Raw genomic sequence first — 72,089 nt, forward strand, 5'->3', positions numbered from 1 at the left:
GCATATCGTTTTCACTGTCAGAGCAAGCTGGAAGAACAATATTGGGTCATAAAGATATTATCATAGCATATTATTAATTTACTTTTCAAAAAGAGATTTAGAGAACACTATTCAAGTCTATAATATACTATGCTTATGTATGTGTGCTGATTTAACAAATTTGTATATGACAGTGGGGACTTAAATAAATCTTGTTTCAATTTAAAGCTTGTTCCTCAACTGCATTTAAATATACCATGTTCTTTACATAAGGAGTCATATGCACAATAGGTGTGCATTGAGTTTGGCCATCAACTAAATGGAATCGATGCCAGCCAGACTGAGACATATCAACTGGATATCAGCCTGTTTCAAACTATGGGAGCAGCAAGCTATTAGAGTGCCGAGCTTCAGTGGTACATATTTCTATTTTATCTTTATTGTAATGAGCAAGCCCTGTCTTTAGCTCCCGCTGTGCACTTTTGGAGGGTCTTCCATATGGTTGCTGCTAAGTACTTGGCATTTTCCCAACTGTTACAATTGGGTCAGTGGGGGGGATCGCTTAGGAGTAATAAAACAAGGGTGACTGCAGAAGGGGGAGTGAGGTTCCTACCCACACAACAGCTTATTGCCTCTCATGCATTCAAGCACAGCTCTATGGCATCCATTACTATGGGCAGTCAGGGTAACAACCCCCCACCCACCCCACCCATGAGAAAAGGCCAAGCCCTGGGTACAGGAAGGAAGGAAGAAAATGTACCTTGCTTACTTCTGTTTTTCCCAGAAAGTTTTCTTAATAAACTCTTGGCTAAATTTGACTAAGAGTAGCAGCAACATCAGGGTTATCAGTGTTCTCTGAGGGTGTTGATGTCTTATGAAGAAAAAAAAAATGCAGAAAGCAAATTCGTGATCCTCAAAGCTTAAACATTCTTGAGATACAATTAGTAAATTCTGAAATGAATAATAGTAATACTTTAGGATGTCCTTTACGTCCAAAAATCATATCTATGAAAAAAAAGTTATTACACTACTATTATATACCAATAATTGAACCAAGGCCTAGCATACAATCATGAGTTCTATTGAATAACACCTCCAGATTTAGCTATTTTTTTAATCCCATGGGAGGCAGGAGGGAAATACGTTCAAAACAAAATTATGATTGTAAATAGAGAAACAATGCATTAAACAGAGAGATGTACACATAAATATTCATGTACGAGATTATATTTCCCGTATTTATTTTAAACACTCAGGAATTTAAATAATTGTGCATGGAGACTTTTGGTATCAAATATCAATCTAGAGCTGTATAGCAATTTATTAGGTTCAATGTATAGCCAATTTGTGTGTGTGTGTGTGTGACTGCGTGTTTTTCCCAAGCCATTTACAGGGCATCTAGAAAGAGTTGGCGACGTTTGAGCAAGAATAGAAATGTAAGTCGACTTTCACTCTCGTTTCCGGCCAAGAGCATTAAAAGGCATTAAAAAACTTGTTCGTCACGCCTTTCCTGGCCAAACAATCTCCAGACCCCAGATCCCCAGGGACACACACAGGCTGGTGCAGGCACCCGGAACCGGGCAGCAGGTGAAGCTGGGTCCCGCAGGAGGCGGGTCAGGAAGCAAAAGGCTCCAGGCGAACGGAGCAGAGGTCCTGGGGGCAAGCTCAGCAGAGCACTCACAGAGCATCCTCCAGGGCCCTGCACTGATGGCGTGGGAAGTCCTGCTGACATCAGTCAGGCAGTCACAGGACTGCAGTCCCCCCCCTCGACACGTCTCCGGGATCCCTAATTCCAGCAACCTGGAGCAAGGAGGGAAGAGCCGAGCAGGTTTCACAAGTGCTTGAGGGTTAGTTAGCACAGAAACCAACCGAGTACCGCTGCGGACGGACACGGAGACAACCTGCCGGGCCAGCCTGCATCTTGGCTGCTCGCGACCCGGAGTCGGGAAGAGCGGGCAGCCTCCGAAGTGAGGGCAGCGCCGCGGCTTCAGACGCGCAGTGCGCAGGCGTCCCCCGCAGAATGCGCAGGCGCCGCCGAGAAGTGACTTCTCCAAAAAGTGTCTTAGTTCCCGGTCACCTGAGCGCCCGGGACGCCGTCGCGGGAGCCTCGCGGAGCCACGCCTGCCGCAGGTCGTGTCCCGAGACTCCCCTGCCTCCGCTCGCCCCCCGCCGCCACCACCCGCCGCTGCGAGCCGTCCTCAGGCTCCGTCCTCACTGTCCCTTTCCCCAGAACCGGGCCGGACCGAACCGGGCCGAGCTGGGCCGCCCGGGCGCGGCCGCTGACCATGGCGTCCCTCTTCAAGAAGAAGACCGTGGACGGTGAGTTCAAGGCCCGGCTCCTCCGCCCCGGGAAGGGCTCGGGGGGCTCGGGCTGCGGCTCGGCGCTGTCCCCCCCCTCCCGGGGTGGGCCCAGGTCGGCGGCCCCACAGGTGACCGTGGCTGCGTCACTCCGGCTCCGCAGCCTCACCTGGGCGCTTGGTCCTCCCGATCGCGCTCACCCCACCCTGGGTTTCTTTCCTTTTCTTTTTTCCACCTCCGCTTTCGAAGGGATTCTGAGCCTTCCGAGGAGGCAGAGCAGGACTGGCCCTCGGGCTGTCGTTAGACTTGGCGACTTGATGAATTTCTGGGTGGTTTCTCCCGCTGGTGTGTTGTTCCCTTCCGTGGAGACGTCCCCACTCCCTGACTTCAGAAAGGGGAGCCTGTGTGCTTAGTGGAGGACCAGGCAGGGGGTGGCAGCGGGGTCCACTTCGGAAATGAACTTGGGGGCCCGGCTGGCTGTACCTTTACAGATACACCTCAGCATTACAGATAGGAAAGACTCCAGTAGAAAAATAGGACCAAGGGAAGGGTCCGGGTTTAGTGTCTGTCCATAGTGCAGATTTCTCCTTTATGATTATCTTTTGCCAACTAAAGTGGGAGATGTGTAATTTCCGTAGAAGTTCGCATTTTTAGAAATACTTATATTGTTTCAGGTGGCTCAGTGCCATCTTGTGAAGAGGGGGAAAAGTGTATGTACTGGAATGTACAAGTTTAGAGACATTCATAGGCAGTGGTGTCGTGTGTATGTTATACGTGGCTACCCCAGGTGTTAAAGTCATACCAAGTTGTTTAAAAATGGCTTTTCATTGCATGTCGAGCCCAGGTGGTTGTTGGTTCAAGCAAATAATCACGCCTTTGTGAAGGTTCTAACCCAACCACAAAAGGAGCAGTGGTAGCTAGACTGTGATTGGTACAAACCCAGAGCTCAGTCCTGAGTTGGGGGTAACTCCTTCATTTCTTTGTGTTCACTGTTCCAGTGCCAGATTTGGGGGGTGGGGGGGGGGTAACAAAGACACCATCTCTACCCTACTATGTGACCGTTCATTTCAACATGGGGTGTCATTTTATCTCCATCAAACAGCACAATGCAGTTTTGCTTCTTCTTTGTGACTGATTTTTTTTTGTCATTGTTTTGACTTTTTACTAATTGAGAAGCAACATTTTCAGCGTCTGGAATAGCTGTTAACTTGCCATGTGACATCACACAATACATGAGATGGATTTGATGGGTGATTTCCTGAGAATATTGTTTAATCTTTGACGTGACACTTTTGTTTTCTTTCCAGTGCTTCGGGTACCAGTTCTGTGATACTCCTTAGTTATTGTATTCTACTCCCTCCTGGATTACTACTATACATGTTTTATATATAGTAGTAATCTTTACTATATGCATATTCACTATAATTTTAGATATCGATAATGAGAATTTACTAAGCACAGGAAAAAGTGGGTTCCTTTCTCACTTTGATAGCACAAATTAGTCATTTTTAGCAGTAAGCTCCAGATATTCTAGTCTTAATATCTGTTAAATATCCTCAAAGGCAAGCCTCAGTTTTATGCCTTCTGGTATTTCTGACTACCTAGTGACTTATACTTGAAGTTTAGAGGAGGTGGGAAGAGACAATGAAGGTGTGCAGGGAAGGTATATGACTGCACATTGATCTGCAGTTGAGTTAGTCTTAATAACAGCAGTTAATCTTTTTTTTTTTCTGAACAGACTTTTAGGGAAAAAGTCCTAAGGACTTTGCTAGGTACAATACTACTAAATTAAAAGTCTGTGTGTGACATTTCTGAATGTGAATTTGGATCCCATGTACATTTGCTCCATGTACCAATTTGCAGACTTGACATCTTCTTAAATTAGCATATTAATTCAATTCATTTGCTCATGCCTTAATTGTGGGTTTACATTTTCATCATTTTACTTTAGAGCTTTATGGATGTTTATTTTCCTTGTTAAAGGACAGGGCTCTTGTTTTGTATCAAAGGTGACAGCACTCCTCTCAATAATGAGACATTATGTAATGAAATTTAATGTATTTCTGTGCATTGCTCTCAGTTCCCTGGGCAACATTATCGATCATACGATCTTTTACTGTATGCTGACTTTGTATCTGTTCTCACAGTAATGAAATTCTGATATATAAGGGAAATAGGTAGCTGGTTGTGGATCTGTGGAATAATTGAATCTTTTCGTCTCTGGATTGGCTGGAAGAATTATATACTGTATCATTAAAGACCACTGCACATGTAAATTAAAAAGGGAGACAACATTAGAACACATTACTATTCAGAGTTATGTTTAATTCATTTTGACACAAAGATGAACAAGTCTCTGCCGTGTATACTTGGTTATGGAAATTAATGAGAGGTGTATCTCAATGCCACTGAAGAGAAGGATTCCTTCCGATTTGAAATTACAATTGAGCACTTGATTTCTACTTTCTGAGTTGTATTAGATGAACATACGCTGTGTATAATCTGTTTACCATCAGTGTCTTTACTTCTGTGTGGACAAATAGTAACCTGTTCACTGAAGAGAATTATGAACCTGTTAGGCCAGCATTCCATTAGGACTTATCATTCCTGCCTTTGAACAACTGAAGTGCTGGGGGTAGGGGTGGAGCTAGCAATAGAGGGAGTGAACAAGGCAGTGGGTTTGATCCCAGAACTGGGAAACACAGTGCCCTTCTCTTTTGTTTTCCTGGCTTGAGATAAGGTCTCACATTGTAGCCCAGCTTGCCCCGGTGACCCACTGTCTCAGCTTCCCCCCATGGGGGGAATGACAGGCATACATCACCATGCCCAGCTGAAATAGGTAACTGCTGAAGTTATTTGAACACTGTCATTTTTACATGAGATTTTCAATGAGACAGTTTCAGATCTTTCTAGAAAACAGTGCTGTGCTAGGAGTGTGTATGCTGTGCTTATTCGATTCTCATGAAGCCTGTGGTAGAAGCTCAGCTGTCACCACCTTTGTCTTGATGGGGAAACTGGGTGCAGAGGGCCTGAGTGAGCTGCTCGGAATCAAAGATGTACTCAGTAGCGGAAGTGGGAGCTCACCCTAGTAAGTGTAATCACTGCCTGGTTTTTCTTAGAGATTGACCACATGGCGTGCAGACGATAACCTTGTTAATTTTGTGAAGTTGTCCACTTGTTTTTCACTTTTGTCTATAAATCGGACTGTTCTCTTTGAGTTAGTAATAAAAGCTTAATTTCCATCTTGGAAATGACTCCACTTTTTTGAAGGTCCCTGTACCTCAGCATTTTCTGAGAATCTCCCGGCCTTCATGTTGGTCTCTTGAAGAAGTGATGCATCATCTCATCATCCTTAGGAGTGCCTCCCTCCTCCGTTCTCAGCAGCGTGTACTGTGTATCATGACGTGACACAACTCTTGCTTAGGGCATCACTGATCACAATAAAGAGTCATTTTTAATGATTATCTCTGAGGCCTGTGCTTACTTTGATCTTTATAATCTCTTCCTCAAAATGCTTTCTTTTGGCTTTTAGGACCCAATACTTTAAAAAAAAGACTTACTTATATTTGTGCCTGTGCGTGTGTGTGTGTGTGTGTGTGTGTGTGTGTGTGTGTGTGTGTGTGTGTTTGTGCATGCCTATGTGTGTAAATGCCACATTTGCAGGTACCTGCCAAGACCAGAAGAGGGCATTAGATCCTCTGGACCTGGAATTATAGACGCTGTGCAACCTGGGTGCTGGGAACTGAACTTGGGTCCTCCACTGCAGAGTCAGCTTTCCAGCTCCCAACACTCTTTGAACTTTCCTTTACCCTGGGTTTTTGTGTTTGGTTGAGTTTTTCTTTTCTTTTCTTTTCTTTTTTTTTTTTTTTTTTTTTTTTTTTTTTTTTTTTTTTTTTTTTTTGGTTTTTCAAGACAGGGTTTCTCTGTGTAGCTTTGCGCCTTTCCTGGAACTCACTTGGTAGTCCAGGCTGGCCTCGAACTCACAGAGATCCACCTGCCTCTGCCTCCCAAGTGCTGGGATTAAAGGTGTGCGCCACCACCGCCCGGCGAGTTTTTCTTTTCTTTTTTAAAACTATCCCTCAAATGTTAGGATCTGTCTTGGGCTACCATTGTATAATCTCTCACTACACCATCTGTTTTTTATGATACTTATAATTTACATGATATTGTATCTAAATTTTTTTTCTATTTTTGTTTAAAACCATTATATCCACTAATTTGCTGACTCTCTGCATATAGTTTTCTAAAGCAACAGGAATCAGAGAACCCAGAGGAACTTAACTCTCTCTTAAAATTCTCTCCTTCCAGGGCTCAGTCTTCTAGTGTGGTTAATGCTGATTTCACCTCCTTCCTTTCATGATTACTGAGTCACTAATTTCAGGTCTTCCCCTTTTGCCCCTTAGATATTTGACATGTTCCTGTGTGTGTCTGTAGCTCCCTGTTCTAATTCTGATCCTCCTTGTCTTGCGCTTCAGCACAGCAGCCTTCTGCTTTAATTTCCTCAGCTCTCTACATCCTTTATCTGCAAACTTGATTGTGTGATTGTTCTATGGCAGCTCAAGGCTGTTGCTCCTCAGAGTACACTTTTCCATGGACCTCTGGTACCCAACAGTAAGCTCTTTCAATAATACCCACCTTGCCTTGTTCTGACATGCTTTCGTTTTTGCCATGTCCCAGTCTTAGTATCCTTCAGTGATGTTCTTCTATTCATCTGTATACTGAAAATCGGTCGGTCTTTTTCACCCTGACATATTTTTACTTAGGATTCCCATGAACCGAGAATTCTCTTTTCCTTTCCTCCAGTTTTGTCCTTCAGGAAGCCTTCCCTCATGCAAAGTGCAGAAGAAATACATCACTTCTGTTCCTACATCTTGACATCTGCATCCCTACCATCCTTCACTGGAACTAAACTTTTTTTGTACTACCAAAGAGGGCTTATTCTAGTCTTTCCTGCCTTCCATATTGGTTTCAGTCTTCAGCCATATTAAAATAGTTCTCTAGTAGTTTATAGTATAGAGAGCACAACCCTAAAATGTTCTCTCCCGAGACCCTGAGCCTGCTGATGTGTCTATCAGTGCCACTACTCACGGTGAGCCCTGCAGTGAGTTTGAAGAATGCTGTATAGAGAGGAGCAGAGCTTCTTGGCTTCTGCTTCTTGGATCACTCATATGTGCTGGTTATCCACAACTGGTGGGTTTTGACTAAGTTGGAATAAATCTGCCAAGAAGTCTGTTGTGGTCCCACGTTTATGAACCATTAAGAAGGAAAGTACCACCTCTAGCAACTGAATCTCTTTCAGAAAAAATGTCTTTTTTTCCAGGATAAAAGACAGCAACAGCATTGTGGTATGAGCAGTATTCAGATCTTGCATAGAATGCTAAGTGTCCCCTTAGTGATTATTACCCTGAATATTGTAGATCTCACATTTTACACTCTATTTTCCCTATATTCTTGACATACTAAAGAAAAACAACGAATTGAATGTGGGATTCAAGGGCATGGTACGGTTGTCATACTCTTTTTCTTAACTGGTTTTAGACCAACATCAAGTACCAGCCTTTGATGTTTCTTACCCTTGTTAACAGAAGTTCTCTGCATTTTCAGAAGAGATCACTCTAGGAAAATGGCTTCCCTTTTATCTCCCCCCGTCCCCCACTTCATGACAAGCACAAATGAGACTAGGTTTGCTGGCACGTGCCCATCCCGGAAGCTTTCCGGAGCATTTAAAGAAGCTGGTATTTGAAAACTTTGCTTGAATGGATTCTTCAGACTTTGATGATGTTTGATACCTGTGGGAGACGGAATAAAAATTTGCCGCCTATGCTGCCGTAGGGCTTGTCTCTCCCATTTTGTCTACCTCTTCCTTCCATGCAAGTCCTACTGTTTCACTTCAACCCATTTCTTTTATTGAGTTAATTCATCGTATAAATAATAGGGTTTCATTATGATATTTTTATGCATGCCTGTAATGTACTTGGATCGTACCCATCCCCATTCTCCTCACATATCATTCTTCAAACCTATGAGCCTGAGTTGTTTATCTCTCTTGGCTGGAGTAAAGCTGTTGGCATGGAGGTCTCCTGTCCTGAATCTTGCAGTCATTCCTGCTTTTGCTGTACTGAGTATTAGAATGTAATTAAGTGGACACTGCCCTCCAAGCTGTTGTTTTACACAATTCCTAAAGCCTGAGAAATATTTGATTTGCTTGCATGGGAAATTCTGATTCTTCCTCACTTTACTCTCCTGCCTGAGTCAGTCTGGTTTTTAGAGCCTTCTAGGAACTGATCCCTAATGTTTCCTTCATTTTTATTCTTTGCCTGTGAGTTTATACCACTTTCTCAAGGTTTCTTCTTCTCACTGACTCTAAAAAATAGTATATCTGCAGACTCAGGACCAATTTTCACTCTATTCCTTGTCTAATTCTACCAAATGTTTAGCTGAACTCACATTCAGGGCATCTATTCCCAGGTATTACTGGGGTTTGGACAGTACTAGTACCGCTGCCCTGGTGTCCACTCTTGCTCCTGATTCTAGCTGCTGCAGTTTACAGAAAAAGGCTCAAAGAGTGTCTTCCAATAAAGCAGAATGGAGGGATATTTTGTGGTTTTTTTTTTTAAGATTTATTGTATTTCTTTATGTGTATGAGTGTTTTACCTGTGTGTATGTATGTGTACCATGTGCATGCTTGGTGCCCACAGAGCTCAGAACCAACAGGGCATTGGAACCCCTGGGACTAGAGTTACAGACAGTTGTGCTGCTGGGAATGAAAGCCACATCCTTTATAAGAGCAACAAGCATGAATCAGCTTTCCAGGGCAGATTGTTTAGGCTTTGCCCTCATCTCATGTGATAGTTAGGATAACTGATAAGCAGTAAAATTGCTGAAATAAAATGATTTTTCTCAGAGGAATGCATTTAAAAGTATAAAATTCTGTTTTCAGACTGAAGTCCCTATGGCCTTTGAGGGCCTCAGGGCATGCTGTGTGATAGCACAGCATGGCTGTCTAGGGACCAGGTAGAGTCCCAGCTGATGTGATAGGCTTGATAATGCCTCCGCTCTCCTGACGGTAATCCTGAGCTGCCCTTAGGCCTGGAACAAACCTTTCCCTTTCCCTCCCAAAGGGTACTTCATTCTCTATTAGTCACAAATTAGTATGATTCTGTTTATAGTTTATTATCACTTTTTGGTTCTATATTCAAATGTGCAAATTATATGCAAGTGATCAGAGTACTGGAAGTGAGCGGTAAGTCAAGTTAGAACTTGGCTTCAAATCTCGGTAGGAAAGTATAGTGAGAGACCTCTTTATTTTATTTTATTTTATTTTTTACTTTTTATTATAATTTATTTATTTATTTGTTTTAGTTTTTACTTTTTCAAGACAGGGTTTCTCTGTGTAGCCTTGACTGTGCTGGAACTCACTCTGTAGACCAGGCTGATCTTGAACTCAAAGAGATCCCCTGGGTCTGCTTCTCCAATGCTGGGATTAAAGGCGTGTGCTATCACCTCCTGGCAACCCTTTTGTTTTAAATTTATATTTTCTGGACTTACTTTTCTAAACATATAAACTCAACTGATTTGGATCCTGAAAAGTCAAAAAGACCTTTTCTGATTGTATCTGGCTGTAATCTTGCTACCCAGGTCTAGGTACTTGCAATTCATTAAGAAAAGATCCTAATAAGGTTGAGATTGGCATTTACTACCCAACATGAAGCTGACCTGGGTGACAGAGGGTTAGGTGACATTCAACCCTTTCTGCCTCTGAATGAATGAATAGTAACAGGGAGCAGCATACTGTATCACTTACACACTTCGGGACATTTTTGCAGTTTGCAAGCGCCACCCATTGTGAAGTACATCACAACAGCCTTCCAAGGTGGCTGAAGGGGTGGTTCTTAAGAACTCCAGGACACAGCCTATTGCCTAAAGAAAGAAGCAAGGGATGCATGGGAAGGAAGCACTGTGTCTCTTCCGTGTCAGCAGGGGCCTGCACTTGCTTCTGCCATTGTCATGGCGCATGTTAAAAATAGAAATGTTCTACTGGACTACATCTGGATGCTTGCCATTCAGAAGACAGTACTCAGAAGCAGAGAGTCAGCAAGGGATCAGGATATTTCAGCAGGCCCCAGAAGGTAGAAGGAGAGGCTCATAGTTACCAAATTCAGTCTTGGGGAATGGAAGTATTTAAAAGGGGCCTTAGAGGGGGAAGCCTATCTGGAAGTATTTAAAAGGGGTCTTAGAGGGGAAGATTATCAGCAGCATGCTGAGTAGGCTCGTCTTCAACCGGAGTGTGGGTCTCCTCTTTGACTTTTTGAATCTGTAGCGGGAATAGTACAAGCAACTGTGACCTCTGGTATTTTGTTTAAATAGATATACAGCTTTTCTTGTGGTTAAAATTCACTGATACATAGCATTAGAGCATAAGGAAGGGTTACAGTCCCATTTTATCTGAAGGCTGTTGCATGTGTTGGGGTCTACTGAACTCTGAAGAACGAGATAATTTCGTATCTTATAACCATGTAGGTGTTTTTCTGTTTAGAAATGAGGATGCAGCCGGGCGGTGGTGACGCATGCCTTTAATCCCAGCACTCAGGAGGCAGAGGCAGGCAGATCTCTGAGTTCAAGGCCAGCCTGGGCTACAGAGTGAGTTCCAGGAAAGGCACAAAACTACACAGAGAAACCCTGTATCGAAAAACCCAAAAAAATTAAAATAAAAGAAAGAAATTTTTTAAAAAATTTAAAAAAAAAAGAAATGAGGATACAGGAAAGATTAGGGGTACAGTCTTCGCAAGAGGCAGAGGGAAGCCAAGGGCAAGGGGAGGGCATATAACCTTACAGAGATTGCTTAGAGGAGCAGCTACTGTTCGGAGCCCAAAATTCAGGGATGGCTCATTATTTCAATGATCCATGTCGCCACTGTACAAAGATATCAGTCATAGTTTAGATTTTAATGCTCAGTCATCCTTCCCAATAACAATAGATCTTATTGTATCTTTAAGTAATAAGTTAAATATGCTTGATAACATTTTCCTTTATTTATCACAAGTTTTGAATATCATAAGATCACTCCTAGATATAATATATTGACATGGAACAGACATAAACATACCACTATATGTGCTGAAACCAAAACTCTTGAGCCTGAGGAATCTCTGAAATAAAAGAGGTATTGAGCTAGCCAAAGAGGACCACATCCTGAGACAGGATTCTGCAACTTCCTGTTGCAAAGCTGGAAAGCAGTTGGACCCTGTTCACAGGCCTAGAGCTGCTGTGTTTTGAACTGAAACATCTAAGGAAGGAAAGCATGACTGTTTACATGAGCCCTGCACTGGGTGGTGTTGAGTTGGGCAAAGTTCAGGTATAGCACATCCTCTAATAAGTGATTGTTACCTTTGAAGTGGTTGGGGCCACAAGCAGGACACATGCTGCCTAGAGCTTCATGATAGGACTCCAAGGATAGGACTTCATGTTTTAACACATAGGACTGTGGAGTAAAGTGTGTGAAGGAAGGAAATTCGATCCGAGAACCCACATAAAAGCCAGACCCCGTGGCCGCGCTTGAAATGGCAGTGCTGGAGAGGAGGAGACCAGGCAGAGAGATTCCCGGGGTTCGCTGGCCAGCCTGCCTATCTGGGAAGCTCTTTCAGGGATCCCCAGGCGAGGGAGAAACCCTGCTCAAATGACAAGGTGGATGGCGCCTCATAAAGAACCAGCGAGGCTGACTTTGCCTCCACATGTGCACGTGCGCTCTCTCTCTCTCTCTCTCTCTCTCTCTCTCTCTCTCTCTCTCTCTCTCTCTCTCACACACACACACACACACACACACACACACACACAATTTTAACACATTCACATATATGAAGCAGTTTTCGTTACTGCTGATACTTAATTTACCCCATCTCTCCCTCTTTCATCTTCCACCCCTGAATTTAAGCTTAGACATCTCAGGATTTTTTTTTCTCACTATATGGATCTTCTACTCTTAAAGAACTTGTGTCTTAGAATGAAATCCAATCTAAGAAGTAAATCAAGTGAAAAATAAAGTTGACCTTTAAAACATTAAAAATATCTCAACCTTTTTATGTTATTCCTTCTGAATTATCCAGAAGACCAAACCATTAAATGTGTGTTTCACATATGGAGTACATAAGAAAATGGCGGAGTAATTTGTTTGTTTTATAGACTGCTGCTGTTGCCTCATATGAAAAGACATTTTACTGTCTTTTCCTACTTACCATAATATGTTTTAAAGTGTTATGATTATGTTTTAGTATGTAACATTAGATGCTCTGAGTTTATAGCTTAGCACTGTTTAAATATTAATAGGTCTATTAACAACTGTAAGGCTGTGGAATATGCAGTAGTTAATTTTCTTTATTTTTTCCTTTTATGATATACAGTGTCAGTTAATGTATGCATAGTTACATAAAATTAAAGTAAAATTGAATTATCTTTCATTAAACTGTTGGGCTTCATTATAATATTTTTTTTAATCGAAGATGTCCTTATCTAGCCTGGACTCTAATTCTTAGACAGCAAGTGAGTGTCTGTCTCAACATTTTAGTGTGGACACTGGTTATCCAGCCTTAGAACACACATGTGATATAAGGACTCCTTCAGAGACTGATCTGCTATAGATGGAGTCATGTGCCCAGGTCTTGTCTCTTTCTGACTACATAGTCTACAGCTTGCCCTTCATGCTGGTAGTTTCTTGGGACAGCTCTCAGAGCTCAGGGAAGTGCCTTCCTTGTTTCCTATGATCATTTTATCATGAAGAGTATCACATGGGGGGAGGGACATGAAGCGTTTCTACAGCTGCTCTGGGTACTCTACCATCCTGGGAGCACAACAGTGTGGTCCCCAGTTGGAAAACGTTGGCTTGCTTTCCTCCCTGACAAGCCTTGATAGTCCAGTTGATAGAATCCTCCACTGCTGAGTTCTAGGGAGGGGGTTGCTGTCCATCCCTCACACTGTAGCTATCAGTAGATAAACTTCTTGATTTCCTGTTAAAATTCTTGTTGATTCATCGTAAATGAGATGTCATTTCAATACATACATACATTATGTAATGTTAAGTTTGGTTAAATATGTCTGTCTACTCAGATGGTAAAACCCTTCATACTTCTTTCCTTTAGCTTTTTCAAATGTGCACTACCCCACTGCTCTCTGCAGTATAGTGGCCCACCGAAACTATTGCTCACATCTAATCTAACTTAGAACTGTATCGTTAAAGCATCAAATACCTGGAAGGAGCAGCTTAGAAAGGGAATATTTTGGCTCTTTGTTTGTGTGGCAGGAAAGGGATGCAGAAGGAGTTCCTTGGCACTGGAGTAGCAGGGGTGTGCAGTGGCTGGTCACATCCCTTTGGTAGTTAGGAAGTACTGAGCTCATACCAGAAGCATGCTGCACCATAACCTAATAGACCCCTAAGCATTCTTCCTCTAGCCCAGTGCGTCTCAACCTTCCTAACACTGAGACCCTTTAATACAGTTCCTCATGTTGTGATGACCCCAACCATAAAATTATTTCATTGCTACATCATAATATTGTAATATTGCTACTGTTATGAATTTTAATGTAAGTATCTGATAGGCAGGATATCTGTGCAACCCCCAAAGGGGTTACAACCCACAGGTTGAGAACCACTGCTCTAGCCAGACCCATTTCTTTCTTTCTTTCTTTCTTTCTTTCTTTCTTTTTTTTTTTTTTTTTTTGGTTTTTCGAGACAGGGTTTCTCTGTGTAGTTTTGGTGCCTTTCCTGGAACTTGCTCTGTAGACCAAGCTGGCCTGGAACTCATAGAGATCCACCTGCCTCTGCCTCCCGAGTGCTGGGATTAAAGGCATGCACCACCACCTCCCGGCAAGACCCATTTCTTAAAGATTCCAAACCTCCTAAAATAGTGCCACTAGCTGGAGACAACTCTTCAAACACATGAGCCTTTGGGGACTTATCTACTCAAATCACAGTAGAGTGCAGTCTCCACCTCTTCCCGCCTTCCTTCAGTCGCCTTCCTTCAGTCCCCAGCCTTTGGAAACCTCCATACTAGTCTCAGCATCTGTGGAAGCATCTCTTAGATTTTGCATATTAGTGCAATCAGGTGCTACTTTTCTTTCTGTACTCATCTTATTTTACCTAATGATCGTTAGTTCCAAAGGACTCCAGCTCCATCCAGGTTGTCACAAATGACAGAATTTTATTCATGTAAATAATATTCCATTAGGAATGCATACCACATTTTCCTTCTACATCATCAGGTAATGGATACTTAGGTTACTTCCATTTCTTGACTATTGTGAATAGTGTTGCTTTAAAAATGTGAGTGCAGATGTCTCTCTTACACTGATTTCATTTACTTTGGCTATATAACTGGAAATGAACTGTTAAATCATTTGGTAGCTAAAGTTTTAATTTTTTTGAAATTTCAATTCTGTTTTTGATGATGTCTGTACTGATTTACATTTCTACCAGCAGTGTGTGAGAGTTCTTCATACCCTCACTGGCCCCTCCCCTTTTCCTTAATAGTCATCCTCACTCACAGTCCACTTCTGTCTTATATATGTATCCCCCTGATAACTAGTGTCGAGAATTTTATTTGTTTATTGGCTACTGAGGTCCATATGCATTCTGGATATCAATCCTCTGTCATATGTATAGCTTGAGAATGTTCTCTCTAAGTCTTTGTAAGTCTCTCACTCTGTAAGTTGTAGTTAAAATCTGCATTTGCTTCGTTGAAAATCTGTTGTTTCATACCAATAAGACTTAACTATACAAAAAAAGATTCAATAAATATATAATGTGTGTTCTTTTCTGAAATCCATATAGTGCTGGAGTAGAGAGGTATAAAGGTTACGTGTGTGTGTGTGTGTGTGTGTGTGTGTGTGTGTTGGAGTTGGAGGAGGTTGTTACATGTGCAATATGAAATTGTATAATAATTCTCTAAGATAAATTTTTAAGCACTGCATATTTGAACAGATCTTTCTATTCTTTATATAATCTGTGGTTATAATAGATATTTTAATATTTGATTAGTTTGTAGTATATTAAATTGAAAGAAAAAATTAGCATCTAGTCAAAGTTTCCTTTTTTGTTACATTCCCTTAGTCCAGTATTTTAAGCGGTATTGAGGAAATTCTTACAGTTATAACTTCAGGTTTCTTTTGTGGTTCTAGATGTAATAAAGGAACAGAATCGAGAGTTGCGGGGCACACAGAGGGCTATAATCAGAGATCGAGCAGCCTTAGAGAAACAGGAAAAACAGCTGGTGAGTAGAACACTGAATTTCAGGAAAACTCTAAAATACATTGGGAAATTAGTGTTGAATCATCACCTAACTCAAACCAGGCAGTGAACAAGAGGTAAGTGATTCGCCTGTAGGAAATCATCCACACTTCATCCCTTGCTGAGTGTTCCGCTTTTTGTATTGTGTCATTTGTTGGCTTTTATCAGAATTCTGTTTTCTGTTGATATAGGATCAAATTATTCCATTTCATGAAGATTATGAATGTCTAGGAATAAGTATTTCTTAAAATGGATCTACCTTCTTGATGACATTAAAAATAAAAAAATAGTCATAGAAAACATGTAATAAATAATAATACCTAGGTGTCTTACATGGTCTTTTAAAGATGATTGTTCCATGACAGCTTATTTTTAATTAGATGGATGTGGCTCATCTTACAATTTTCTTTATGCTATATATTTACATGCATGTTGCCCCTGATCTTAAAGTAGCTTTACTGAGCTATAAGATACATGCAATAAGTTGTACATATTTAGAGTATACCATTGATACTTTAAGTATATTCCCGGAAAGAGAAAGCAATAAACACAGGCATTGTTCCCCAAAACTTCTGATGCCTTATGAAATCCTTCCTTTCCGTCCTTTCTGTCCATACTGATGTCCCTATATTCATTTGTGTTTCTAAAATTGTATAAAGATGTAATCACAAGGAACTCCTTTTTGTTTCTTTAAGCACAGTTAACTTTGAGGTTAATCATTGCCTCCACATATATGATGGGTATTGTTCTGTTTTATGCATGTTTCCTAATTTATCTGTTTGCTACTCAAGTGTGCAAATGGTTTTTTCCAGATTTTTTCATTAGTTGAAGTTTCTATATATATTCAAATGAATTTCTTGTACATTTTCATTTCTTCTAGTTAGTTACTTGAAGTGAGATACATATTTTACTTTATATAAGAAAGTAGTGCTAAACAGTTTGCAAAGAGTCTACATTGTTTTCTCTTTGCACTGGCAATGGGTGAATTGCAGCTGGAGTGCAGTCCTTCATTTGAACCATTCTATGGAGGTGGATGGTGACCCTGAATTGTACCTCACTCGTCATTAGTGATGCTGAGCTTCTCTTTTAAGGAGTCTCATGCCCATTTACAGATACTCTTTGCCAAAATGCCTAGTTTTACTCATGTCCCTTCATCAAACTAGTTTGTAAAGTTTCATTTTTTATTTGTGTGTGTGTGTACGTGTGTGTGGTCTCTTCTGCTGTGAGGTCAGAAGAGAGTGGAATTACTTTGTAGGTAAAATTATAACAGTTGTGATTCTACACACACGCATACACACACACACACACACACACACACACACACGGATGCTGGGAACCAAGCACAAGCAAGTGCTCGTAGCCTCTGAGCCGTCTCTCCTGCCCTTACCACCTTTCCTGACTCTTTGATCAATAGTTGTTTGTGCTTGGGTACAAGTGCCTCAGTAAGAGCTCACTTTGCAGATGTGCTCTGGTTCCTCTGGTGCTAGCTAGAGGGGCGCACTTCGCATCCATGGAGATGTGTAACCTGGGTAGCAGCTTGCCTTGCCTTACCGGTAGTGAGCCAGACTCCAAGTGTGGCTCTTCCTGGACTCTGTCCTGCACTGATAGGACTTTTCTCAAGCCCAGGGCCATGCTGCTGTCCTTACTGTCATTTCATAGTAGACTTAAAGTTAGAAAAAACTTCACCTGAGGCTTCCTTTTTCTCAGAATCCTTTCGGGTATTTCATGTTTCCAGGGAACTTTAGAACAAACCTGTTACTTCTTACAGAAATGACTAGATTTTGATTGGAGTTACATTAAATGTGTAAATTATTGGAAAGAATTAACATTGTAACAATAAGTCTTACTGTCCGTGAGTGTTTTTATATATCTCTCTTGTCTGGTATACTTACAGGTGTACCAAGTTTTTTATGTATATCTTGGATCCTACAAGCCTCCTCGATTCGTTTATTCTTGTAGCCTTTTATACATGCCATGAGGGTCCTACATCACTGGATCATAGCATCATGAATAAGAAAGGCTTTATGTCTTCATTTCCTGTCTTGGAACCTTTTTTATAATATACTTTTATGAAGTCTTTGAGAATTTCATACAATGTGGTTTGATTGTATTCGTCCCCCGACTCCTCCCAGATTGCCCCTGCCTCCACTTTATGGCCCCTAGTTACCTACAAATTGCACACTGTTGAGTGTTTTGATGCTATCTTATACCACCCACCTCTATCCCACCCAAGAACTGAATCCACTCTTTCTTTGTCCGCACTGTACACACTGCCCACCCCTGATCACTGGTTATCAGATCAGTTGCTGTGGTGTTTGCGGCCAAGTAATCCTTATGTTACTTTAAAACAGTTCCAAACTGTTAAGAGTGATGATGCTGAGAGTTCACATATAGCAGAGGAAAGAATGTACATTCTTTTCCTTAAAGGAAGGCAGAAGTTTATCACACACACACACACACACACACACACACACACACACACACACAAACTGCAGACAGAGCCAAATCATTACTGTACTATGATATATATATATATATATATATATATATATATATATACATATACATTTAAACTGCAGACTATGATATATACGTGTGTGTGTGTGTGTGTGTGTGTGTGTGTGTGTGTGTGTGTGTGTATGTACATCATAGTACAGTAGTGGTTTGGCTCTGTCTGCAGTTTCAGGCATCATTGGGATCTTGACACATGGCTGCAGGTAAGAGGAAACAACTGTAGTTGAAATGACTCTAGCAGCCTGTTTAAGAGAAGGGTTGATATCCCTGACTCGGGTGCATTTTATATTTGACTGTTTCTTCTTTCAGTCTCGTCAGTTGTAATCAACATACTGTGAAACACAGTTAACACATGTGTACACACTTAGAATTGACCTGAGAGTTTTGTGTTTTGGTCCCTTTATCATTATGAGATGATATTTTTTTTTACTTCTGGCAATATCTCTTGTTCTTAAATTTATTTGATCTGATATTAGTATAGCCACTCCAGATTTGTAGACTTTGGTAAGTATATATTTTCTTTTTAAGACACCTTTGCGCTTACATTTAAGATTGGTTTCTTGAGGTAGCATATAGTTGGATTTGGTAGTACACATTCCAGAAGTTGCTTTTTCAGTGATATATAAGGTGGAGAATTTGTTTCAATGCAGTTATCTGTATTACTAACTTTACTATCTCAGTATTTTCTTTGTCATACTATTTTTCTTACCTACTTTTGGATGTTCACTTGGTATTTTCTCCTGGGCTATGCATGTACTGTTTCATAAACTTGCTCTATGGTCACAAATGAGGGTAACAGTGTGAACGTGTGACTTAGCCTCTCAAGCATGCTTCCTCTCCATGACTTTATGCTAATATTCATCAAGCTAATCACTGAGAACTACCCCTTGATTGTATTCCCTTATCTTTTTTGTCTTCTTAGGAATTAGAAATTAAGAAGATGGCCAAGATAGGTAATAAAGACGCTTGCAGGGTTTTAGCTAAGCAGCTTGTCCATCTACGAAAACAGAAGACAAGAACTTTTGCTGTAAGCTCAAAAGTCACGTCTATGTCCACACAAACAAAAGTGATGAATTCCCAGATGAAGATGGCCGGTGCCATGTCTACCACTGCAAAGGTAACTGGGAGCTTTGGTGTCTTTTTATCAGGGATATATAAGTATTGATATTCAAATTAGATTTTAGAGCACTTTCTGGTACATCTGTGGTACAAAAATCTTAGTTATTAGTATAATGAGTTATAATACTAGATTATCCAAGTAATTGATTCTTAGTTATTAGTATGTTATAAAGTAAGGACATTCAGCCGGGCGGGGGTGACGCACACCTTTAATCTCAACACTCGGGAGGCAGAGCCAGGCGGGTCTCTGTGAGTTCGAGGCCAGCCAGGTCTACAGAGCGAGATCCAGGACAGGCACCAAAGCTACACAGAGAAACCCTGTCTCAAAAAAAAAAAAAAAAAAAAAAAAAAAAAAAAAGTAAGGACATTCACATTTTCCAAAGATTACTTGAAGTTTCAAAGTTTTTGTCAGAAAACTTGGGGCTTTCTTTTTTATATCTGACTACTTTTTGAGTAATAATTTCTTCTTGATTCACTTTTGTAAATGTTCAGAACCACACATGAATACTGTAAATGGAAACTTCTGCATTTCAGGAACTTACATTTAATTATATGTGTGTGTTTATATATACATGTTCATACACTGTGTGTGTGTGATCAGTACTTTAACTGTTGGTTTCAAGGACTCTGATCTTTCCTGTCACTGATTGAAAATACACAAGAGCAAGTAGTTTTGATCTCCTCTGTAGTCTTACAGTGGCCAGAACTAAAAGTCTGAGTAATTTGGTTCTATGATGATCACATAGCTAGACTTTGTACCAGTGTTGAGGGGAACAACTACCCTGTAGTTTTCCTGTAAATGATAGACTCAGAAGTGATACCTAATGTGCTTTTGCCACCCACAGGTATCTGAATTGGAATTCTTAATTAAATGTCTTCGGAACATATTCTTTGGTCAGCAAGTGTTTGTTCAAGTACTCAAGCAGTTCAGATGAAATGGCTACACAGAGCCTGTCACCTCTGTAAGAGGCAGCTAAGGAGATAGAGTGTCTGCAGGACTCTAAAACTTGGCTCACACTCAGGTGACATTTCACAGAATAGTGTGACCTTGTGCAAATTACTGAGCCACCTCTGCCTCTGCTGGCCATTTGTAATGGGGGAAGGCAAGGAAGTACCACCTGAAGTTCTTGTGTTTCGAATGTCACTTGACTTACGATTAGTGCATGTAGAGTGCTTAGAGCAGAGAGGAGCACTTATGAAGGGCGAGTGTGTGCGACAGTCCTGTGCCAGGGGCGAGTACACACCTTTCAGGAGATAAAGGTCAGTGTGCTGACAGAGCTGTAGTGGAGGAGGAGTCTATCTTGTTAAATGGATTTCAGGTGTTAGCTTCCACAGATAAGTGTTTGAATTTGACTTAACCCTGGCTCAGTCACAAGACTGTATTTGATGTGGCTGCCTAAAGACTTACTCCATCGATGGCTTTCCTAATTACGTAGCTGCCATGACTCTTTTCATTTCTTAAAGACAATGCAAGCAGTCAACAAGAAGATGGATCCACAGAAGACACTACAAACGATGCAGAATTTCCAGAAGGAAAACATGAAAATGGAAATGACTGAAGAAATGAGTAAGTTTAAGAAACGTGTAGTGTTCTCCTCCCCTAATTAACCAAGTCCATGTCCCAGCAATCCCATGCTCACAGGTAGTGAAACCAGACGTGGTACCAGCATGATAGACATCTGTGTAATGACTCAATATTCCTTCAGTGTTTTAACTGAAGTGGAAGGGGAGGTAATAAATATGCTTTGCCTGTGAACACATAGAGACCTGGCAGCATGCAATGGACTTCCACAGGCCCAAGCTGTGGGGTCCCAGTACTAAGAAGGGAAAGTGGACATGATCTCCCCTGCTCAACCAAGAAGATATCTAATTGACAACCACCTGCAAAGGAAAAATTCCCAGTGAAGTCTCTGCCTAGAACAACTGCACTTAGAGACAGGCCCCAACCCCAGCAGTACAAGGCCAACTCCGAATGAACTCAGTGCTAATTTTGCAGGGGTCTTTTCTCATACTGCTTTGTCTGGGCATTTTTTAACTTACTAATCTCTTGCTTATATATAATAGTTTCCAATTCTGTTCTATTCTGACTTATTTTTGTTTGTTTGTTTGTTTGCTTGTTGTTAATTGGCTTGTTTGTTTTCTAAAGGGAGAGAAAGACAGAATGGAGTTGGATAGGTCTAGGGAGGTGGGAAGGATCTAGGAGGGATGAGGGAGGAGAAACCATGAATAGACTATATTGTATGAAAAAAAAATGTGTTTTCAGTTAAAAAAAAAGATACTGGGCCATAATTTCATCAGCGAATGGCCTTACCAGTTTTTAATTTTCCTGGGTAGTATAAAATAGTAGTTTTCACAGTCTCAATGTGGTTGTCACACTGGAGACCGTCCCCGTGAGAGGAGAGGCATGGAGATCCTGCTTGTGCTTTATGTCACAAAATATCATTAGATTTTAGATTGCAAATATAGTGTGGGGGAAAAAAAACAAAACGGTGACTAAGAGGAAGTGGCCTCCACCCAGCATTGTTACTGAGGCTGTAGCACATTTCTGCCCTGTGTTTTCCTGGATTTGTAGAAGTGAGAGCACATGCAGCCGTGAACGCCTTCTTCATTTTCAGAGTCATGACAGTATAACACAGACAGGCACTCTCTCCGGAAAATAGTGTTAGTGTCGGGCTGAGGATGCGGCTGAGTTACACAGTGGTTGCCTAACACGCTTAAGGCCCTGGTTTGCTTCCCAGCACTGAATAAAATAAAAATAAAAATCGTTTTAGTATATCACTTATTATCATCAATACATCTTTATTAAGCTCTTTATTTTCATCAACAGGGTTGTTCCAAATTTTCAGTTTATTTGACAAGCTTTCTTTGAAACTGAGTATGTTTTACTTTGTTGATTCTTTAAATCTCCTGAGATTATAAACTAAGATTTGTTTATGAGACCCCAAACTTCTTCCCAACAAAATGGCCCCACTGTTTATTTTACTAATAATGACTGAGTGGCCCTTCAGCACACTCTGGTCAATAGTGAAACATTTGTGTGTCAGCATTTTGTACCGTGCTATCATTTTCTGGGTGGGTCTGTGTGGGTCTCTGCTGGTTTAGCTCCACTCACTTGCTAGCGTTTTAGTTCAGTCATCTAATGTAGCAGCAAACAGCACCTTTTAAACTTGCTACATTAGCACACTAGCTAATAGTCTCCTGTTTTGTATTAGAGTGTCTCCTTTTCTTCTTGGTGATGATTATACTGTGACTGTCTTCACTGATAGTTCAGAGTTGTTGACTTTCTATTTCATGCCTTTGAAAAACAAACAAACCATCAAACCCTCCACCTCCTCTTCTGCAGGGATCCCTAAGCCCTGAGAGGAGGGATTTGATGGAGATATCCCATTTACCGCTGAGTGCCCCAAGTTCTCTCACCCTACATACTGTCTTGCTGTGAGTCTGTTTGTTCCCATCTGCTGCAGGAGGAAGGTTCTCTGATGATGGCTGAGCAAGGCTCTTATCTATATAGCGGAAGGTCACTAGGAGTCATTGTATTGCTACTTTGTGTGTGTGTGTGTGTGTGTGTGTGTGTAACACTAGTATTTGGTTTTATCCTAATTCCTTGGGCTATTTTGTCTCAGATCCTTAGTCACCCAAGAGTCTGGAATATGGGTCCATCTCGTGAAGTGGGCCTTAAGTCAAATCATATAGGTGGGTTACTACCACAAGCTCATGCCACATTGCTCAAACTTGTCCACATTCAAGCTTTGGGAATGTGGCAAGTGTTTACATCTTTGTCACATGTCTGCTGTCTTCTGATTGTGCTTCTGCAGTGCTCGTTCATATTCTGTCCCTCTTCACCTCTTCTGTGGAACTTCTTCATTTAGACCAGTGGTTCTCAACCTTCCTAATCCTGGGACCCTTTAATACAGTTCCTCATGTTGTGCTGACCCCCATCCATACAGTTATTTTGTTGCTACTTCATAATTCTAATTTTGCTACTGTTATGAATTGTAATGTAAAAAGCTGATATGTAACCCCTGTGAAAGGGTCTTTCAACCCTTTGAAAGGATCCTTTGACCCCCCAAAGGGGTTGAGAACCACTGATTTAGACCTTCCCAGACCTGGCTTCTCACCTGCCTTGCTGCCATTACTATTCAGGTTACATGCTGCTGAAGTAATACTCTAGAAGCTTACTTCTGGAGCATCCTGACCAGATTCTTGCAGTGGGTTATTGCTTACCACAGAGTAACCAAAACAAATACAAGAAAAAGCATATACAAAAAATAAAGCACTTTTTTAGGAATGATGTGATAGGCCAGTATGAATTCGGAGCCACAGAAAGGCAAAATGACTTGCTCTCAAAGCTGCTTAGTACTAAATACAAGAAGTGAGATCATAATTTGAATCTAATTTATGTCTTAATGTATGCTTGGAAATGATATTCTATGATATTCCATGTTTGTCATAAGCTTTTTAGCCCTTTCTAAATTTACTTTTTACTTTAACAAGCCAAATTTTTACTATTATAATCAACATCAAGCTTGGTTATTAATATCAGGGCCACCAAAAGCTAATGTGCACTGAGATCACAGATAGGTCTAACTTTTTTTCCAGTGTTGGATTTAAGACCTGTGATTTCAGATATTACATGAGACGTCTCATAACATTGCTTGCCATCTTCTGTTGAAAGGAACATTAATGTAGCTGGAGTTTTCTCTCCAAGTTCTGCCAAGCCCCGGCAGTCCCTTAGCCCACTTACAAAATAAACATACAGACGCTTATATTATTTAAACTGCTCAGCCATTAGCTCAGGCCTACCATTGTCTAGCTCTTACTCTTATATTCAGCCCATTTCTATTAATCTATACTTTGCCACGTGGCTCATGGCTTACTGGTACCTTACATCTTCCTTGTCCTGGCGGTGGCTGCAGTCTCTCCCCCTGCCTTCTACTTCCCAGAATTTTCCTCTCTGCTTGTCCCGCCTATACTTCCTGCCTGGCTATTGGCCAATCAGTGTTTTATTCACTAACCAATCAGAGAAACACATTTGACATACAGAACATCCCACAGCACATTAAGGTTGAAAATGTTTGTGCTGTGGTCATTCTCCAGATACTCCACTACTTCATGTAATATCCCCTGGGAGCCATAGCTCATAAGCCCATGATGTAGGTTGTGAGCTGTTGCAATAGTAAGCTAGGATATGCTAAGAACTCCCTGTAGATACCGTCTCACTAACAGATGCTCAGTCTGTAACCGGAAGTCCACTTGCCAGTTTGATTACAAGGAGATCAAAGTAGGTTACCTGTCTTGTTTTCCCTTTCATTTTCTCTGAATATTTTGGGTTATTCCTGTCGTAGGTCAATTCCTCCCTCCACACAAACACACCCCTTTCTTGTCCTTTTCAAAATCCCACCTTTGATTACCAAGCAAGCAGAAGAGATTCCTCTTGTATTGTCCCTGTTGCTTCTGCGTGCATCTCCGTTGGGTCGAATCTTGTTCCTTCCTCCAGGTCTGTCTTACAGGTGGCTTCCGGTGGGATGTGCTCTCTTTTTGCTGAAGTTATTGAATGTTTATTCCATATACAATCTATTGCTTTTTGTTTTCCATTTGAGAATAAAGCAGAAGTCTTCATTTATCAACTGTTCTTCCATTGTGTGAATACTACATGGCAGACCCATGTGTGCCCATATTCAAAATAAATATGTAATCCCAGCTTTTCCCAAAACCAAAAATACCCTCTATCACTTAACGTGATGCCCTGTACTCAGACTCTTTCAATGCACATTTTGAGTAGGAAAGGAAGGAAAGATGGTGATAGCATTAATAAACTTGCAGGGCAAAATTGATTATTTTTAGGACAAATTTAATAGAATATTCAACCATACATTTTATTAAAATATTCTACGTATATCTTGAATGTTAATATAAGAAATAATGCAAATATTAGCAAACACCTTGATTCTTGCAAGTTTTTTCTTGTCTAGGTTTAACAGCTCAGTGGATACCATTTGTGGAATCATATTTAAAAACTATGAGCCTGGAGCTGTAACTGTCACATGGGTTTTGTTCATTCAAGACCTAGTTTTATAAATCACGTTATCCTTTTTTTTTTTTTTCTGGTGCTGGAGCTCAAACTCAGGGTCCTGTGCAGTGATCCCAATGTTGCTCAGGTTTGTTTATCCATGGGATTGCATGTTAAAAATGGCATTGTTTCTAATGTATTGGCTCAGGAAGGTGTTTATCAGTATGTGGATTAACAAAGTTCTATAGTTTGTTGGTCCCACTAAATTTGCTTTTTCATTATCAAAAATATGTATATATTGGTTATAGCTCACAAATATAAATTAAACTTGTAACACATTGGAAAATAATCACTTAGTTCCCCTTTCTTTTCCCTCCTAGTCAATGACACTCTCGATGACATCTTTGACGGTTCTGATGATGAAGAAGAAAGCCAGGACATTGTGAATCAAGTTCTTGACGAAATTGGAATCGAAATCTCTGGAAAGGTGAGAACAGCTTCTTTTCATAATGAGAAAGGCTGTTGCCACTGTGGTCAGTTGCTTTGTTTGGCCCATTAATGCTACCTGCATGTTTTTGGTGTGTGTCACCAGAAAGTGTGTCCTCTGTCCTCATTCAGATGCTTGCTGACTTTTTTTTCCTCTCATTTTGTTTGGGATATAGATGGCCAAAGCTCCGTCAGCTGCCAGAAGCTTACCATCTGCCTCCACTTCAAAGGCTACAATCTCCGATGAAGAGATTGAACGGCAACTCAAAGCTCTAGGGGTGGATTAGATCAAGAAGCCATACTATTTTCACTTTCTTACAATTATTTGATCTAAAGTGGGTCCGGTGTCGATTCCCTTTACAATACATAGTCATTTTGCTACAATGAAGACCATGAGTGAACAGTTGTGTCCTGACCCATGGCTATTTTGAATCTTTTGCCAAAGAATGCCAGTGATGAAAAAATGGGAGCAGTTGGGTTGACTAGAGCCACTAAGGTCTGATGATGTGTGCAAACTGAGTTCTTTTCTGCATGGCCTAGAGAAGCAGTGTCATTACTTAGTGTCGGGGTGTGTGCTAAATCTTTTACACCGAAACCAGAGTTCTTTTCAACGCCAGTCGGCGCCAACTTAAAGAGACTTGTAAAAATATTAAAGGTATATCGTTAATTCTGTATCTGTTGCTTGTCCTTTGTAGACAGTTATGTTAAGACCACAGGCGGTGCAGCTGCCAACTTATTTTTAAACCATCTAAAGAAGAGTGCTATTTAAACATCTGTCTTAAAAACCATCAGCAGCTTTTACTTTTCTTCCATTTTTTCCCCCTTTGGGAGAACATTCTAGTTGGTAAGTTTATTACCTTTCAAAATGTGCTTGGCACCTGCCTTAAATAGCACAAACATATTGTGCACATCTTTAAATTATTTTAACTGGCAAAAAAAAGAATTACATTTTAAAATAAAGTTGAGTCTTAGAACAGTTACTCAAGCTGTCTTGTAAAGCTTATAAAAGCGAAGTGGATATAATTAGCAAAATGAAGAAAGAAGACACTGAATTAATAACATTTTATAGTAATGAAAGCACACTTTGGTCTTTCTTCCAAGAACTGAGACTTTCTCCGTATAAATTCTAACTTAGTCTGTGTTGAATTTTGAATTGTATTAATATACACATTAAACCCTCTAAATTGAAGCCATTCTTCCAAATGAAGTACTACTGCTGTGACGATACTTGACTTAGATTTCTAAAGTAAAAACATTTTTGTTTTGTTTTGTTTTTGGTAAATAAACTGCAACTTTGTCAGAAATTACTGCCTAAAGTGCATCATTGTTTTAGCAGTACTTTCAAAAGTAAGTTAGCTATGTGATATAGAGAGCAGGAGAAAGGGAAGGATGCCACAGAGTTAGAAGTAGAAGTAGAATTAGGTTGTTTTGAAGAATGATGTTGTAATATTTGGATTCTGACACATCCCAACACAGAAACCGTAGGAACTCCAATCAGTGTAAGCTGGCGAATCCCTAGGGATGGACCTTTGGACTGTTGGATAACAAAGGCAGATACATACTGCAACTTTATCCTTGGCACAGATATGTACAAGGGGTAGAAGTTCCGCCCTCTGCTTCAGAACCCACAACCATCGGAGAGAAGGCCTCAGTCCTAATGGTCTGAAGTGCACAATTCACGGTATCCCTGAGCGGGAATGAATCCAGACATCATCGTACTGTATCATCGGGTGTTGCACCCAAACATGTTTTGGATGTACATAGTAATGCTGTCTAACCTAATTTACTTTCTTGTTTACATGTGGGAGCTTTGAGTTTTAAGATTATTTTGTCTGGGAAAAAAAAAACTCAATAAAGGTTTATTGCTCTTATCCATTTTTTCTTAACTCCTTTACTTTGTTTTTATTGCTGTTAAGACTAGAAATTTTGCATATATCTAGTAGTTTAAACAGAATAATTTTTGCTATTTTTCTATAAGGAAGATTAGGTAGCTGTACTACTTAAATTTTATAAAATCACAGAAAATGCCTTTTTTTAAGAACTGAAAGTTGTAACAGGATTGGTGTTTGCCAATGGGGCAGGCCCAACAACTAGTAGTTTCCAATGAAATGGACCTGATCGTTCCTTTCCTGCAGTTTCCAAGACCTAAGCACTTCAGAGTTATATTTACAGATGTACAAGTATCAAATACTTACTTCTATTTTGTCAAATACTACAGAGACCTTTGGACCCAAAATTGATAGTGAAATTATTCTGACTTGACTGCATTAATAAATGTTTTGGGAGGCACATTACTATCATAGTAAATCTGTCAGTAACTTCGTTCTCCTTTACTGAAAGTAAGAGTTGACTTTAGAAATGTTGACTTTTATTGGTTGAACAAACCAGAAATCATTTTTTAAAATCTTTGCTTTGTTTCGTAGTAGGATTTGTTTAGCATGGGCTTGCCAGTGGAAAAGGAACAGAGTAATATAGCAGTGTCTCTGCTTCGAAAAGGGGTCCATCCCAGGTCATGGATGGAGGAGACTTCAGAGTACCAGAGGAATGCCATGTAGTATGGACATGCTGTGGTTCTCCTTCCTTGGGGATCGTTGGCCACTGGTCCACAGGAGTGGAGGGAGCAGAAGCAGGGAGCAGGGTTCGGACGGCTGTGGATACAACAAAGAAGCCTCCGGGAGATGGCTTCAGCGAGACACTCAACTCAAGGATATGGAGTATATGGGCAGCAGTGGGGAAAGCTTCTAGCAGGGAACTATGCCAAGGATCACGCTAGAGATAAGTCGGGCGTCCAGGCCTAGAGACATCCTCCAAATAAGGGCAGGTAGAAAGCAGGAAACCTTGCTGGGGAGGGAGTCCTTCATGTTGCTGAGCTTGGAGAAAGCTGCCAGGACATGGTAGACTGCGACCTCTGACCAGCAGGGCCTCCCAACAACATGCCATTACAAATGATGACACTTGGTGTTAGGAAGCATAAAATGACCACGTGGCAGGCAGGTTGCATTACACAGAGTGCAGTTAGTTGATGCTTGAAGGGAGTGCCTGGTGGGCAGGGCCTGGATTAAAGTGGCTCAAAACTAAATTATATGAACCAGAGGGAAGAGTCCAGCTGTCTGTGGCATTACGTTACTTGACTTTTCACAGTCATTTATATTTTATTCCCCTTTGAATGTCCATAGAAACAACCTTCCTTTGGTCAGATACATGCTCCCCACAAGCCCAATTTCTACATTTCTGGCCTGATTTCTATGTACTTAACTTAAAATTACTCTGATTTAAGTTTAGCAAATTTGTCCAGGTCTGAAAAGAGATCTATAATTTTCTCCTTTTTACAAAAAAGGTTTCTCGGCAGCAGAAATAGCTGAATTTTCCAATTTTGTCTTTGTAGAAGCCGAGTAAAATGATTCTTTTAACAACTTAATTCCTTTAAAAGAAGTAAAAGAAGCCTAAGGATTGTGAAGCCTAAAGATTATGAAGTACCAACACAAATCCTCTCTTCTGCTTCAGACCTTGAAGGCACACACTTTCCCATCCCCAAACTCTGAAAATACTTAAAAAAAAAATCCTTTCCACCATTAGAGATAGAAGGTACATTGTATGAGTGTGTTTCTCAGCCATTTCTGTTAGGTGCTGTTTAGTGTTGGTATAAGCGATGAACCGATCCTTCCATTTTAATTTCCTGCTGGATTCCTAGAGGCATACACTGTGCAGCCCACAGGACATAGAATAGAAAGTCTGTGTAGATGAAGTCAGCCTTTGATATTTCTTCCCCAGAATCCGATCAGTAAATTGTATTTGTCATTTCCTTAATAACAGTTTAGGACTCCATACGACAGGACTCTCTGTTTTAAAGATTAAAATTTAATAGAATATTAAATATGGCTAGAAAATAGTCTCAAAATAAATTGATGTAAATGAGTCTACTTATGGTGTCTAAACTTGAAAAAAATGACATTATAAACACATAGTTATGTTCTAATCATATACCTTTGTCATATTAAATATTACCATCCGATCCATATTTAAAATAAAAAATGGCAACTGGTCTACATTTATATTGCATTGAATTTTGCTTCTATTTAAGGTTTCAAAGTGCAGTGTGAGATTTTGCAAATATATGTGTGCACACATCTATGCAATGATACTGCCATTTGCAAACTAATGTGTGTTTTAAGCAGTTTTAAAAAAAATAATAATTATCCAGAGAAACTTACATCTGCAAGACAATCATTTAAAATTCTTGAGATGCATCCAACACAGACGAGATGGTGCATCTGTGCCTCGGTTTGGATAATTTGTTTGGACAGTATGTGTGTACTAGATTAGGTTATGCCCCTGGCCCTCTTCTCCTTTTATTTTCAGATATAGTTGAGTCAGGTTCACTCTGTAACCAGGCCGACTTTGAATTTGTGCTCCATCATGACCGTGATAGTGGCTGACACAAATGCCCTTCACCACTGAGCCAGCTCTCCAGAGACTACAAACTGGCTGTCACCAGGCCCAGCTTTAGTACTGTGGGGGGAGGGAATGAGAGGAGATGAGAGGGGAAACTGTGGCTAGGATGTAAAATAAATGAATAAATTTAATTAAAGAATAAAATTAAAAATTTTATGTGACACTGGATGATATAATTTAGTTAGTGTACTTAACTATTAAATCCTCTTCTAATTTCAGCTTGTGTTATGCAGAATAGGTTAGATGAATATTGCCTGCAGACTGACATTCAAAACGCCAAAGTTGCTGTTCCAGATTTACATCACATTATAGATTGCTTCTACTTACAAGTTTCAGAGTTCATTTTCAGATTCAATAAATATCTTCATTATAATCCTGAGAACTGAAAAGTCAATGTTTCCAACTTTTATTAATAAGGAATCATGTAACCATTCAGACCAAAATTGACACATTGTTAGGGGACCTCAAGTGAGTTTCTACACCGAGACTTCAAAACTCAGATTTTTCAAATTGGCTGGCACCCTTCCTGTTTGTACCAGTTGTCCACTATAACGCCCATCCCTTTGGTCCAGTTAGTAGATACCTACTATAAGCAAGCACTTTTCTAGTCACTGGAGAAATAACACCAAGTAAGACAGGTAGCTTTGCCCTGTTACAGCTTACAGACAGGCAGATTAGTGACAGAGGTCAGGAATTTCTAAAGTATATTTTTGGTTTTTCTATTTCAGTTGTGCTCCGGATTGAACCCAGTCTCTGAAACATACTAGGGATTTCTCTACCACTGAGCAGAAGCTCGAAACTTTTGTTTTCCGTAGCAGAACAGCAGAAAGCTCATGTTTATGAAAGAATACAGCCATCATGCCTAAATGTTCCTATAAATCTTCAAAAAAAAATTTGTTTAAGAACCAGTCCTAAATGTTAACTTCAAAGACATCAATAGAATCTGAGTGAAGATTATTTCTGAAGGCAATGGTAAAATCCTTAGTCGCCTCTGGCTCTTCAAGCCTTACTCAAAAAATCTTCAGGGCTAATGGCATGCCAAATATAAACCGACATACTTTTTCATTTTTAGATTTATTTATTTTTATTCTATGTGTATGAGTTTTTTTGCCTACATGTACATTGTGCACCACGTGCATGCCTGGTGCCCATGGAGGCTAGAAGAGTCACTGGACTCCCCCTGGAAATGGTGTTACAGACAATTGTGAGCCATGTGAGTGCTGGGTATCAAACCCAGGTTCTCTGGGAGAGACACAAATGCCCTTCACCACTGAGCCAGCTCTCCAGGCACATCAGTGCATTCTCAGCTTGGACTTTCCATGATTAATAATCTGTAAATATCTGTCCTTATTTGTTAAAAAAATAAAAACAAAATAAATTGGCCTAGAAAGGAAATTTTAAACTAAAACTAAGATTCACATATACAGTGCTCTCACCCCCACCCAGGCTCTGTGTGTGTGTTCCGGGCAGAGATAGGATGGTTGAAGTATTGGGATGAGAGTTTCCTAGCTGTTATAGTTTTAGATTTAAAACGAACACTGAATTCTTAGAACAATTAAATATCTCAGTTTAAGTCAATGGGTCTTTAAAAGACTGCAGAAGTTAGTGGTTTAATCTAGTTCTTGAAGCTAACCAAGTGAGTAACGCCTGATTTTGCTCGAAAACTGCTACACAAATGGCTAATGCTCACACACACACACACACACACACACACACACACACACACACACACACACACGTCTTATCGGCACTCAAGATGCTCCTTCGAAATAGAGAAGAGACTTTGGTTCAGACTGGTTTTCACCCGCTTTTCCCGCTGCCTTCGGTTGCAAAACCAAACTCTTACGACTTCTTTCTCGAGATTCAGTTCTTCAGCCATCCTCATGATCTCCTGAGAGGAAGGCTTGTTCTGCTGCCCAAAGTGCCTCTCCAAAGCATCCTTAGCTGCAATACTGGGGGTGGAGAGTTCGGGGTGGGGGGTGGAGGAAGGATAGAGTTGGGGATGAAATTATGTGTCTTTCAATGAAGTTTTTTGAAAATAAAATGAAGCTTATCTTTCTAAATATTACCACAAAGGAATAACTTATAGGTTCTTAAAAAACAAACAAACAAACAAACTCGTGAAAGACAAATCTGACTTTTTTTCCACAGAGGCACATCTTATTCCAGATAACCTTACCAGGTTCTCTCACTGTATGCCACAAGGGGGCACCAGGTTCTTGACAAAGAAAAGGAATTGTGGGCCTTTCAAAGGACAACTCCTCCCTGCCTACTCATCATGGCCCGGTCATCCCCATCATTTATAATACAGGAAATATGTAATCCACAACTGCCCGAGATAAAGCCTTTTGCTATTTCCTGTTAGTACCTCACAGAAGCGAAAGTATCACTAAATTATACTTCATGGTTGTCATGAAAGGGGTCAGGACAGACCCTAGTCTGACACACCGGTGACTCATTTTGTTATTGTTAGTTAAGATATTGCATTACCAGAGCAAGAACCTGTATCTACAAGTGCATCCGTGAATTGTTTACTTCCCACTTTTAGCCAAACTGTCTGTGTCAAAACAGTCCATCAAACAATACGTACTTATCCATCAAATGTTGAAAAATACTAACTTCATTTCTCATCCATTTAAAACATTTTTGTTTCTTCAGTTACATCTTTTCACCTCATGGATTATGTTGTTCTTACACTACACTTCCATGTTGACTCCACGTGAATACCATGTTTTTCTTTCTCTAGTAAATGTGTTATCTTGAAGGAATACCTGATAGTTGTTCTTCGTTTCCGTTTCCTCTCGTTCGCTCCCACCTTTTCACTGTACAAAGCTGGAGCGTAGGAAAGAGAATAAAAAGAGAAAGTCATTTTAGACTAGCTCTCTTGGCTTTCAATTTTTCCATATAAAATAATACAGCAAACTGTAACTGCTACCCATTTCTGTCTTGAATGTTGGTAAGCTACGCCATTTTATAGTGCATTCGATAAAAGAAAAAAGGATTAAAACAAAATAAATGTAAATCTCATAAAGATGATTTTTACAAACTCTATGTTCAATTTTTGTTAGAATATTCCTTGTAAATGCTTCCAAGTCTTAATTTCAATGTGTGCGTGCGTGCGTGCGTGCGTGTGTGTGTGTGTGTGTGTGTGTGTGTTAAAATACCAAGGTTTTATTTTTTCCATGGTATTTAATGTACAGACTGGTGTGAACACTAATATCGGGTTCTAAAAGCAGTTCCTGTAAGTTACTCCAGGATAGCATAAAAGACCAAGAAATGTGGATGCTAAAGAATATTCAGTACTTGACGCTGATCCTTTGTTTTCTGGAAAGCTTCCCCTCGCAGCTCCTGCTATCTTCGGTAAATTTATTTCTACACTTGCATTACATTGGTCTCCCGCCCTCCCTTATTCACCAAGATATTTATTTTCCATTTCAAAGAGATTAAAAAGCCCTCAAACCTCCTGCTTCAGCAAACATCCTGCTGCCCCTAGTGGTCGGTTTGTGACTACATCGTAACACAGGCTGCACAGGATTGCCCACCCCGACCCCCGTCACCCCCAACTTGACTCCTGCCTCCCCCCACCCACCACCCACCCCACCCCACTCCCCTACCTCCAACTTGCTCAGCTTCCTCCAGCCACTTGGATAGTATTGCTTTCAGTTTACATGCATTTTTGAAACTGAGCTGCAGGTTTTCAAATCGGCAGATGGTTGTTTGACTGAATTCAGAGCCATGCACAGCAGCCAAAGCTTCACCCACGTTTGTCTGGGTGTATCCTGCGGAAGGGTGAGAGGCAGCCTTAGCTTCTGCTTCACTGGGAAGACCAGTGTGGGTCCATTAGGATGCACGCTGAATCTTGGTGAATTACTCTTTAAAAATTCTGTAGTTTTACAATTTAGAATTATTGAGGTTTAGCATATAATTGTAAAGTACACTAAGATGTTCCTCCAGTAAATAAATTACTTTTTCTCTTAAAATCAAAATGACTCATATGTAAAGATAATGGTAGTGTGAACAGATGCCATGTGTATGTCATAACACTTGATAATGAACTTAGAAATTCTTTGTCTTTTTATCATGATTATCAAATATGATACGTGCTCAAAATATTTGACCCATCAGTTATAGAGCACAAAATGATAGATCAAACATATTTTTATGTATAAATAAAACTTGCAACAATATATTGTTACACCAAATAAAACTAAGATTGAGGCTTACTTTGCCTAAAAACACTTCATTCAAAAAGGCTGGCTACTGTTCCACATTTTATGTGTAACTCCAAACACATTTACTGCATTATTTGGTAAGACATCTATCGCCCAGCAAAAGGTCCTTATCAATTACCCCGAACATTTCTAGAATATAAGGTAAAATAAGCCATCAACATATAATTTTAAACATTCAAAGCAATATTAGCAGAACCAAAAATAAGTATGATAATGATGTCTCCTGCTGTTTATTACATGTATTCAGTACATATTATTTCAGGGCCTAGGGCTATATACCTTTATGTGTAATATGAGTGCATATGATGCGCATCAATAAATGTCATTATAAATTACCTATGGCTCATTCCACCAGTTCAGAGGTTTGAACTATCATTTCAACCCATTAAAAAATACATTCTTTTATGAATCTGAGCCACAATTAGTTGCTATAGTTATTCTATTCTAAAAACACTTTTCAATAGAAAAAGAGCAGTGGCATGGAATAGACAATTCACAGAAAAGAAAATGCAGATGATTATCAAACAATAATGAATAACAATAATGTAAAATGAAGTTTAACATGTTAGCTAACACTACACTGTCATGCCCCTTTGTCTTCTCAAAGGTCCCAAAGATAAAGAGCATACTGATCTTTCGACAACTGTTTACTTATTTCATTGTTTGGTCATTTGCCTCTGCTGGAGACAGAAGAGATATTTGTGATGATAAAGTTTTACAGAGATGAGTCTGACACCTATCAACCTACATTAGTGTTTAATCAATAATTTGGTGCCAGCATTTTCTGTTTATGTGTTTATATAGATGCAAAAATGCATTTATAGAGTTCTAACTGTGGTGTTGTTTTCATTACTAAGAGATTAAAACCATGTAAGAGACCTAGCTAAATAAACTAGTGTATTTATATTCATAAGGGGGTTAGTTAACAGTTTCATACACACCCACAAGTCAACTCTGGAAAAACTCTAAACTCTCCAAAATATGTCAGTATGAAAGAATATATGCACTTGCTTATGGATGTGTAAGGTATCTCTAGAAAGATACCCAAGAAACTACCACTGGTGAAGAAGAAAGACAAGCAGATGGTGTAATGCCATTTACACTTTCTCATCACTTCAAATTATGTGAATGAAGTACCCAAAATTTCAAATAAAATATTAAATAAAGAAGATACTTGAAAGCTACCCTTGAGGTAAGCTAAATTTTAAGAAGTAACATGAACTTAAAAAAATCCATGCTTTTATCCTGTGGAGAATTTACAAGAAGTTAAAGAATTTTGATGTGTTTTAGTTTTCCCAATTTGCCTAAGTTAAACGCACAGGAGAGATAGAGAATGGGAAGTGTCTTTGGCTTTCAAGCAGAGTATAAAATATTTCCCAGTAAATAGAGTAAGGATTTGAGAATTAAGTTGCTTGACCCATCACAGTTATCAAAGGCATACCTAACTTGATTCTTCTCACTTTAAATTCATTGGCAAATTGCTCAAGTTCTCGGATTTCTGGGGAATCCATGTCTATTGGCTCTTCAACCAATTTACTTTTCCGCCTGAGTTCCTGCTTGAATTCAGAGGCTGTGGGGTCCTCCGCCAGGAGAGGCTGGTGCAGGGGAGGAAACCCATGACTCAAGGTGTGATCTGGAAACTTGTAAAGACAAGGGGTTAAACTGCCTGTGGAGAAAGAGAGAGGAAAAGACTGTTGGTAATGACGTCTGTTTCTCCACAAGCATCACTCTGTTAGAACCCACTGTTGTCCATAAAAACTCCCAGTTGGTTTTCAGTGCAGGCCTTCGTAGTACAGCCCAGGCTGCCCCTGAGCTTGCACAATCCTTCCATCTTGGCCTCCCAGATGCTCGGATTATGTGTAATGCCACATTGATTCAATCTTAACTTTTACACCTTCCCATATGTTCAATGTGCTAAAGCAGGACCCAGAGTGGGCTGTTAGTTGGTATGAGATGATTCACCTCTCACCTTCCCCAGAAGAACAAAACCAAAGTCAATGTCAAAGGAGCAGGAGACAAGTTTAAATATCTAAATTATTTTCTAGTTCTCTCTCGGGGTGTACGATTCCGGTGTTCCTTGTAAAAAGACGTGTATTCCTGAGAGTCTGAGGCTCGATTCTAACCAGATTGCATGCATTAATCTCTGTCTTCTTAATTAATTTAAAAAGTGGCCTGTAGTATTTGCTATAACCAAAGCATGAAGTATTTAGACTCTACGCTATACTGAGAAATTCTTGTAATTGGGAAATTAGGCTTACGGTACTATAAAAACTACTGTTTTGATGGTAAATGCTTAACTTCCATTAAAAAGTAAGCATGTCTTTTAAATTTGATAAAGACAGATAAAACTTAGATTAAAACACATAAATGTAGTTAAGTTGATTTAATGAGCCAGAGAAACAAAAGGTAAGTTTAGAGCTTCTATGAAAGTGTTGTGAGAAGCTTTCTTGAAAAGTAGACAATACAGTGGAATCCGTTTCTTTTTTATAATTATTTAAAGACAAGCAAAAATAAAACGCAAAGGAGAGGACAGTTCTAGACACGTCAGGGGACTTCTCCGAGAGGATGCAGTGCTGGCCTGCCTGCATTGATTATACACCCTAGAGAGTGAGAATGTTCTGGAAAGTTTACAGGTTTCGGTGTTCACTCCTGCCTCAGTTCAGGATCCTAAGTGACAAGATGTCACAGGAGGAAATTTTCAATATATTTTGTTTCACTTTTTCTTCATTGACAAATTACATTTTTATTATTGGAGATTTCACTTCTGCTTATATTGTATTATAACCAAGTATTGAATAATTGATCAGTCTCATGAGTATAAATAAACACTGAAATACAAGTTTCATAGATTACATACAGTAATTATTCTCAGAAACAAACATTAAAAATATATCAATACACCGCAACTGCATTCATGAGTTAAAGAAATTAGTAATAATATAATATGTAAATCTTCCAAAAATATATAAATATTTAATAAGCAATAGTGTAAGTCAGCAAGTTTTCAGCTTATATTATTTATATAAGAATATATAATAATAAAGCCCAGCTCTATTCAGTAGATAGAATATACTATTTTTCTAATGAAAATTAGGCATATAAGTTCTGAGTGGTTAAATTATTAGCATGAGCCGGGCGGTGGTGGTGCATGCCTTTAATCTCAGCACTTGGGAGACAGAGTCAGGTGGATCTCTGTGAGTTCAAGGCCAGCCTGGTCTACAAAGCGAGTTCCAGGAAAGGCGCAAAGCTACACAGAGAAACCCTGTCTTGAAAAAAAAAAAAAAATTAGCATGAAATAAATTCAGCTACTCCCCAGGTGTGATAAAGGTTTAAAAAATATTTTTTCTTTTTTGGTTTATTTAATTGTTTTGTGTGTATGAATATTTACTTGTGTGAACGTTTACAGGTACCACATGTACACCTGGTGCCTGTGGAGGTCAGAAAAGGGTGTCAGCTCCTCTAAAACTGGGGTCAGAGACGGCTGTGAACCACTATGTAGATGCTGGCAACCACACTTCTGTCCTTTGCAAGAACAGCAAATGCTATTAACCACCGAGCCATCTCTTCAACCCAAGAGAGAAACTATTCGGTTTTGGTTTTGGTTTTTTCAGTGCATGCTGCTTTTATGAATTATCCAGTCTCTGTGTAAAGAAATCAGTAACTCCCCTTCAGATTAGTAGCTGTTTTAACTACGCAGAGGTCACAAGAACCACATTCCACTAACTTAGAAAAAAACGCTACTTTATTCTCCAGTCTGTACTTGGGTAAATCAAACAACTTTCTTTCAACGTTTCCCTGAATCTAAACACATTTGGTTGCCTCTACACAATCTCTTTCAGGCAAAACTGTAATGATTTAAAAAGTACAATAGCAGTGTGCCACTCCAGGCAAATTCAAGGGTAGTTTACTTATTACAAACACTCGCAGAAAGCTGACATCTAGAAAAGGTATTTGAATGGAGTCCATGAAAAATGAGCAAGAAATGGTTTAGTAACCACAGTGAGAGTGAGAATGGGATATGTGGTATAACACAGAACATATTTCTCATTGTGTAATGAAAAATATTACATAAAGTTTCCACAATTATATCCATTGGATCATCATTTTGATAGAATTTGCCTTCCTTAACAATTCACTCTAGCGGTAACCATCACAATCAGACAGAATTCTGCTCCTAGCCTATGACTCACTCCGTGGAGCGTGGGGAGTGGTGGTATGGTATGCGTAGCAAACTATTTTTCAAAACTTTTCAAGCCCGGATTACTGAAGAACACAGTGAGCCCAGGCAGCAGAAATCTCAAAAATGTTTCTCAAAACTTTGGTAAAGCAATACTGTCGTTAGCCTGGACAAGGACCCCTGTGAAAGCTTGGAAATGCTGGAGCCCTCTCCATGCTCAGTTTTTCACAGTGCACACTGATCCATCTTGGCCCCTCTGAATTGTTCTGTGTGTCTTTCTGCTTGGTAGACATGACTGAAGACAGATAAATCTTTCAAAGCAGGCACAGGGAGGACAGAAGTAGAGATTGCCTTGTAAGCTGTTGACTCAGCCCTTCATGCGTTGGGGTAAATTGCTCCCCTGTATGTGGCTAGCTGTGAGCATCTCGGGTTAAAAACCTGTGGCCTTAAAAGAACAAATAAGGGTAACAGAAGGACATGGGAATCCATGACTGCACCATAACTGGGCGCAGGAACACATACTGAAATATTTCTACTTATTCTTTCCTTTTCACAAACACAGGACAAGCACATCGTATGCTCAAGTTTGATTTTTTTCCCTTTCTTTGAGGACTCAACATACTGTCTGAGCCAGACATGGCTTCATTGTTTGACAAAATAAGTCTAATTGGAACACACCCATGTCCCTGTGTTTCCACACAGCCCAGAACAGCTCTCCAAGAACAGTGAAGGTAGCTGAAGCAGAGGAAGTTCAGGATGTTTACAGTCCAGCTCCTTACAGAAGACGGCTGTGAACCATCTAGAAGGCGAAGTTACCACAGTGCTGCTGGAAGGCCTTTACTGGGGAAAAGCTAGACATCTTCAGAGTGATTCTTCCCTAGACAACCCTACCAACCTGGGACAAAAGAAAAGGAAAACAGGAAGGGTGACCCAGAAGAGAGAAAGGGGAAGGGAGGGAGGAAGAAAGGAAAAACAAAAGGAATGAATGAAGGGATTTCTATGGCTTTGTTTCATTCCCAAACAGAAACCTTTTTCTTTTCCTTTCCGCGTAAAATGTACTTTTCCAATAAGAACTCTCCCTCCACCATGCCCAGCTGGGTCCTTGTTCTTTGCCATGAGGCTAGTGGGCCGAGTTACCGTGGGATGGTGGACAGAACAGCCTCCACGCTTGCCTCCTAAACTTCACTCAGCTTTAGAAGCTGAGAAGCAAAGCAAGAGACTCAGGAGCCGGGAGTGCTGAGCATTCTTTGCCGGCAGTGTGCTCGGCTCGGTATCTTCTAGCAGAGGTTGTGAAGAACGTTTGTAATTCCCTCGTGTGGTTTGGACTGTGGACTGCTGACGTTAGAGCTAAATACTAAGGAGTAGACAGGAAGAAGTAAATGACCACATGCCTATCCAAGGAGGGCAAAGAGAAGAATGTTGAGTTATCACAAACCTGCTTCGACAGGGACCTGGTAGAGAGGTCTCATTAGTTCATGGTGACGCTTTTTGCTGTTTCCAGCCCAGCCATTCTCTTTAGTTTGCTGGTGCCTGGACTGTTACAGGGAATTCATCTAAGGATTTAAATCCTCCTCACCAACCTGACAAAAATCACTATATCTCTTCCCTTCCTGTGAACTAATTTAACAAAATACTAAAACGAAATCATCAGAGTTTGGGCAGTGTAATAGCCATATTAAAAATTTCCACACCTTCTGAAACAGTTATTCTAGTAGTGGTCCCCTCATAGATTAAACAACACCAAACGTGCCCATAAAGATGCTTCTGTGGACCTTGAGGGAGTGGCTGACATTTCAGAAAATTCAAACGACCCGACTGGGTTTCTACCGTCTGTTTTATACCTTGCCTTCCTCATTTTTGAATGGCTGTATTTTATGACTCAATTTGTGCAGCTTCCCTGGGAATGAACGTAGGAAAATTCAGATTGTGTAAGATTTAATCTGCAATGAAGTGCATGCGGATGCTGAATACATGTCAAGAACCAGGCGTTCTGACAAATTATGAAGTATATAATATTTTAATGACATCTCTCTCAGAAATATTCAAATACAGTCTCTGTGCCCCATGGTGAGGCTTCATTTTAGCCACAAAATATAATTCAATTTGAAGGCTACAATGATACCTCTAAATCTTGGTATGACAATTGTGTTCATAATGTCACTAAACCAGACTTTGGGGATGGTGAAAGTCTTTTTTACAGGCCCTTTCCTGTGACTATGTTGAGATGGAAAAAAAAAAGAAGAAGAAGAAAAAGAAAGAAAAAAAAAAAACAATTGAATGGGAAAGAGGGTGTGCAGAGAGCAGTCAACTGCCTCTCGATGGGACCCTGGTCTGCTGCCCCAGTGTGAGTGCAGGCTACATTATCGGACTCCGAGGCTAGCTATAAACTCTCTAGATAACTGTGGGCCACTTTCTTCAGTACAAGGGAGGTGGTACCCAAAGGAATTAGGACAAGAGCTAATTAGCCACTGGTCTGTGACTGGTGTGTGTGTGTGTGTGTGTGTGTGTGTGTGTGTGTGTGTCTAAGTGTATACATGTATGTGAATGTGAATGTGTGTGTATGTTGGTTGGTTTGGTTTTCACACTAACTCAAGTCAAAGGGCACAAGCCTCCTCTTTTTGAGGAAATACGGGAACTGAGGTTGCACAGAGATTCCTGGAAATCACTGTGACAGAGCTTTCCTCCAGCAGAGAGCAGCATGTGACCACAGACTTGTTGTTTTCTGTTTAGCTCCTCCAGGTCCCATGAAAGCCAAAGAAAGCATTCTACCTCCACTCCGACAGATAATGGAGCATATTCTGCTATTCCACAGCAAATATTGTGGAATTTGGGGGAAGCTGTTCTTGTTGTTTACGAATACTGATTAAGTATATGGTTTATAAGTGATGGATTTTTACAAGGGATGGAAAAAGCCCTCATGTTAGATACCCCTTAATTATTGAAAAGTAAAACCAGATTGGAGAGACAGCTCTGGGGTTAAGCCCACTGGCTGCTTTTCCAGAGAGCCTGCATTTGATTCCCTGCTCCCACAGGGTGGCTTACAACTGTTTATAATTCCAGTCCCAGGGGATCCGATAGCCTTTTATGGCTTCTGTGAACAACGCATGAAAATGATACACAGACATACATGCAAAGGAAGCGTCCATACAAATAATAAAAATAATTTTTTTAAACAAAGAAAAACCAAGGTTTATAGGCAATCATTAAGAACACAATTATTTGAAGTAGGTGGATAGGGAGGTGAAGGGGAGCTTAAAAAGGGGACATGATTAAAATTTATTGTATGAAAACAAATTAAATAAAATATTTTTAAAAAAAAATACCAGACTTCATTCTACCATAATGGTTAAGATGTGGATGTATAATGATGATTGGCCAAATGTGGAAAGACTAATATTCTCATTGTTTTATTTGAAAATCTTAACGTTTTACTGAGAAATTAGAGATTAATGAACTAAATTATTTGTTTCATTTCATTTCAATATTCTTAGCACATCTCTGTGTTTCTCCGTGTATAATTGCTTACTTGGAGGAAAAACATGAGTAAATTTCAAAAGATTTCCTTCATATTTGATTCCTTTATCCCAAATTTCCACTGTCTCTGTCTCTGTTTCTCCTCCCCACTCTTTTTGCTGCTAGTTCTTGTTTTTTCCCCCCATGAGCATTATTTTCCTGCTGTAATAACAAATATTGACTTACCAAAGTATTTCCTTCAGAACAAACTCACAAATAAAAATCTGTGAACAACCATCCACAGTCTTTAAACTGACTAGATTATTTTCTTTAGTCATGCCCCCAAAATTAAGTAGTGAATTTGGTGGTGAGTGGACCTCTTAGGGCAGGTGTTCGCATTTCCAGGAAGCCAAGCTATCGAAGTACTTATGCCGATACCAGCGAGTTGGCATTATACTTGAAAGAGGGATGCTTCACGTCTCCTGAAAAGTGTGCCTCTTCACCTACCTCAGTCAAGCTTCAGAAGCAACCTAGGGAGGACCACCACAGCCTGAAATAGCCATAGCTAAAGTCCCGGAACATGAAGCTGAGGCTTCAGTTTGTATCTCCTATTTATTTTTATGGAACAGGTACACAGAAGCAGTGCTGTGGTGAAGGTGATGCTCCGTAAATCGTGGTGTCTGATGGAGTAGCCACTGGACAAATGAGAATACTGGCCACTGGAAGTGGAGCCGACTTAGCAGAGAAACTGAATTTCCAATTCTTATTTTAATTAACTTTCACTTAAATTGAAATAATCGCATGGGTTCTACTTGCCGGTACAGCATAGCTGCAGGGAATCCCACAGAGGCAATAATAACAAGTTGCATCTAGCAGTTTAACAGTAGTAAATTACAAAGCAAACAAATGATAGCAAAACCATACAAAGCTCCTGCAAGAGACAGAAACACTGAAGTATAGAGCTGTGTAAGATAGGGCCATGGGACCCACCTCTAGGTTTCTGGTCAGCGGACACTTCTGCAAGTGACAGATCTACCACTAACTTCCAAGCCAAAAGAGGGAAGATCAGAACTTCATGTTATACTCTTTCACCATTCCCTCTGGTCCAGGAAATCCAACACCGTTTTCCCCAATTCAACACCACATATGAAGACATTTTTTTTCTTACCTGCCATCACTCCATAGGTGGATGGCTGGTTTCCATAATGACAGGAAGGCACAGAATAATGAAGTCCTGTCGCTGTATTTCCCAGAGTTGTCATCGAGAAATACGTGTGCAAACATTTAGGAGTTTGGATCAAAGACAAAATAGACGGGACTGGTAAGAAAATGTATGAGGATTCAAGACACATTCAACTCATTTCAAAAATTACACATTTATGCGATTCTTAAATTCTATGCCAATATGTACTTTCTTCCTCACTGACAGTTTTCTAACGAGCAGATAAAATCAACCAAAGGTTGTCTCAAGTGATGAGATCCTATTTCATTGAACTAGACTTGTACGGTCTATGTTGTGGCTACAAGTATCTCATGAAGTGAAGTGAGAGGAGATTGGACCCCAGCTTTTTGAGATTTGTAAAGTTCTTGTGGGTTCCATCCAGTGTAGATATCATACTATAGCCATTGAAAAGTGGTCTGAACGTCATTGTGTAGCACAGTAAGAAAGGTGTCTCTGGAAGAGCGAATACCTAAACAGACTCTTGAAGAATCATAGCTGATAAATTTGCTGTTCCTTTTACTAAAGAGAAATGGCCAGAGTAAATATTCCCTTGTGTAGACACAATCATAAAAATACTGCTGTTTTCAGGGTTTTATGAGAACCCTGCGATAGAGTTTAGTCCAATTATGTTGGACTTGCAGGTTTTCTGCATGCATGACATTGATAGAAAAATTTTAATGATAAAGCCAATCAAAAAATAAGTTCCTTTATTGCTGAAGGTTGTGTATATACACATAATTCCATGCATACATGTATACTTCCTAAAATTATTGTGCATTTAGAAATAAGATATAAACTATAAAACATAAGTTTTAAACACAAATCAACATTTTAACAGCAGGACTTTCAACAATAAAATTAGCAGTAAAAGTTTCCCTATGTATTTACTTCCTCATTTTTCTCTCATATCCTAAATATAATTTATAATATAATATATTAAAATAATTCAGTAATTAGGTCATTATAATAAACATAATTTTTTTCAAATAAATAGCATATAGAATATATAATTGTAAGTACATGATATAATAATGACATGAGATCTTTTTATAGAATAAATACATTTTGTCTAAATATAGAACAATATTGTAAATATCTGCATAAGTTTCTACTCTGTGACTGATATAGAGAGACATGAAGTAATTTTCCCATATAATGATTATATAGAACAATTTTAGTATTCATTTTAAAACATTAAATGAATTTTAACTGTATTTAATGCCAAAGGGCTTTCATTAAAATATATATTTGTAATTCCTTACTTAATTAGATGTATATATAACTAAAATTATATAGAAAAATTATAAATCATTTAAAAATAATTAAAGGAAACTTTTAGAAATTATTTTTATTTATAAGAGCTATGCTTGTTTTTTGATTTTAGGAAGTTGGATAAAAGATAAGTTAAATGCTTTGTTATATATTTTTAAATAAATCAACAGAACTTAAAAGCTACATCATTTTGCTACATCATTATTTTAATCTTAAATTTTACTTTCCTACTGATCAAATTTTTCTAATTCTCAGTCTATAAAATGTGCTGTTTTAAAAGTATGGTTGTATTGTAATCCTTTAGATTATTTTGGGGATTATTTATGGGATTATTATAGGGTTAAATTACTTTATTATTGTATTTTCCATCAAATATGTTTCAATGCATTCTCAAAATTACCGTTAAATTAAACTATGGGAATCTTTAGTAGATTAAGTGATGTTGGTAGAGTCTGTATATCTAATCACTTCCTTATTTAAAACCAGCCAAAGATGAATGAGAAAGCTTCACTTATGTTTAGAAACTGCCTAATTATCATAAAAAGTTGTTTAATTGTTTTAAATTATAAAATAAGCCCAAACTTTTATTTCTACAAATATAAAATTTTGTTTCATTTCTCCATGTGAGTCAATTACATTTTAAACAAATGGAAGATGAATCCAGATTGCTGTTTCGTGGAAGAAATTGTTAGTCCAAGGCTCCAGCCATCTGTAAACTGACTTTGAGACCAATTGTTATTGCATTAAGTGCAAATATATTAGCAAAGAACATACATTTGCTTGTACCTAGATAACATGTTTTGATCCCCATTTTCATTTAGGAATGTTAAGTAAAGACAAATTTTAAGTTATTTCTAAAACTCAGTCTTAAGGAAGCTTAAATCTCTCAACTCTAAATGCTATCTTGCTTTCTTTTCTAAGTTTAATACTGTGTATTTTAATGCAAGTTTAATAAAGCATTTAATTATTTTATTCATTAAAGCTCACTTTCATGAATGGTTTGTGTTGAGAATTTTTTAGTTTATTTTTATAAGGTTTATGTTTGTTTAAAGGCAGTAACAAATATAATTCAAAACTGAAATACATTTTTAATATAAAGTAGTAGTACCTATTTAACATTAACTATTTCAGAATATTTCATTTTGATCTTTATACATAAACATCCATAAACATCTCTACTAAAATAGTTTTCACAATGAAAAATACTCAAGCTCACTATTTGCTTATGTAGAAAATAGTTCTGGATTGCAAAGCAAAACCAATAAATAGATAAACGATTTCAATTACTATTTTTTTTTCAATTCTCAGGCAACTGGACTTTTACAATATCCTGAATATTTAACTAAAGAAAATCAAAGGAGGGAAACGGAACAAAGAGATTATTCAACTGAAAAGATTTCACCACATCCATTCTGAAAGCTGTAGGCCCAGCCATGGAAGTCAGTACCTGTAGACATCACGTTGGTGGCATGGTTGGAGACTGGGAGACACTCAGCAGCACTGTGGTGCATTATCAGAGGCAGAGTTGCAGAGGCATCAGAACTCAGAGGTATAAAGGTATCAGCCGAAGTGAAAGATTGGCAACTCATTCCCACAAGAGAGTAGAAAATAAGACCCGCTGCTTGCCAGATCACTTTTATTATATTATCGTATCATCAAAGGGCCGATTCACTTCTCGCTACCTGCATATATACATCAGGAAGGCTCTGAGGCACCAGGAGGGTGCAGGCTAGTATTTATACTGTGAGGAAATCCATTTATACATGTTAATAGTTTTTTCCCCCAGGAGTTGCTTTGTCAACTCGAACTGTCTTTCTAACCCAAATATTATCTGTGCCCAAGGAGGAACCTGGTTGTGGGGTACAAATTGAGGGGAAGGTAAAAACAGAAACTTTATTTGCCATCTTTAATAAATGAGACCTTTGGGGAAGAATCAGGAACTTTGAAATATTATATATATTACTCAAAGTAATATAAGTGACAATGAATTGAAAACCAGGTGTCTTTTGGTTTCTAATATACTGAAAGTTTTAAATATGAGATGTTTTCCTTTTTGCTGACTTCTTAAGTTACATTCAATGTAGTATTACACTGAGGAAATGTATACTATGTAATTTTAAGAAATGGAGTATTTAAGGGCTTGTGAGATGGCTCAGTGGTCAAGTACTGGCCACACAAGCCTGATGACCTGAGTTCTGTACCCGGAACCTGTTGAAGGGTGAGAGGAGAGAACTGACTCCACAAACTGTCCCCTGCCCTCCACCTGAATGCCATGGCATGTGAGCCCACACATGTACATCATGAAAACACACACAATAAAAGAAACGATTGTTAAAGAAATGAAATGTTTAAGTTGACACTTAGGACAGCTTGTGAGATGGAATATGACAATGCATGTGCTGTTGAGTTTAAATTCAACAGTGCATGTTTTTTGGAAAAAAAAAAAGAGAGAGAGAGAGAGAGCTATTCAAAGTTTTCCTGTAAGTACACAGTGGGAAGATTTTAATATACATAATAATGTGCTGAGAAGACAAGCAGGAGGGACACCATATTTTCCTTGATTTCAATGTACTCATTAAGAACTAACAGTTCTTCCTAGGTACTGACAGAATTTCAGTGGCATTTTTCTACAGTTATATCAAATAGATCTTCTTCTCCATACATAATGTACCATGCCTCCCCTGACAAGCTACTCTGAGCCACAGGCTAGGATTTGGGCTATTCTACTAAAGATGTTGAGGTAACAATGTTAGTACTGGATACAAATTTCACACACAGGATATATTGACATATTATGAGAAGAAAACACATTCACAATCAATTCCAACAGAAACATCAGCCTCAAGAGATTTTAATTCTGACGATTTCTGTATATGAATGGTGTGTTGGATTTTGAGTCACTGTGACATACACCCGAAGGGAACAATTTTTATAAAGAATGTCTACTCAGAGGTTTCAGTCCATGGTCAGCTGGCTCTGTTGCTCGGACAGAGGTTAAGCAGAATGCTGCTGGGGTCAGAGCATGTGATGGAGCATGGTGGACACTAACTGAAAAAGATAAGGGAGGGACAAATATGAAAGGCTAGGCTATAAGGAGCTCTTCAAAGGCACACTCCAAAAGGCCTACTTCCTCCAACCAGGCCTCACTTCCTAAAATTTCCATCAACTCCAAAAACAACGCTCTAATTAAGAACCCAGCCTATGGGGCCATTTCATATCCAGACCACAGCAATGAGTGAACTCACCACTCTTGAGAGAATGTAAACAAGAGTAATATAGAAAACAGAAATAAAAGCAGGTGTTTGACAGTACTGAAATGAGGGCCACATTGCATCAGTATCAGAATTCTTTTACTACGGTGTGTTTTGAGATAACTTAGAATTGATTGCCTCCTGCTAAACTTATTAATATTGACATCACTACAACTTCAAGAATCATGGACATGTTGGTTAGTAATCAGTAGATATCTTGAACAAAAATGTATTAAAGTGCCTAAATATTAGATATTGCTTGAAAAATACTGTTTTTAAAAATGCCATATTTCTCAGGCTGGATTTAAAGCACAATTAGTCTTCTCTAATTGGAGAAAGCTTTTGGCAATCAAAATAATTTCTTACAATCTTTCAGAATTTGGATAACATTCATTCTTTGCAGATGTGAAAAAGGCAAGGATGGTTGAATGGGCTTATAGGGCGACTACACTGAGACAATTTAAAACGATTTTTGAGGGGAAATGATGCATCTAAAAGATTATACTAAGTGATAATATAGTTATCAGGGTTTTAAAAAATGAAACTTAATCATTTTAATATAATTGTTCAACTGAGAATCGCCTTGCATTCTCAATGGTATTACAAAGAATGAATGTTTATGCTGCATGGATATGGTAAGACCATAGAATTTGAGATCTTTAAGTCACATTTTAAGTGGCTAACATTGGGTGTCTTCCTCAGTTTCTCTTCACATTATTTTTCAAAACAGGGTCTCTCACTGAAGAGAGACCTGGAGTTCATGGATTGGCTACAATGGCTAGTCAGCAAGCTGCTGAGATCCTCATGTCTCTGTCCCCATTTCTTAGTTCTGGAAGTACAAGGGTATGCTGCCATTCTTGGCTTTTATCACTGAGTCATTTCCTCAGAATCAAAATTGACTTTTATAGAGATACTAAATTTTACCATTTTTTATAGTTTTCCCTTTGCATTGTTTTCTGTTTTTCACTTTAGTAAACAATAATGCAATCAACATGTTTTCTCAAAATGTTTTTCCCTGTTATACTTTTAGAATGTCCAAAGGTAAGAGAGATTTCTAAGAAGTAGGATTATTACATCTAAGTTTATGAACACTTAATGTTTTAAAAAGTTATCAAAAATTTTAAGAAATGACATAATTTTGTTTCAAATATCATGAAGAGATTAATTTACAAAGGAAGTTAGGGCATGTGGAAAGCCTTAAAAAGAAATAGAAAGCCATTGGCATCTCTCAGAATCTCCTATCTTCTTCCCTCTGCCTCTTGCTGCTGCTTTACTCAACAGAATAGCCTAGGTTGATTAGCTGTCCTATGGCTTATACTTTCAAGTAGGCAACAAGAACCCCCTACCAGCTTGTGAGTTTACATTTCTGAGAGTTCTCTTTCTCACCAGTGCTATTGGGTAGATAAGAAGCACATTTGTGGCTCAGAAAGACCTACCTTTGTAAATGGATGAGTTTGCTTAGAAAATATGCAGGCATTTAGTCAATGAAGGACACACCAGCATCTAGAAAAATAGTTCTAAAATATGGCTAATACATAAATACCATCTGCTCCATGAACCTTTAGTATACAACTGAGAATCACTCAATGGTATTACAATGTAATGGTATTACAATTCTCAATGGTATTACAAAGTAGGAATACTTATGCTGGATGGATCTGGTGAGACCACAGAATTTGAGATCTTTAATTCATGTTTTGAGTGGCTAACGCACTATCTTTTTGGATTTATAGTAGCTACTTATATCTATGATTTTGTTAACTGATTCTGTTTTAGATTTTTAAATTCAACACTTTTTGGCATTATTTTCCACTCACATTTGCTTTTTAATTTTGTGTATCAGACTCAGAGCCTTACACGGGCTAACCAAGTGATCCACCACAGAGATGCAACCTTAATCTTATTAAAACTGGAAATTTCCTTTGCCCTTGAAAACTTTTTTCAATCAAAGCAACTTTTATTTTCTTATTTGCCTTTTGAACTTATGCCAGATATCATTATAAATAATAGTTTAGAATTAAATATATTTATTTCTTCTTTCATGAATTTCTTAATAATTCAGCATTTTAATTTTATCTGTTATTCAAAAGGTTTTGTTGTTATTTAAGAGTCTGAAAGAAGTACTACTTGGGAGATTTAAGTGGTGGTTTAGTGGTTAAGAGTATATTCTACCCTCAGAGGACTGGGTTCATATCCATGCTCATAACTGTGTGTAACTCCAGTTCCAAGGAATCCAATGCACCCTCTATTGGCAATGTCAGGCAACAGGAAAGCACATGGTGCACAGACAGACAGACAGACAGACAAGTACTCATATATAATGTAAAAGTAAATATACACATAAATATTTTACATTCCTTTCCCAAGTCTGACATTGTGGTCCCCACCTGTAATCAGAACATTTGGAGCAAGATGCAGGAGGAGCAGAAGTCTCAGGCCAACCTAAGGTACTTATTAAAACCTTGTCTAAGAAAATAAAGAAAATAAAAAATTCCTCTTGACATTTTACATTAACACATTGTGTTTGAGTGCTCATTTATGCTTTAATTATAGTTTGAGAGCTCATTTTTAATACTTAAATAATAACAAAAATTGCAGCTCAACTTAAAATACTAGTATCATCTAAACAAACAATGCTGAGGATGTAGCTTGGTGGTAGACATCTTCCATAGCATATAAAATGTTGTGGGTTTGGTCCCCAGTGCCACAAATATGATAGATAGATGAGATACATAGATGATAGATAACTGTATGAGAGATGACAGATAGATAAATAATAGTAGATAGATAGATAGATGATAGATTCAAATTAAAACTTACTAAGTTTTGAAAGATTGATCACATTTTTAAAAGTGTAAGCTAAGAAATAATTCTGTTAAGAAATAATATTCATAATTATTTATCTCTAGTTGATATGTTAAAGGTTTTTTTTTTCATGTTTGTACATTCCAATGCTCTAATTTTTCTTTTTTAGGTTTTTTTTTTTTTTTTTTTGCTTAGACTAGTTTTGAATCTTCTCACAGTTGTTGGAATTACAAATTAACCCATTTTAATCTTTCCACATATTCTCATAATTGCATAGTTATCTAGAATGCTCAGAGCATCACTAGATTCTAGAGCCAAAGGAAGTTTTTGGGCTTCAGGGTCTCTTTACTATTAATGAGGTCATAATTAATACCTCATTTAGAACATTGTCTGGAAGATAATAAATGTTCAATAGCTGTCAGCAATTACTAATCATTAAAGCTTTATAATAATCATGTATACTCATATAGTATGTGTCTTGATACGTTTTATCTCGTTTATCTTCACATTGACCTGGTGAGGTCGATGTCTTTCCACTCTGGGTAACTGAGGCACACGTAGATAAAGTTTTTTTTTTTTTTTTATCAAAAGTCATTCAGTATCTGGTAATGCTAGGATAGGGATGCCAGACACTTGAATTCTGAGGACACTACTGTCTTCTATTATATATGAAGGAGCTAGATTGATCTTCACCTAAATATAATGTCCTCTCTCTCTCTCTCTCTCTCTCTCTCTCTCTCTCTCTCTCTCTCTCTCTCTCTCTCTCTCTCTCCATTATCTGTCTCTCCCCATTTCTCTCTCTGTCTCTATATCCCCATCCCATCTCTACTTTTAGCTCATCTCATAGCTTCAGAAAGAAAACACAGCAAGTTAATTCTGTAAAGTATGGCATATTCTTGCACCCTTTCCAGTACCTGCTTCTCTATATAATGTTATCAGTACAGAGCTATATTACATGAGTGACGTGGAGACTATTTCTTGTGGGAAATAGACAGGCAATGCAAAATAGTTCAATTCTATTCTAGGTGATGCTCTATTGATGCTAACAATTATTTGTGGAGAGTTTAAATATTAAAAAAATGAGGAAGAGGAAGTAATGAAAATGTAGGATTCCCATTTGGTATGAAAGTGAATCTTAATCTAAATTAATGTATTCAGTTAGCCTAAGTGGCAGTAAAATGAAGTATTCATACAACTCATAACTTTTGAAATGATGATGAATTTTACTCAATGCAGTTTTTAAAGGAAAAGATTACACAGCCATATGGCTTGAAAGGGGACTATGTCACATTGCAAGCACTCATTATTTAAACACGTATCAGTCTTGTATGTCATTCTTAGCTGTTTTCTGATTGTGAAAACAGCAATGAATATACATGTTATGTGGTTTATTTTTGCATAAACTCTTTCATATCCAAAAATCAAGCTTTTTTATTGCCCAGGGAAGAGATAATGTCAAAGCTTTGCAATGGTGCTGAAGATGAATGTTCCCATAATGCTGTCTAAAGGGTAAGCTTGCAACTTACAGCAAATAAATGTCAAGGTGAGACACGGACTTAGGAATAATCCTTCCCCCACAAGGGCCATATCCCGGCTGTACTATAGCCGGTGGGTAGATTTATCATTTGTCTCACTCACTTAAATTGATCCAGACTTGTCCAAACAACACACTGCTGTGCCTGAGTTAATTTAATTGGAGAACCTCTTTGTTCTGTTCCATTACCTAGCATTAATGTGGGAGACGTAGAGGTACATTTTAGAGTATATAAATCTTTCACAAGTGATGTATTTACTATTTAGATTCAATGGGGGAGTAAGGTCTTTATTCTTTAAACTCCTAATGTTAAGGAAAGTAGAAGGAACAAGCGATTATCTTTTTAGTAGTCTTACTGGGTAACACAAGGATATCATATGGTGTAGCAAGAGATGAATGCAGAGAGCACAGCAAATGAGTTGTTGATATTGTACCAAGTGAGTTTGTCCCCTTCGCGAGTCTGACACCTTTTTCATTTAGGCATCTTTAAAGATGAAAGAAGCAAAATGTTCTTCTAGTTACTACAACAAGATTATTTAATTAGAATCATCTGGCGATGGCTTAGTTCCTGACACATGATAATCTAACATGGGGGCTACAGAGGGAGCTGAAGTAAATGGGTGCGAAGTAGGAGGGGAAAAAGGTGTTTCATTTCCTCTGAATGAGATCAAAGGGTACATCTGATTCTATGGAACAGCCCCAGCGTCTTGTCTTGTTTTTAAGAGTGCCTGGCATATGTTAAGCAAAAAAGTTCAGGCAACTATTATTATTGTTGAAGTGAAGGAGTCAAGCTAAAATGTCTGTGCAATAAGCAATGATTGCTTTAAAATAGTCATAAAAGTGAAGGCAAGAAGATTTACCAGAAGGTCAGATCACGATGAACTATTAGAAGGCGTTTAGAAAACAGCCTCACACCTGTAGTTTTTCTAGTAGATAAGATCCCTAAGAATTCCCTCAACCATGTTGGCATGTCAACTAGTGTTGCCATTTTTAGGTCTTGTTTAGGCAACCATTGTTGCAATTGAGTGTCAAGCTCAAGAGGTAGGATATGTTTGCCTGCACAAGGGGAAATGGAGAGAACAGAATAAGACAATTTGTAAGAAAATAATCCCTGATGCCTTAAAAACTAGAAATATTATGTACGGATATTGGTGTACACATGAATGCATATGCATGTGTGTGTGAAAGTGTGTATGCATCAGATTAATTGCTGTCTAGATCTTTGAGTTCTCAGTAAACTAAATATAATTATATTACTCTTAATGGGAGCCTAAACATTCAATTATGAAATTTGAAAGATTTGATGATAGATAAATAAAATTAGAATTTGCCTTGTAGAGATAATCTGTCTAATATTAAGCTGATCCTGCAAATAAATGTCACTGTTGCTACATAACAGAAAGGACCTATCTTTAGGGCTAACACTCTTATTCCGATGATTCTCAGAGAACATGCAAGGTATGAACAAAGTGCTTGACAGAGAATTTTAAAACTAAGCTAGATAAACTCTGAATTTTTAAATAAGGATAGTTAACCCATGTTAGATAACTTCTGGCCTAGAAAAATATATGATGAAGATAATAATTTTAACTGCATAGAAAATAACAGTGTCATGGATATGCTTCGGACACTTCAGATAAGTGTACATTAAAAGTAGAATTTTTGTTTAATACCTCTTGGTGGGTGCTTGGAATTGGACCTAAGGCCTTGTGCTTGCTAGGCAATCATTCTACCACTGAGCTATACATCCACTCACTAAAAGTGAGTTTTTATGAAGTCTGATAATGAAATGGAAATTGAATCCTGCCCAAATTAGCCCCTCTGTGAACTAAGATTATTTTGAGATACATCATATGTTGTCCTGGTTATGACAGCTACTTTACTAATGAAAATGCGAATCAGTGATTCAGAAGTTGCAAATGATGAGTGACTGAAATAACACTACTTACAGAATATAAAATAGAGCCAGGCGGTTGTGGCGCACGCCTTTAATCCCAGCACTCGGGAAGCAGAGCCAGGCGGATCTCTGTGAGTTCAAGGCCAGCCTGGGCTACCAAGTGAATTCCAGGAAAGGTGCAAAGCTACACAGAGAAACCCTGTCTCGAAAAACCAATATATATAAAATAATAAAATACAGCTACTAAGATTTGGGGAGATAGATTTCCCCTTGATAAGTACATGTAGGCAGTGATAGTACACACTGCCATGCATCTTCTGTATCTTACATTAGCTCTATTTATTTCCAAGGGCTTCAGCAGATTAGATAAAAGATGAAAGAAAGAAAGAAGACAAAAGATTAGGGGAAAGGAATTGAACTATTGGAAACAATAGATTGGCCATGCATCAAGGGTCTAAAAGATCAATGGAAAAATCTAGTGACTAAGGACAGTGTCATGGGACATAAAAGGAGTGAATGTTCAAAGTTCACATGTGCCATATGTCAAGGAAAAAAACATGGAAGCACAAAATGATGAAGAATCTTGTCAACGTTTTCTTAAATTCTTTTCCCGGTGTCTATCCAATTTGTACTCGTTTTCCATAATCTAGAGGGGAAAAAATTGGGATAAGAGGGATGAAAACAGAAAGAGAATGAGCCCCCAGAATTAGGCAACAATGCATGTTTGTAAAGCAAACTACAAAATCCTAGTTTGAAAATGACTAGTAAGGAGAACAGAAGTTCATCAGAGTTCACAGGGACTTTGTAATATTTTAATTGCTCCGTTTATATTGAGCAATAGCATAAAAGTACTGAGAAATGATGACCCAGTGGAGATTAACATATAAGCACAGAGAAAACCCATTTCATGTATATTTATACCTGAACTTTGAGCATGTACCTCTGTTTAATGAATATGGATGCAGGAGGCAGAAAACATCACCTGTTCAAACACAGTTGGTAGTTTAAGGTTTCCTTTTCCTATGGAACATCTTGCAAAAGAACTGATTTCATCAGCATATTCAAAGCAATGCCCAGCAACCGTTAAAGGTCATTTGTAATACTCCGAAGCATAGGTCATAGTAGGCAAGATTTTAACCTAAGAACATCATGTGAAAGCTTTTTTCAATATTTTTGAAATAAGGTACTTTTTAATATTTTGAATTTACAATTTTTTCACCAGTTACTATAACTCAAAATTATTCATTCAAGTCTCAGTGCAAGCATTTATGTGGGAACAAGGAGTATTTTATATCTTTACCAAAAACTCTCATTTAATAAAAGTACGATGACATCTGAGTTTTATATATATTTACATATATATATTTGTATATATTATACAAATACAGAGACCCACAGCCAGACATTACTCAGAGAGAGAGAGAGAGAGAGAGAGAGAGAGAGAGAGAGAGAGAGAGAGAAATCTCTTCAAACACTCAGCTCTAAATGGGATGACTCCATCAAATCACTCCCCTCAGAGGTCAGGGAACCCTTTGGATGAGGAGGCCAAAAAAAAAAAAAAAAAAAAAAAAAAAAAGTGTGGGAACCAGCAGGTATGAAGGGTACCGGAAGAATAAGGCTGCCTAAATAAAGCTCTTCTGACCTCACAGAGACTGAAGCAGCAAGCATAGGGCTTGCATGGGTCTTCATCAAGCCTTAATGTGAGGGGAGGAGCTTAGTCCTACCTCAACTTGATGCTTTGTTGACACCTATGGGAGGCCTGCTCCTTTCTGAACAGAAATAGAGGAGGGGTGGATGAGGGCAGATGCAGAGGGGAAGTGGGAGGAGGGAACAGAAGGAGGGGGGGGGAAATTCCAGTCAGGATGTAAAATAAATAAATAAATTTTTTTAAAGAAGTTTTTTTGTTTTTGTTTTTTTTTTTTTAAATTTTACTTAGTCTAAGAAATAACCCCAAAAACTGTTCTGTGAGATTACACAAATAGACCCATTCATGGTGTGGGATACTTACAGCCACCACAAATAATAAATAAAAAGGTTGTTCACAACTGAAATAGGCATACTACGTAAGGGAGAACCACCATAGGCAAAAGTCTACGGAACAGCAAATCAAATTGGTATCTTGTCACTGCCTGTATAAATCACTGATCAAGAAAATGTGACACGGACTTGCGTACTAGCCAATGATGGAGGCATTTTCTCAGTCGAGGGTTCCTCTTCCCAAATGACCTTAGCTTGTGTCAAGTTGACACAATTAACCAGCCTGGTATTTGAGAAGGATTTTGAGATGAATCCCTATCAGACACTGGAGAATAACATCTAACCATTATTCAACCTTAAAAATATGCTGCTTAGCTTAAAGGCACGTTTAGAAGGAGAGATGTATCATGACACTTTTTATGTAAAATTTTAAAGCACTAAGGAAATGCTATATGTTTTTGCCATCTTTATATGTGTAGACAAGTAAAACAAAAAATAAATACAAAACAGCAATGATTTTGTACAGCAATACCTCGGGACTAAGGGGAGGAGAGTACATAGGAATTATTACTTGATGCATAACCCTAATGCTATTTTTATTTTTTATAGTAAAGAAGATTTAAAAAACCCAGCGATCAGGCAGATGGACAGCAGCTGTTAGATCGGGGCCTGAGAATGTAGATATCTCAACTACTCTATGCATTTGAAAAGTGTCACAGTTGCAAATACAGCTTGTCACATATGGGGCCTTGATCTCTGACTGTGCGGTAGTGTGTTAGGGGAGAAGAAGCAGTGAATGGAGCATGCAGAAAGAATATGAACACTCGTTAAAATTCCAGAGCAATTTTGATTCACTAATACACAAAGCGATAGAGTAAAAATAATAGTATGACTGATCATCCATTATACTGAAACAATGTGCCCCCAACTATATAGAAATATAATCTGTTTAACATTTATATAGGTCAACTTATATCATAATCAGTTGTTGCAAAAGTCCCCAAATAATGTGGTTTTCTTTCCTTAGGAACTTAAAAAGTATTTAGAGATGCCAAAAATATATGTAGGAATTTCCACAAAATATTTTATTAGTAAGAAATGGGAGCAAATAGAAGTGTGATAATAAAAATCTCTTAAATTAGTGATGGTACAGGTTAAGTTTATGTCAAGAGAAATGATTTTAGAAAAAAAAAATGAAAATAGACTTTCAAAAGTTATTTATGCTCTTCTTAGTGGTTTGAACTAGAAATTCCAGAACATAGGAGGTTGAAGCAGGAAGGATGTGGGTTCAAGGCTAGCCTGGGCTACACAGAAGGTCCCAGGGCAGCCTGCCTCACCTGCTATAGTGAAATCCTGTCTCATAAAAACAAATGAACAACAACAACAAAAAAAAAACACCAAGCCAACAAATTATATACTAAATATATGAGACATTCTGGGTGTTCAGAAACCTGTCTTTGAACAGTACACAGACATGTAGATATGGTCCTGGTCTGAGCACAGAATCTTTTGTAACCATCACACAGGAATACTCTTGTGGCTACAAAGCTCTGCTTCATTATTTTGGAGGGAATAGACAAGTCTAAGGATGCCTAGAATATGAGTTTTTCCCTCACTCCTCATATGGTCTGTGAAATTTCAGCCTTATCATTTCACAAGCTGATAGCCATTTAACACTGAATGCAAAGACGCTTCAGAGAGAGTGTGGTCGAGCTTAGACCAAAATTAAAAGATGCGAGATACAGAGCAGACTCAGGCTGCATACATCAGAACATTGCTTCCTCTATCCATACTGCCTGCCATTTTCAGCTATATCTGAATGTTACAACTATCCAGTTAAATAATCTAGGACACAGAAGTAAAGTAAAATTGGTTAAAAAAAATTGTAATACATCTTCCAAAATGAAGAGAAATCAATATCCCATAATATTGCTATGTCTTCTGACATGGAACCCTCTCCAAAGCAATTATTCCAGCCGCCTTTTTCTTTGAAATAGTAATTTTGCCTGTTTATTTACTATCTGTTTGTTTGTTTGTTTATCTCATAGAAAGCTGGTGGACCCTGACAAAGAAATCACAAGACCAACATAGGCATTAGCTGTGTCTGCTGATTTTTAATAGTTATTTTTAATGTTCTGTCACTCCACTTACCGACATCATAGCCTGGAAAAAGGACAGCTACACATTTACCAATAAGATTTGGTGTTAAAACCTAAAAGATTATGTTTGAAAATGAAATGAATAATTTCATGGGAAGTTAATCCTTTTGGCAAGAAATGAATCAATCCTATTTAGGAAGATACAGAATAAGTGTTAACATAGACACAAACAGAGTGAAGACAAATAAGTTAAAAACACAGAGATAACCAACATAGATGTCACTGAAAGATGTACCTTTACACAATATGCTTTCTCTTTCAATGGATTAAATACAGTTTTCCCTGACACAAACTGCCTTTGGCAAGGGGAACAAGAGCTAGAGTTTTCAGGTTAGGAGCTCAACATTCAAACAGAATGAGGGAAGGGCCACAGTGCATAAAGCAATTCCATTTCTGTCAGTAATGCGTATTTTCTTGTGTGAAAGCCAACATGGCTGCCCTGGGCTCACCTTCCCTGTTCCCTGGTAATTATTTCCATGGATGCATCCTTATTTCACGCTCACCACTATTTGTCTTTTTTTATCAAAATAATCCTCTTTGATTAGTGTGATCTTGTAACACGTCCATGTGACATGAGCCATTTTTAGAAGAAGGGAGTGGGTACTATAAAAATCTGTACTGAGCAACAGGTGTGAACTGGTCAAACTGGAAAAGAGGGCTCCTAGCAAACTAAATTATGGCCCACCATAAATGTCACTTCTAAGATTTACATAACACGATACAAAAATCCCAGGAAGATTAAAACAAACAAACAAATAAACAAACAAGAAAGCATGAACATTTTAACTGGGTATCCATGATTCAGTGCCCGGAGGACTTAATTTACAGTCTTGGTGAGGCTGCCTGTGATGAAGGGGCTGGGAGCACATGCAAATTATGGAGCAGAGCGATGAAATTCACCCCAAGGATACATGAAAACTAAATAAGAAGCATCAATCCACTACAAAAGCATGCCTGTGGCTACACTAGGGACTGAGATTTCCTCATGTAAACTATGGAGAAGGGCAATGCAATTTCATTCAAATGAAAAGCATCTACCCACTGTGAAGACATGCCTGTGGCCACACTGGGGACTGAGATTTCTTTTTGTCTTAATATTATTGAAAGGTTTTTTTTTTTTTTTTTAATTTTAGGTATGTTTCTTCATATTGATGAACTAGATTTAGAATCTGGGTTTTACTTTAGTACCTACAATCAATGGTTAAGCACTCCCTGCTTTATTTGTCCAGTACTTTTAGAGAACCATAGCTATGATTTCCTATTTCTTGTCCAGGTGGGCTTTCCACTCCTGAGACAAGGAACATATGGATTCTCTTCTTGACCGATGCTAGTCATGCCTCTTGAGGTTACTTTTCAAATATGCTTTACTGGAACTTGGCCTATAAAAGCTTGACCAAGGCATCTCCATATTTTGTAATATTCCAAAGCCACACCCTCCCTCCTTTTGACATGCCTGTATCAAAGCCCAGAAGACTTTGCTCTGGGTTGGCCCTACCACTCTAGACAGAGCCTTTGCCAGTTCCTGTGAGCAAAGTTCCATGAGCTTGGGGAACCCTTCCATCTCTCTGCTCTTTCTAGGTTGTCACATCTTGATTCCGTTGAGTCCCTGATCACCTGCTTCCCTTTTTTCCTTTCACTCCTCTAAACTCCCTAGTCACATCTTTAAACTGAACTGTAGTTTAGTTCTTGTTGGACTCTTCTGTCTTTATCAGTTTTCCTAGTGTTTGGCTTTTTTTTTTTTTTTTTTTTAATCTAACATACATGGTACGTAATATACAGATCAGTTAAGGGGGCCCATGTTTACAGTGCACAAACATGTTAAATATTATTATTAACAAGCAAACCTTAAGGATAAGAAGAAGATAACGGATAAGGAAACACAAGTATTTATTACAACCAGGGATATAATTGGATAATTGGACTCTAACTAATGCTACCACTTAACAGTATGCTTTATTTGAAGGGTTTGTTGTGGTTGTTGTTGTTGTTTTTAAGGATCAGAAAGTTAGGGACCGGGTCAAAGTTTCAGGTCATGCACAGCTGGAAGCAGTGCCATCCATTGAAACCATAGCCCTCTTTGACAATTTGATCTTTATTCCTTTTCCCTGTCTGGTGGGGCCTTCTCCTGTTCCAAAGTCTCATTTATAAAGGGATGTTTGCAATTTGAGAAAGCACAACAGGCAAAACCACTAGGAAATACAAGATTAGTTAGTGAAGGACATGTAATTTGGTTGTTGAAAGGTGTCAACATATTTTTGCGCCATCATTATTTAATACTGGGGACAATTATATTTGAAGGTCCTATGGTGTTTAAAACATCTATATGTTTCAGCATGAGTGTATTGGTTAATGGTAACTTCTTGAATATTTAATATGATTTTAATCTTTGATTGTACAGGGTGCTAAAAATATAAATATATATATATATGTTTGATAATAGTGATGATTATGTTTTTTAGAATGCACTTCAAATGTTTAATTCTTATAAAAATTAAAATGAATTATTTAAAGGCATGATAGGTTAAGAATTGGGGATATTCATTACATATTACATTCTACAAATGATTTCTAAATTTATTCTCTCACCAGTTATTTACAAGTGTGACTAATCTTATATACCCTTACAAGATTAAGTAACACATTAATAGAAGGAAAATGTTACTTAATTATTTCTTTCTAACTCATACTTTTTACTAATAGTAAGGATAGTTAAGCTACTGATATATTCACTATATACTTCTTTATTATCCATTATTTAATTTTTTGTCTTTAAATGAGTTAATTCTTTCACTTGACTCATCTAAATTTTTGAAAAGTAAACTGGAAGAACACCAAGTTCATTAACAGTGCAATTTTCCATGGTATTTCATCAGTCTTTTAATTTGATGGATAAGTTAGATAAAAACTGACTATTTTTTGAAGAATGTTATTGACAAAGGGAATAGGAAGATGATTGATAGGTCCAAACAGACCATCCTTGCTTGAGAACATTAAAGACAGGGCCTGGCGATAGCACAGTAGTTGAGTACTAGTCTACAATGAGTAAGGAAATATAGGGGGAGGCTGGACAACTGGTACCAAAACACAAGATAGATAAACAGAAAATGTTCTACTGTCCTCTAGTGCAATAAGTCAACTCTAGTTTTCAACAACCCAACACACACACACACACACACACACACACACACACACACACACACACACCCTACATATATTTATTTTATGAAAAACTAAAAGAACAGAAACAATTAGTGATTATGAGATAGAACATGTTCTCTTGGAAATGATACATTATGAGCATTGTTAAGTTAACAAACTGTACCTCATAAATACATAACATTTTATGAATTGATTTAAAAATGAAAAACTGAAAAAAGAATATCAAACATCAAAAAGGACCTTTTGAAACTGACAAATCAAAAATATACACATATGCCTAGGGACCACAACGATGACCAACATAACAAGGTATCCCTACGGATGCAATAGTGGCCCTCATATCGTGGTGGTATCCAACAGCTATCTAATTAGATATGAGGTATGCTGAGCTGGAGGAAAATCCTGCCTGGTTCTGGAAACCTACCTAACTCCCCAGAGCAAGTGAGGTCATGGATCTTATGAGAGACCCTACTACAGCCACTTTGCTAGCTTAGAGTAGTTCCTAACTGGCATTCTAAGTACCTACTTTTACACCTATAGATGAGGGTAGTGGTGAGTGCAGCTCTCACCCCTCATCAAAGAAACTTCTTCTCCAACAGATGGAGACCACTACAAAAAAAGCACAATGGTCAAAAATGCAGAGAAAAACTAATCATGAGGGGCCCAGCACCAGTGGATACATTTGCAACCTAACTCCTGCACCTAAGGCTTAGGGCGTGGAAGGTTGTAAGAGCTAGAGGACCTAGAAATTTGCTTTGAAATTGTTTCTCTTGATGCGACAAGGAAGCTTTACTCATAATACCTTAGCAATATGGCTGCCTAAACAAGACCTGAACAATTAAAATACCCCAATACATGATAACACAGAAGGTGGAAATCTCATGGGGCCCACATCTAAACAAAAAACTACGGGCATCTAAGGAATAGTGAGAGTGGGAGAAATAGCGATCACCTGGGATGAACCCCTTCCTTGGTTGTCCAATACCTAGTGGTCAGCCCTGAATTCATGAACATAAAAGCGATATTAAACAGACCGAGGAATTTATACATATATATTTATGCATATATATATATATATATATATATATATATATATATATAACCATAACAAAGAATATGAGGCCATGAATTTGAAGAGGGGTGTGGGAAAAGTTGGAGGGAGGGAAGAGAAGGGGGAAATGATAGAATTGTATTTTAATTTCAAAAATAAAAAGAAAAACGTAAAGATATTTTATGATATACAACATGCTGTTTTGATATGTATCCCTTGGGGGATTGATTGCTTGAATCAATAATTGGGACAGCTTGATTTAGTCAAGCTATTTGAAATATGATCACCCATACATTTAGCATTATTTGTTCTAAAGTTATATAGTTCTCTGAGTGTCTAAAAAATTCTACAGTGATAAATTCTTAACTCTAAAATGCAACCAGAAGGAGTCACTTAAGCTAATCTCATGATTCTTTTCATAAAGAATACTTACAGCCCATAATTGAACCAGATTAATGGAGATATAGATAGATGATAGATAGATAGATAGATAGATAGATAGATAGATAGATAGATAGATAGATAGATGGATGAATAGATGAATAGATGGATAAATGATAAATGATGATGAAAGATGGATAAATATTAGATTAGATTAGATTAATAGATAGACAGACAGATAGATGGATGGAGAGATAGTTAGGAAGAACAGGAAAAAAGTCAAGTGTGGGCATGAAGGAGAAGCCATTTCTGCTTTGTTTATAGAGGCACATCTACTCTCTCACAGGTTTCCACCTGGTCATCTGAGGCTGTTGATAACAGCTGACATCACTTGCATCTCAAGTAGGTGTTTGCACTGATGTATCCTAAAGAGGCATACAAATATCCAGAGTGCTAAATTAAAACTACCACTGATGTCTTGTGTCTTAGAGTTTTGATAGGTTTAATGAGGATTTCAAGTAAAATTTTAAGTAAAAAATGTATAAACATAAAACTGGATGTTTTACATTAGCTGAATATATAACAATATTTGTTTGCATTCCAGATAAAGAATTCTCTATGACTTATCCACAAATGGCTTCAACATTCACACAGTACCATGAAGTGGATAATATCCTAAGTAATCAGGTAAGTGATTATTTCCACCGCTGTTAATGCTACAATGATTGGCAGTTGCTGAGTCTAAACAACTGTGTATTTTTATAACTAAACAGATCAATAAACAGAGTTATGGTAGCATGAGCCTAAACTAAAACATTGTTGTGAAAAGGAGATTTTTTTAAAGAGAATTTCAGGCCACCAGCATCATCATACTGACATCCTACAACCTGGTCTGACAAACCTGGTGCCTGGAACAAAGCATCCTCTGATGCAAAGCTTCGCTCAGAACACTTAATCCCTTCCCTAAGCCGTGACTCAGGCTGTCTATTTTCTTGAAGCAACTTGTTTTTTTCCAGTTTCCTCTCAGATTGCAAATATTGCCAAAGCACTGTCGTATGTCAAGCAACGTCCAGGAAATGTCTGATTTGTGACAACAGAAGATGTCAGAGAATGAACAGGTTCACGGCATTCATATCTGTTATTACAGAGAAAAATCTAGCAGCCCTGTCGGGTTTCTCACTCTGCTGAGTAATATCAGGATTTTTTGCTGAGTCACTGTTAATAAGAAATTATTTAAATATTCTAATGCAATTAAGGATTTCATTTTTATTTTTTGGCCATTCTTTCTGTGCATATTCATCAAGGTTATCTGATTGTTCCAAGCAGCAAAGACCTAGACCGGAAAACACATCATTTCAAAATTAAGTGTGTTTACGGATAATTCATAGCTGATATGAAGTATGGTATTTCTAAATATAATTATAATCACAGGAGTATGTAATGAAACTTCCAGTGACGTTAATACTGAAATTATTTGTAGTTGCTCAGTCTAAAGACCTGCATTTTTTTTTTTCCGAGACAAGGTTTCTCTGTGTAGTTTTGGTGCCTGTCCTGGATCTCACTCTGTAGATCAGGCTGGCCTCAGACTCACAGAGATCCGCCTGGCTCTGTCTCCCGAGTGCTGGGATTAAAGGCATGTGCCACCACTGCCCGGCAAGACCTGCATATTTTATAGTGAACACAACAATAAATAAAGTCATGGTAGCATGTACTACAAAAGTGGCCCTTAAAAGTTTGTATATTATCTGGATCAGTGGCAAATGCCTGTAACTGTGGAGGTGGAGGATCAGGAGTTTACAGCCAGATCAACGACATGTAGAGTATGAAGTCAGCCTGGGCCAAATGTGATCATGTCTCTTAATATTCTCTCTCTCTCTCTCTCTCTCTCTCTCTCTCTCTCTCTCTCTCTCTCTCTCTCTCTCACACACACACACACACACACACACACACACACACACACACGGCCACACACTACCAACCTAAGCTGTGGTTTCTTTGTTTAATTCAGACTGAAACTATCTTTTACAACAGTTCCTTAAAGATAGAACAGATAGAGAATGGGGAGATCTCGAAGTTTGTTAAGTTCCAGTCATGTAAGCATGAGGACCTAATTTGAATCCCTACTACTCAGCTAAATGCTAGGCATGGCGATGTATATCTATAATCCCATCGCTTGGGAATTAGATGGTTTGGAGACAGGCAGATTCCTGAGCTAACCAACCCGTCAATCTAGCCGATCAGCAGGCTTTAGGTTCAGAGATCCTGCCTCAAAGGTAGAAAACAAAAGGAGAAGACAACAGTGCATATATAAACAAGCAAAAATACAGTAGATGTACACACACACACACACACACACACACACACACAGAGAGAGAGAGAGAGAGAGAGAGAGAGAGAGAGAGAGAGAACATACATCTAGCAAATTACTTAGTATAAGTATAGATTTACTCAATATTGTATCAACTCAATTAATTCCAGAAAGAAAGAAAAGGAAGGGAGAGAGGGAGGGAGGGAGGGAGGATGGGAGGGAGAGAGAGAGAGCATCAGGCAGAATTAGTCACCCTTCCTGTTGCCCATTCAAGGATTGACCACCATTTGATGATAAAGCATCATATGAATATGAATTCTCTATTTAAAAGAAATTGTATGAACAAAGAAGTCATGAATTTGAAAAAAACCTAGGAAGAGTACATGGGAGGAAAAGGAAGAGTAACTATGTAATTGTATTAAAATCTCAAAAATAAAATAAAATAATTTAAAAAGGAAATTGCTACTTTGAAATAATGTGGCACATTCTCTATACAGAGCAGATAAAGCATTCTTAAATTACTTTCCACAAAGAAAGCTGGTAAAAGCTGCCCTGCTTTTGGGTGGAGAGATTGCTAAGTGTTTAAGAATGCTTGTTACTCTTGCAGAGAACCTGTGTTCTGGTCTCAGAACCCACATGGTGACCCACAACTATCTGCACCTCCACTTCCAGATGATCTGATGCCCTCTTCTAGATTCTGTGGGAACCAAGAATGCACATCGTACAAAAACATACCTGAAAAGCATTCATACACATAAATTAATATTTTAAAAACACCACTATACTTCATAGAAATCATAAGTATTGCAAAATATTCAGATTTTGCTCTAGAACCTGCATTAAATTTGTTTTGTATCAGCACAACCCATGAAAATGTTAGAAAGTTTTCATGTCTCTGGTCTGTGATATAAACAGAAACGAAAGTGCAGGTTGTCTTGGCAACCACCCACAGGCTGGCTCTATCTGGGCTAGAAAAAAGGCAATAAACAAATTGTGGGCCTCCAGGACACAAAGGGCTTTGCCTCCTCCTCAGAATTTATACTAAAACATCAAGTAGACTCAAAGTTTCTACTAAAACACTTCACCTAATTCAAGACAAGTTATGAAAAGGATCAACCAAGCAAAGTCCTAGCTGGCAATTCCTTGTCATTGGTCACACTGATCATTACTCAGAAAAACACTGACTATTGGTATTTTCTATATTAAGTATGTTTATATTTTATAAGCAGATTATTTTAGAGAAATTTAAGTCCTCTTATAACAAAAGTACTTAAAAGCTAACAATTAAAATTGGAACATGAACCTGGGGAGATAGATCAGTCATTAAAATTCTTGTTGCAGAAGCATGAGGACCTAAGTACAATCCCCAGAATTCACATTAAAAAGCAGGTACAGAGCACACATATATAATCCCATACTTAGCAAGTAAAGATTCTTGGGGCCTGCTGGCCAGTCAGCCAGGCCTAATCAATGGTCCTAGGTAGGCTGTTTCTTTTTGAGGCTTTATCTCTAGATAGATAGATAGTTGGATGATAGATAGATAGATAGATCGACAGATATGGATAGATGATAGATGATAGATAATAGATGATCAATAGTTACGAGGCAGTCAAGACAACTCCATGAGAAAAAACACCACTTGCCATAGAAACCTAACAGGTTGAATTGGGTCTCTAGAACTTGTATAAAGGTGAGGTGATAATTGACTCTTCATAGTTCCCCTCTTACCTCCATATGCACTCCACTCCCTACACACATCACACTCACAGGATAGCAAAGTTTGAAAAAAACAAGGTGATGGCCCCTGGCCTCCACACATGTGCAAGTGTACGTGCGCTTGCACACACACACATACACACACACACACACACACACACACACACACACATGCAAGCACACAGATGTCCATATACGAAAACACAAAATGGATGTAATAAAATATCAATAGCCCAGCAGAAGGGAGGCAGGGTCTGCCTTGGCTTTTCAAGGCAGAAAAGGAACAGGGATCATGGCATGTTAAGAGAGAAAGTAAACATTTCAAGCAATTGGTGGCTTAATGGTGGTCCTTATACACCTGGGGTGAAGGACACAAGAGAGGCCAGTTAGCAGTCGGAACTTGGAGATGGTTCTATGCATGCTCAGAAAGCTGAATTCCCATAAACTTTGCTTGGTGAGCAGTTTCAGCTTGGAGGCCACTGTTTTGACATGTCACTGTTTTTCTGTTTCAGGAAAAATGCTCTAGCCAGTTACCCCAAAATATGTGAAACATTTGGAGGAATAGGCTAAATGAGTGTTGGAGTCAGCACTAAAATCCAACTAGTCAACCAAATAAAAAACCCTGTTTTTTTAGGGCAAATTTTTGTCTCTCTCCAAATAATGCAACATGAGGTCATGGGCTCTGTAAACCACACCAGCTCTTCCGGTATGGCTATTTTAATTTGTTATTTTAAAAGACGTTAAATTTCCTTTCATTGTTTATAGTTTTTTGTGGGGCGGGGGACAATAAGTTGGAAAAGACAGAAATAAAGAAGTTTGTACTATGAATCACTGTTGACTACAGTACATAGCCATTGTTCATCAATAGACACAGAATAAGAACATTAAGTGAGTTTAGTTTTTATTGCTTTAAGAAAACTGAACTGCAGGAAAACTTTTAGATTGATTTCAAACAAATTATGAAATGAAAATAACATTCATTGTACATCAATTGGTTAACTCAAATTAGAAATGATCACTATTACAAATATGTTCATCAAGTTCTCTTGTATAGGAAGATTTATTCAATTTTAATGTGAATTTTGGCTGTTTATGAATTGTCTTAATTTTAGTATAATTAATTTTTTAAGTATTAAATTATAAAGGAATTTCAATTTTAAGAAAAAGCATTGTGCAGTGAGTTAGCTGGACTCAAAGCCTATTCAAAAGGCATTTCAAATGAAGTAAAGTAGCCTCTTGCACTCTGAATGTGTAGTTTCTGATGCTCACATCCTGCTTTTATAGAGTCGTGAATATGCACGCTGCTGATCCTGGATTAACATATACTCCAAGTATACCAGCAGGTGGCAACATCACACACCTAAAACAGAAACCACGCTGTTAATGCGGCCCTGAGCTTTCCTCAAAGACAACGCTAATTTTAGTTTCTTCACTAAAACCTATAAATAAAAGAAATTAAACCTTAATTCACGACTCCAGTTATTAATTATATGAGATATAGTGAAATCCATGTAATTGGTTCTTCAGAAAATTTGAGGCCACATAAAAAAGCAACCGAATGGATGGACATTGTGTTTCTAGGACCAATGAATGAAAGGCAGAGAGTTGTGAAAAGTTTTACCTTGTGCTTGAGACAACCCTTAAAGTGGAATTTGTTCAGAAGATTCCCTGATATATTTTCTGATTAATAAGCAATTATACTCAGAATCAGGCAAACAAAAGAAATAGTTTAATGATCTGGGACTCCACTTGGTTTGGGTTATGCACACTCTCTCTTCTAATAATGTGGTTGGCAGTGAGGATCCTTCACCTGCAAGTACTACACACACACCCTTCTCCAAACAGTACACTGGCCTCAGACTCCTACAGGCTTTGGGCTACATGCTTCCCTGAACAATGGGTCAGTTTTTCCTCTCCCAACAATTATACTCATACAGTTTCTATTCAAATATATTGCCAGTATATCCTGTAGGAGGAATAGAAAGCCAATCCTGTTTGAACTGGTTTTCGGTGCATGCCCAGTAAGGCACACTGTGTCCTCCAAGTGAACTTGTAGGGAGAATCCCTTATGTACCATCTGATGCCTATGGCACTAGGTACAATTAAAACCAAATTTGTGGGCATTATCGGTAGGGTCATGCTCAGAAGAAAAGATATTATATGACCTAATCTATCAATTATAATAAACAGCTGTCTTAGTTGGGGTTTCTATTGCTGTGAGGAGACACCATAACCACAGTAATTCTTATAAAGAAAGAGCATTTAATTGGGGTGACTTACATTTTCAGAGGTTTTTAGTCCATTATCATCATGGTGAGACATGATTGCGTGCAAGCTGACATGGTGCTGGAGAAGTAGCTGAGAGTCCTACATCTTGACTCAAAGGCAACAGGAAATGGTCTTTCTCACGGGGTGTGGCTTGAACATATATGAGACCTTAAAGCCCTCCTCCACAGTGGCACACTTTCTCCAATAAGACCACACCTACTCCAACAAGGCCACACCTCCTAATAGTGTCACTCCCTTTGGGGGGCATTTTCTTTCAAACCACAAGAACTATCCAAACTTACGCATTAGTTACTTTTCTGTTCTTGTGATAAACATAATGACCAAAAGCAACTCATAAAGGAATGTTTGCTTTGGCTTAGGATTCCAAAGAGGAAGTCCACAATGACCGAAAGGGTGTGGCACCTTACATCTGGAGCAGGAAGCTGAGAGAGCAATCTTCAACCTTCAACACAAAACAGAGAGTGAACTGAAAGTTGGGAGAGGTTATAATCTCTCAGTACGTACTCTAGCAAGGAAGTTCTCCCAGAGTGCCACCAACTGGGACCAAGGGTTTAACTACTTAAGCCTATGGAAGAAATTGCTCATTCAAACCACCAGACCTTCCTTTCTATAGACTCCATAAAAAGAGCCCCCAGAAAACTATGTAGTATGTGTGGCTTTCTCTCATGCAGTGTATTCGATTGTATTTCTATTGCTTTGCTTTAAAAAAAAAAAAAAAAAAAACAAGATTCTTTGCTATTCTGCAAGCTTGTGTGGGCATTTATTTAAATTTCTTCAATACAATCCAAGGAACCTGAAAACATCTGACCCCATCCATGATCTTTCGTAACAAGTCCATGATGAAACTGTTTAGAATGATAAACTCTTAATCAGTGGTGAAAGAGGTATTCATTTCATTCTTAATAAAAATATGTTAATGTATTTGATCACTATGCCTAAATATTGCTTTGTTATGCTCTTGTTGAACGTCGAAAGAAGAGTATAACCTGGAAACCTCTGTCTGAGGAGATAGCAAGGAAAGTGTTTCCAGCTGTAATTATCATGGACATGACTTTATCCAATGAGAATGTTCATAAGTTAGGAGGGTAACATCCCTGATACTTACTAAAGACATGTGTAATAATTTAACCTACTGCTCATTGTATCAGTCAATATTGGTTCATACTAATTGAAATTTGTGGTCGTTATTAACCGCTTAATAATAAAATTTTGAGACACCAATCTGCTCAAGGATGCCTTTCTGATGCTTGTGTCTTAACTATGTATACATTATGCAGTTGGCATGTAATCAGAATAAATATTTAGGGGCAACATTTTCAGCTTCACTGAAGCATTTAACTTAATTGATTATACTTGGCATTTAAAGATAATGAGGACTCCCTGGTTGTCAATTGCTCAGATGACTATTCTCAATGGATGGCGGTAATAATTAAACATCAATTTCTGTTTCAGATGAAAACTCTCCACAAACAATGGCCTACTTCCACTTGATAGCTGTAAGAGAATTTAGAAAAATTACAGAACATTAGTACCCAAAAGCAGTAGGTATAAAAGAGACTACCACTTATTTTTGCAGTCACACCTTTTGTTTCTGTTATTAAACAGCAAATTATGTTTGAAATGCAGTCTATAATGAAGGCAAACTATTGTGTTTATTGTTTTCTGTGTGTTCATTTTGTTAATTATAGACATGGTGCATTTAAACAAACTGACTTTGCCTTACTATTCCTCTTCTGGGGATCCCTCTTAGGTTAAAAACTTTAAAGTAGGACAAAGTATCTGTAGACAAATTTCTAAAAAGTGGTGAAAACTGTAGAGATTCAGGAAATAGTGAGAGCCACCAGCTAACCTTAGCTCACCACACCTCCATAGCTTCCCAAGAGAGAGCTACTTCCTGTCTAGCCAGGCTTTTATTGTCTTGCTGTTCTGCCCTCTCATTGGCTCTTAGCCCAGCTACCTCACTTCCTTGTTAATGCCTGTCTGTACAGGCCTCCAGGTCTCTATGGTGGTACTGGGATTAAAGGTTTATGTTACCACACTTATCTCTGTCCCCTATTGTGTCCTTGAACACACAGAGACTCTACTTGCCATGTGATTGGATTAATGGCATGTGCTACCACTGCCTGACTTTTGTTTATGATTGGCTATGTCCTCTGATCTCCAGGCAAACTTTATTATTAACATACAAATAAAATATCACCACATTTTGTTAATTGTAAACAGGGTGCATTTAAACAAACTAACTTTGCCTTATTATTCCTCTTCTGGGGAATCCCTCCTAGCTTAAAAACTTTAAAGTGGAACAAAGTATTCATCACAGTGAATCATGCTGTTTGGACAAGTAATCTGTTCTTACTCAGTCCATCTTCTAGGCTATTTTCCCAATGTGAACTGGTAACAAAAATTTGGTTGTCTAGTCTTTCTTGTAAGTTTAGAGAGATCTTACCTTGCTTAAGGGGAGCAAGTGAAATTAAGCAGATGTTCACTGACTTGCTCCAGGCAACTGGGATAGGAGTAAGTGAAGTGTGTACTTGTTATGGAAGACAAACCATTGAGTTCAGTATAGAATGGCTGGACCTCTGATTTTCTTGAAGATCAAAAATGAGAATTATGTGGCTGGGCACTAGGTTCAAATCCTACGTCAGTGGTAAATGTCAAAGGATACATGAAGCCAAAAATTCTAGAGTCATCTTTTGCGTTCTTTGCATGGCTTACTCAGTTTGGCACTGAGAGGACCAAGCAGATGCCATAACAGGCTACTCAGTCTTCTCTCAGAGACCATGCCTCAATTTCAGTTTCCTGAGACCGAATAAACAGTTTCTAAAAGAGCCATGAACAAAGGACAATTAGTCTCCAACACCCCCAACAACAAGGACAAGGAGGCCTGGTACATGCAGTACCAGTCCAGGCCAGGCCTGAGCCACAGTCAGCAGATAACCAAATGAGGACAAAGCCTGAGACTTGTCCAGGCCTTTGCAGAAATGGAAAAGCTGTAGCCCTGACCAGCCCATGACTAGCCCTGGCCAATTAGAACCTACTGATATGATTGCCAATTGCTTAAGCCAATCATAT

At 38.5% G+C, this 72,089-nt stretch overlaps 2 protein-coding genes across 3 annotated transcripts; one reads left to right on the plus strand and one right to left on the minus strand.

The window, feature by feature from the left end:
• Nucleotides 1-2,117: 2,117 nt before the first annotated feature.
• On the plus strand, nt 2,118-26,986 carry Chmp2b (charged multivesicular body protein 2B). The gene is made up of 6 exons (XM_059277414.1): nt 2,118-2,298; nt 15,445-15,536; nt 18,990-19,184; nt 20,651-20,753; nt 25,577-25,683; nt 25,859-26,986. Exons 1-6 carry the CDS (start codon nt 2,265-2,267, stop codon nt 25,967-25,969), a joined length of 642 nt encoding a protein of 213 aa, XP_059133397.1. The 5' UTR covers nt 2,118-2,264; the 3' UTR covers nt 25,970-26,986.
• A 4,889-nt stretch (nt 26,987-31,875) lies between these two features.
• On the minus strand, nt 31,876-46,097 carry Pou1f1 (POU class 1 homeobox 1). Of its 2 annotated transcripts, none has more exons than XM_059277522.1 (6): nt 45,938-46,097; nt 43,165-43,314; nt 35,808-36,032; nt 33,749-33,913; nt 32,906-32,966; nt 31,876-32,086 (listed from the first exon to the last, which is right to left on the minus strand). In XM_059277522.1, the coding sequence occupies exons 1-6, from the start codon at nt 46,077-46,079 to the stop codon at nt 31,876-31,878; spliced, it is 954 nt and encodes a 317-aa protein (XP_059133505.1). In that variant the 5' UTR covers nt 46,080-46,097. The 2 variants fall into 2 exon arrangements, with proteins under 2 accessions (XP_059133505.1, XP_059133504.1); XM_059277521.1 differs by having other exon boundaries at nt 43,165-43,236; nt 45,938-46,079.
• Nucleotides 46,098-72,089: the final 25,992 nt, after the last annotated feature.

This window comes from Peromyscus eremicus, chromosome 12 (assembly GCF_949786415.1).
Source record: "Peromyscus eremicus chromosome 12, PerEre_H2_v1, whole genome shotgun sequence".
NCBI lineage: Eukaryota > Metazoa > Chordata > Mammalia > Rodentia > Cricetidae > Peromyscus > Peromyscus eremicus.

Excerpts from the sequence above, each read along its gene's own strand:
- Chmp2b (XM_059277414.1), top strand. The coding sequence starts at position 2,265 with ATGGCGTCCCTCTTCAAGAAGAAGACCGTGGACG. Across the intron at positions 20,754-25,576 it reads GGAAATGACTGAAGAAATGA|TCAATGACACTCTCGATGAC; the intron begins GTAAGTTTAAGA and ends TTTCCCTCCTAG. Across the intron at positions 25,684-25,858 it reads GAATCGAAATCTCTGGAAAG|ATGGCCAAAGCTCCGTCAGC; the intron begins GTGAGAACAGCT and ends TTTGGGATATAG.
- Pou1f1 (XM_059277522.1), bottom strand. The coding sequence starts at position 46,079 with ATGAGTTGCCAATCTTTCACTTCGGCTGATACCTTTATACCTCTGAGT. Across the intron at positions 32,967-33,748 it reads GGAAGCTGAGCAAGTTGGAG|CTTTGTACAGTGAAAAGGTG; the intron begins GTAGGGGAGTGG and ends CCTACGCTCCAG. Across the intron at positions 32,087-32,905 it reads AAACGAAGAACAACTATCAG|TATTGCAGCTAAGGATGCTT; the intron begins GTATTCCTTCAA and ends CTCCACCCCCAG.